General features: G+C 46.7%; 1 protein-coding gene across 6 annotated transcripts; it reads left to right on the plus strand.

Moving 5' to 3' along the window:
- The first annotated feature begins 13210 nt into the window (after positions 1–13210).
- On the plus strand, positions 13211–57408 carry BDNF (brain derived neurotrophic factor). 6 transcript variants are annotated; one of them, XM_053979683.1, is made up of 3 exons: positions 13211–13616; positions 16484–16638; positions 55588–57408. In XM_053979683.1, exons 1-3 carry the CDS (start codon positions 13397–13399, stop codon positions 56347–56349), a joined length of 1137 nt encoding a protein of 378 aa, XP_053835658.1. In that variant the 5' UTR covers positions 13211–13396; the 3' UTR covers positions 56350–57408. The 6 variants fall into 6 exon arrangements, with proteins under 6 accessions (XP_053835658.1, XP_053835664.1, XP_053835659.1 ...); XM_053979689.1 differs by lacking the exon at positions 13211–13616 and adding an exon at positions 30663–30836 and having other exon boundaries at positions 16601–16638; XM_053979684.1 differs by lacking the exons at positions 13211–13616; positions 16484–16638 and adding exons at positions 18890–18963; positions 19236–19438.
- Positions 57409–71370: the final 13962 nt, after the last annotated feature.

Consider the following 71370-nt stretch of genomic DNA (forward strand, 5'->3'; position numbering starts at 1 on the left):
ACAGTCAATAACAGCTCCTGGTGTTGGTACTGGTGTGTGTGTGTGTACAGTCAACAACAGCTCCTGGTGTTGGTTGGTGTGTGTACAGTCAATAACAGCTCCTGGTGTTGGTTGGTGTGTGTACAGTCCATAACAGCTCCTGGTGTTGCTTGCCCTCAGGCAGCTCCCCTCCAGCCCAGAAGAGTCAGTGTGAAATGACAGGGACTCTCTAGAGGCACTGAAGCTGCTTCAATCTGAACGTCTCCACCTTGGTTACCCTCGTGCAAACTGCGGGTGATGAGGTGTACCATGCTCTGTCAACTGCCCCGTGTTCTCTGCACTGAAACGCTGCTCCTGTTAATCACAGGTGTTCCCAGCTGGTGCCTCCAGCCAATGGGAGAAAGAGCTGTTGAGATCAGATTCCAGCTTGGATCACATCACCCCTGAAACCACAGCTTCAGCCGCAGGGGACGAGGGAAGACAGCTGTGTGATATGGAACGTGGCCAGTGGTGCCCAGCCTGACGAAGAGGTGCAGAGCAGCAGAGGAGTGCTGCTGTTTCTCTCTGCCACCTGGTGAGTCAAATACTTCCTCATGGCATCATCCTGTGTTTACCCAAGTAATGACCTGCTTTCATACTGCTTTATCCCTCAGGCCATATTGGCCACAGGTGTAACCCGTGGAGAATTCAGAATTCAGGCAGAGAAGTCACATGCTTTTGTACCGACTGAGAAATGCTATTTATTCTGATAGAAATTAGTCTGCATTAAGCCAAAATGAGCAGTATGGGAACCAGACCAAGTAACCAAGAGCTGCAGGGCGAAAAGCTGGGAAAATCTGAAAAACTCCTCAAACATTCTGAAGGGTGAGTACATTGCATAGATCACTTACTTTTTTTTTTTTTTAATTTTAGTCTAAACTAATGTAAGGTTCTCAAAGCTCAGTCAAAGGACTGAAGTTCAAATCAGTTTCATCTAGTTTTTGGTGTAAGAACATGGCTTTCAATTAAAAATAAAGGCTGCTGAGATCCAAACAAAGGCAGATAAAAACAATTTCTGCTCTGCACAGCATGTGATGGGTGACAATCAAAAGGGAAAAAAAGATTAATTGGGTTTCAATAGTATTTTAATGCCTACAAATGGAAGTTGGAGCAGCAGTGATCTCATGTCCAAGATGTTTTATGAAATCAATCATTCTCACGTGTAAGAATGTACTGTATTTCCATGGCTGGGAATTCATGGGAATGTACTGTATTTCCATGGCCAGGGAGTTTTGCACAAAGAAAATGATTGTGACTTATGCTTGCCATTTGGGCTCATGTGCTGGCCAAGGGGGAGGGTGGGTGTCTGTGCTCTCTCCTGATGGACTGCAGGGCTGTAGCTGCTGGAATTTTATGGGCCTCTTTCTGTGCTGACAGCTACAGACAGAGCCCCTGTGAACAGCATGCCATCCACCACAGAACCTCCCCGTCACCTTTGTGTAGGGATGTAGGGACCAAACAGCCCAACTGAGTTTTGCATGTGTTCTTTTTCTCCTGAATCCTTCCTCATTTGCTCCTCCCTTGTTACTCATGCATTTATTTAGGGAGGTATTTGCAGTGGTTGCAAAGGCCAAGTTCAATTCCTTAGGGGTTAAGAGCCAATGTTTACCTAATATGACCTGGGGTGGGAGGTGAGCTGGGGGCCTCTTGGAGGAAAGTCACTGGATGCCCATTCTCCAGATGCAAGCTTGATAGAAGGAAGCAGGGAAAAAAATCTTCCACAGTTGACAGAAGAGTAAATAACATTTCAGGCTGCCTGAGCTCACCTGGATGGTAACAAGTGTGCATTTAGCTGTAGATGTGCATGTCACTGCTGCGTGTTTCCCACTGTATATGCAGCACTCCTCATGCCTGCCTGTGACAGTATGTGTTGCAAGTATCTGGCTGTGCTGTACCATGTTGGAGGTTAAGGAGTAAAGCAAAACATATGAGGCATGTTACTGAAATACTAACCAAACACCCTGCCAAAAAAAAAAAAAAAAAAATTTAAAAAATTGTTGGCTCCCAGGTCTTTAAAACATTAGAAATCCTCTAATGGCAAATCTTGGAATCTGTTGTTTTCCAAGCCTGCTTATTCATCCCCTTTTGGACAGCAGGAAAACAGTCATAATTCAAATTTTCTGCAGATCAGAAGCACTAAGCGGGAAGATGGTTTGGAGCATCACAGCTCACAACAACATCAATATTTGTTGCATCTTTGCAAAACTCTCCTCAAGTCACCAGGAATATCTTGACAATATCACCTTTTTCTCTCTTTCAAACACTCTGTCCTCTTATCCCATGACCCACTGTTGTTATGAAGACTCTTCTGTGGTCAAAAGTCCCAGTTGAGGTGACATTCTCAAACTTGTCCATTTTTCTGATCTTTCAGCTGGAAATATATGGAGTTTAGGACCTAGTCATGTAAACAGTTGACTTGCACATATAGAGGCAACTGCACAGAAAATCCTTTTCCAAAGAAATGGTAGAATAGTGTTTCACATTATTATAGGAATTTCAAATGTGCTGCTGACTTGTTATTTTTACTTTCTCTTCATTTGAAAGAAGTTGTTTGACACTGTTCTATTCTGTATGTGTCGAAACATTTTTCTTGTTTTTCCTTGATAACTGAGTACAGACACAGCAATGACTTGAAGATAGTTCTTGTCTCTCCCATCAATGATGGAAAATTCACATCCTCAGAAATAACACTTGATCTTGCATATGTGGTGGGTAGAGCTGACCTACTGCAGAAAAGAATGTAGAAGTAGGAAAATGTTATGCCAACATTTTGGTGTAACATTTTGAAAGTTGCAGGTGAGACTTCTATACAGAAGCTTGAATGGTGATTCTGGCTACTGATGTTACCTCTCTAAAGGATCAGAGTTCAAGAAAAAAATAACAGTATTTCCTAATGAAATGGTAAAGGTATACCATGAGGATACAAGAAAATCTCAAGTGGCTTATGAGTTTCTCAAAAGTCTCTCTTCCCCCAGTGCTACATTTATCACTCTTGAAAGCAAATGGAGTCTAGTAGGAGAGTGTTATTACAAACAGCCCTAAGGCTTCGAGTGGGTTGCATTTCTTAGGAGGAGGTGAGCTTGTTGCTTGGTCTCCCACCAGGTAATGATAGCCCTGTCAGCTATTGCAGAGTGAGAAGTGACAGCCTCCAGAGGCTCTGGGAGTGGTGACCCTCCTCTTTCTAAGCATTCCTCAGACAGCGAGGCAGACACCGCAGTGTTATCATGGGCTTCCCATAAGGTTCTCCATTCTCTCTGCAGAAAAGCCCTGCCTTTGCAGCACCAGGTGACCATTAGCCTGTATCAGCTCCCAGCTCCACAGATTTGTGATGGCAAAATGGGTGTATTGGCTGTGAACACAACTGCTCTTGACTTTGCTTTCTACAAATAACTTTGCAGGAAAACAAGTGCAGTTGGAAAGCAAGCATTTGAGGTCTTTTCTCTGCCCTCTCCCCCTTATTTAGATTATTTGTGCTATTTCCACAGCTCCTGAGAACTGAAATCAAACAGACCAATCAGCCAGCCCTAAATGACCCTGATGGAGCTCTGATGGCCACCTCAGCAACCACATGGCTCAGTCCTCATGGCAGGTATGGGCTGAAACATCTTGATCTTTGAGTGTTTGCAGGCTGGAAAGTCTTCCAGCTCTAAGTGATTAAAATAGGACTGGAAAGGGGACAATCATTCCTGTGGGAATTTCTTTGAGGCTAGAAATCAGGTATCACCTTTACTGGAGCTGGTCAGTCTGGGAGAAGGATCTACATAAGGCTCCCCTGAACCTCCCTGCTCTATCCAGGGCAGGTCTCTCTGCTAAAATAAAATACATTTCTTGGTTTAGGTAGAGGCTTGTGCAGTAGGAGATATGAAAGAATTTGCTGTGTCTCTCCTTTAGTTCATTCTCTTAGGTTACAGCTGCTGCCCATATTAGCACTTCGTACTTTTGTGTCTCCTGACTGAGACTCAAATCCATTTTTGGGAAAAATCCCTCCAGAAATGCAGCTTTTCCATTTCAGAGATGGAGAAACTAAGTCACATGGATAACAAAATTCTTCACCTGCACATGTGAGTGTTGTAAGGGACAGTAGAGCCCAGGTCTCTTAATTTCCAGCTATACAATCCAGCCACAAGTTTTGAGGTAAGCTTTCATTTTTCTGTGACCTGTAGGGATTGCTGCTTGAAGACAGGACACAGGTGATTGTGGCAGAGGAGCAGTGCAGCTGTGAAGGGTGCATCAGTCTTATGTAAACCATGGTACAGACACTGGGCATCATCTAAACCAGCAGATGGGGGTGAAAAGGTCTCTGTGAAAGTGGAGCAATGAAGTGCAGTGGCCATGGAGGGATGCTGGCAGGGCTGAGTGATGCTCCATGGTTAATTGCTGCTTACGAGGTCCTAGAACTTAATGCTTCTGGGTGTCTGTGACAAAACAGGCAGACCAACACTCAGAAAGGCCAGATTACCTCAGCTAGAGGGAATCCTACAGGTGGATCCTTCAGCCATTGAAAAGCTTTAATTGCAGATTGATTTTTCCATGGGTCAAGCAGGGATGCTCTTTCACATGGCAGTTTTGTCCTGGAAGATGTTTGGTTGCTCAGCCCTTCACTGTCACTTTCTAATAAAAGTATTGATTTGTAGTTTTGGGTTGAAATACCTAGGACAGCTGTCACTCTGCTCCAAAGTCATAAATCCTCGTGGTTTTCCTCATCTGGCAGCCCTCTGTGATTAAAGCAAGAGCTCCTTGGAAGGATGAATCACCGAGGCTCATAGGTATTCACTCACTGTCTCACCACTGCAGCCCACTCCGTGTTGTCCAGCCTCTGTTTGCCTGACATAAACAACAGATAGGATGTCAAATATGCAGAATTGCTCTGAAAGGAACCAGCAATGATTTCTAGAGCTCCAGATTTATTATTTCCTTTTAAGCTTGGAAATTAAATGTGGGAGTTCTCTAAAACTAACAGAAATGCTGGAGTGGATGGCAGTTTCCTTTTTTTTGTGCATATAAAGCATATTTTGTGCAGCAGGGAGAGAGATGCCATTGATACCCAATAACAAGCACACAAATTACTAGTGCCTTTTGTGTAAGTAATTTAGATACTCTTGGGGTTTTTTCCATAGCATTCTCTTCTGTTTATCAATTTCTTCCCTGTGTCTCCCAGTTTGCCTGCATCTTCATTCATCATTCATTTACAAAGCCATTCCAAGCATCAGAAACCAATTTCCTCCCTGATCCCAGTCCTGTAACAAAACAATATTACCCTGCATGCAAGCAACGTTATGAAGATGTGAGGTGTTTTGAACAGAGGAGTGTGTAACAGGAGGTGGATTAAGACTAAAAAGCCAAACCGTGTTTCGTGAACTGTCTCATCTTCAGCTCAGCATCCCTCCACAACATGAAAATAGATGTTTTCCACTTTGTTCTCATGCGTAGGCCTGTAAACTGCATAAGATTACACATCAAGCTAATGGACACTGAATTTTGACTTGCATTTTTGTTCTCTTTTCAGTCCTGGATCTTTGATTCCTTTCTCCAATCAGCTTAATCAGCCCAAGCCCACCCAACACGTACCTGTCTAGCAGCTGCTCACCCTGCATGTGCTGCTGTGCCTCTGAATCACTGCCTTGACTGGGCTCCAAGGGCTCTGCTTCGCTCTCCCTCGGGCCGTGCGTGTGGGAACGTGCAAGCCTCACTGCAAAACTGCACTGCAGGCAACACATCTCGTCCCTATCTGCAGATAGCACACGTAAATCACCTGGGCTGTTACACAACCTGCACCTCACAGCTGCACAGCCCTGCTGCTCTGCTCACTGCTGAGTCTGACCACTGGCTCTCCAGGGTGGTGGGACCCGTGGGCCCTGCTGCTTGCATCCTCCCAGCACCTCCAGGAGGTAAGGAGCACATGGCTCTTGACACCTTCTAGAGGAGGGATCAGCTGGCTTGTCCAGGAAGGTGTGGGAGACTAGGAATTAGGTTGGGTTTAGAGTTTTCCTGGGGTCCAGCCTCATGCTGCATGCCTAACTCCCCAGTGCCTGTGTCCTCTATAGACCAGGCATGGGTAGGAGGGGAAGGTAGAGTCTGAGATTGCATAGATGCAGTGGTTTTTACACCCTGAACTGCTCTAGGTTTATTAGGAGAAGCCACGTCTCTTCTTAGTGACAGTGGTCACTTCTTCACTTAGCAGTTGGCCCTTGAGCTATGTATCATATGGGAGAGTGGTGAAGTAAGAATGTTTGTAATTACAATTATTTCCCACACATAAGTTATGGCTACCAATCTAGCCATAATTTATGTGTGGGAAATAATGGATAGAATTATTTTTTCAACTTCAGTTTTTGATGGTGCTTTTGATAAGACTGAGGATAAATACTGAACATTTCAGATCTTGCTCTCATGATCTCATTCCTGCAAACCAAGAGCTTTCCATGTTGAAGGGTCACATCTGTAGGAGAGAATGGCAGAGATACGGAGTCTTCCTGACTGTTTTTTACCCTATCTCATACAAATAACATGGTTTGACTGCAGCACCCATGCTGGCAGTGGTCCCTCTGTGTTCCTCCAAGGAGAAGGCTTCAGGTAATTCATTTCAACCTACATCAGGAGCTGAGGAGGACTATCTCTTGTGCCATTGCTCTCAGTCATTCTCTAAAGTCTCGTTTTTATTCTCTAAATTGCCATATGTCTATTCTGGCCTATAGTCAGTCTTGGTCTGCGTGTAGGAAACATACAAGTGCATGTAAATGTCATATTACTTATCTAACAGTATCTGTGTACAAAAAGACTGGGAAGCAGTATGGTCAGTGTGATGCCCAGCCTTTCACTCTGGGATATGACACGCCTTTACACAGTGCCCAGCCTTCCCACTTGTAAGAGCCCTGCTGCCATTCCTACAGATGTTAGCCCATGCCCTCCTCTGCCTGGCACCCCAGGCACGGATAGGGATGCACAGTGGAGAAGGGGCATCATGCCCTGCCCACATCCCCCCCGGAGCAGGGAGCATCTGCCCTGAGCCCCATTGCTGTCCTCCCTGCTGCTGACCCCAGCAAACAGCTCCTTGCCTATCAGCACTTCCTGCCTTCCAGGAAATGCTTCCTTCTCTGCTTGCAGAGAGGGCTTCACCTGCACCTGACCCCTCCTGGCTCCGTGTGCTCCAGTCCTGTTTCCTCCAGGGAAGCTGCTAGAGCAGAGAGCCTGCATAGGACCACCTCCCAGGGCTTAGTCCGTGTGCACCCTGGCATCAGGAACAGTTATTTCAGGTGTTTCTGCTTTTGATGGTATAGCTTCAACAATTTTAAAGAGATCAAATTTAGGAGATGGCACCTGTAAGGACGGGAAATGCTGACAGCAGAGCATGTTGTACTTATTTCCTTCACAGGACTGTGAGCACTGGCCTCTCCATACTGATGAGTTTCAGAGCCTGTGGGTTATTTATCAGCACTTTTTGCCTATTTATATCAGTAAATATAAGTGACAGAGAATAAGCTCTACTAATCAGTTTTAGAGATAAAAAGTCTTTATCATAATAAAGAATTAGGTGGGGAAAAGGTTTTTAATTAGCTTCATTTAGTAATCAATATAGTCAAGCTATCATTGGACTGATTTGAACAGTTTTTGTTTGGTTTTCTTCTTGACTTGTTTCCTTAAGAGGTCCAAGGCACAACAGACAGATGCAAGTTTGCAAGATGGTTTGTGCCAGGTGGATCAGCTCCGCAAAGCCGTGGTGCTACATCAATTTAGCAACTAAGAATTCAGGCTGCACTTTTCAAATTACATTCTTTATTTTATTTAACATCTTGCTATTGTTTTGGCTTGTGTTGCTCTAATCTCTAAGAATGCTCTTTAGGCCAATAACCAAAATATATTTTTTTAGAGAGACTTGGTAGTACAGGAAGGTGTCATGTTTAGATACAGTGATTTATATGCTCCTGATTAAGTAATTGAGAGGTAATACTATTCCATTACATTCTTCTTATCTACATACTTGCAATTAATCATTTGTTTTCCACCTTGTGGTTTATCTCCTAGATTTTAGTCACAATTTTTTTTCCTTCGAGTGTTGCCACATAATTCAGGTTTAGTGGGGAATACTCCTGAGCAAGGAATGCCAAAAGACTTGTGAAAAATACAAGAAAAAAGATAAATAGGAGATTATGAGAGACAGCATCTTCACAGGAACTGCATATTTAAGCCAACAATCAAACCCACTGAAAGCCAGGGAAACCTTAGGCCAAGTTTCGTTTTGGTCTCGTGTAACTGCGCAGACCTCAGATTATTAATAACGATAGACATCTCGTTATCCCAACAACTGATCTGAAATGAGATTTATTGTAGTTATCTGAATCTGCCCGTCTTCCTTCCCTGGTAGTATCGGGGCTGCCTTCTCCTCCTCATGGAAGGCAGGCTGCCCAAAAAATGATTCATCCAAAAGAGATCAGAAAGTATTGGCATGCATTATCTGCTCTTCAGGCCTGTGCTTTGACCCAAGTGCTGACTGATGAAGAGCCTGATTAAAGAGCAGGCTGGTGGCACAGCACGGGGTGGCTGCTGTGGCAGGGAGGGCCCCCAGCACCTCCCCAGGTGAGGCTTGCTGCCAGTGCCACCCAGCACAGCAGCACAGTGCCACCCAGCACAGCAGCACAGTGCCACCCAGCACAGCAGCACAGTGCCACCCAGCACAGCAGCACAGTGCCACCCAGCACAGCAGCACCTGGCTGCACAGGCACTGGCCGTGAGCCCTGTGCCCAGCTGGCCCCACAGACACTGGCCATGGCCCTGTGCCCAGCTGGCCCCACAGGCACTGGCCGTGAGCCCTGTGCCCAGCTGGCCCCACAGGCACTGGCCATGACCCTGTGCCCAGCTGGCCCCACAGACACTGGCCATGACCCTGTGCCCAGCTGGCCCCACAGGCACTGGCCATGACCCTGTGCCCAGCTGGCCCCACAGGCACTGGCCATGACCCTGTGCCCAGCTGGCCCCACAGACACTGGCCATGACCCTGTGCCCAGCTGGCCCCACAGGCACTGGCCATGGCCCTGTGCCCAGCTGGCCCCACAGACACTGGCCATGGCCCTGTGCCCAGCTGGCCCCACAGGCACTGGCCCTGGCCCTGTGCCCAGCTGGCCCCACAGGCACTGGCCATGGCCCTGTGCCCAGCTGGCCCTACAGGCACTGGCCATGGCCCTGTGCCCAGCTGGCCCCACAGACACTGGCCATGGCCCTGTGCCCAGCTGGCCAGCAGGCTCCTGCAGCTCTGAGGCAGGGTAGGGCTCAGGAGGACGCCCAGCCACAAATGGAAGGCAGGCCCAGGTGAGGGGCACTGCCAGCTCTCCGGCAGCAGCATCCTGTCTCCATGTGCTCCCAGACCGTGCCCAGCCCGCTCTCCTGTGACAGGTGGACAAGGTGTGTGTCAAGGTGTGTGTCCTCTTAGTGTGTCAGGGGAAAGCTGCAGATAGTGTTCACCTGGACCTTAGTAGAGTCTTTGGCACCTGAAGGAGCCAAAGGGCCTGCTCATGGCCTGCATGAATATACAATCTGCTTGGTAAAACCTGAGTGGCCAGCTGAGCCCAGAGAGTGATGGTGAGTGAAGTTACACGTGAGGAATGGTGAGGGAGCTGGTCACAGGGCAGACTCCCCAGGGCCAGTTCTGTTTCATGTCTTTACCAGTGATGTGGACAAGGGGATCGAGGGCATCCTCAGTCAGTTTGCAGACAGTCCTGCGTTGGGTGAGATTGTTGATCTGCTGGAGGGCAGGAAGGCTCTGCAGAGGGACCTGGGCAGGCTGGATCCGTGGGCCCAGCTCAGTGGAGTGCTCAGTGTGGCAAAGTGCCAAGCCTTGTCCCTGGATCACAGCAACCCATTGCAGTGCTGCAGGCTGGGGCAGAGTGGAAAAGGAGCTGGGGGAGCTGGTCAGCAGCAGCTGAACATGAGCCAGCTGTGCCCAGGTGGGCAAAATGACAGTGGCATCCTGGCCTGTGTCAGAAACAGTGTGGCCACAGGAGCAGGGCACCGACTGTCCCCCTGTACCTGGCACTGGTAATGACGTGTTCAGTTCTGGCCCAGCACTCTGAGGTGCTGAAGCACGTCCAGAGAAGGCCAGCAGAGCTGAGGAAGGGTCTGGAGCACAAGTCCTCTGAGGACAGCTTTGTGGCCCTCAGCCTGGAGAAGAGCAGGCTCAGGGGAAGATTTTAAGTTCTCTACAGCTACCTGACAGGAGCTTGTGGCAAGGTGCAAATCGGCCTCTTCTGGGTAACAAGCAGCAGGACAAGAGGAAATGGCCCCAGGTTGTACCAGGGGAGGTTTAGATTGGATTTTAGGAATAGCTTTTTCATGGAAAGGGTTGTCTGGACTGGAACAGGCTGCCAGTGAGGTGGTTCTGTTGGCAGCCTTGGAGGTGTTTAAAGGGTGTGCAGATGGCACACCTGGGGACGTGGTTTACTGGTGGGCTTGGCAGTGCTGGGCTAACAGTTGACTCAGTGACCCTGAAGGTCTTTCCCAACCCAAACAATTCTAGGATTCTATTCTATGATTGCAAAGCTCTTCCATAAAACTTCCAAATTCACTACCCCAGGGCACAGGCCATGTAGCAAATGCACAAGAAACACGTTGTGACCCACAGGTGACCCTCAACATTTAGGGTTGATAATGTGAGTCTGAGAAGGCATAAGAGATGGAAAATATGATTGCTGTTCCCTCACTGTTTGCCCAAGTTCTCTGCTTTTTTTCTAATTTCTGTACACTTCAGAAGACTACAGTAATTTTACCCCCATATTAATAATTACTCCTTGCCAGTGTTTTGCTGTTAGGCCATATGAATTATATGGCATATCCTTGACATTATGATACAAATATTTTTGCATGGATCTTTTCCCAGTGTCAAAGTAATATACTCAGCAGGCACAGGAGAAGAGTCATTATAAATTTCTTAGAAAAAAGTGTTGGGACTGCCAGATCTTGACTGGCATTATTATTGTGGGTAAACTGCTCAGGGACCAAGCTGCACTATCAGAGCCATTTACTGGCAGTTTAAGTGCTCTCTGCCTCAGTTTGTCTTTTTGTAAAATGGACACAAAAATGTCCCTCAAAGCTGTAAAGACTTATTCAGGCTTCTGAGAGATTTGCAATGAAACAAAATAATCAAATGTGATGCAGCTGCTGATGAGGGATATATGCTGTGCAGATTCAGGAATAAGTTATATGCATAGTTTTGTACAATTATGTTCAGTGGTGTTATCAGCCACCAGTTATCAGACTGGTAAACTAAAACAGGATATCATCTATTTCATGCCAAGAGAGACAGGCTCACAAAATCAAGCAGACTTGATAACTCTGTAGTTATACCACTTTAATTGGAAAAAAAAAAAAAAAGGTCTAAATTTTCAGTCATGCCTTAAAGTATTCATCCTTAACTATAGAAGCTCTACTCTTCTGTGTTTTATCTTTGTTTCCTTGAGAAAGCTGGTATATGGTAGTTTGTGACATTTTCATTGTGAAAGATGCTTAACATTAACCAGTTATTTAGAAGCAAAAGCCTTTGCCCTAAGATACATATGGTTGCACTTAAGCTGAAATCACCACTTTACCTTAGAAAATATTGGTTTCGTCATAAAAGGTAAGTGTTCCCAGAAGTGTATTAAAATGCACAGAGAGACAAAAGAGAAATATTGGAATTCAGTCTCGGGTACCAATGTAAAAATATTTAAATATGCTATAAATTGCACAGATCCAGCATGGTTCACTGAAGAATCTTTCAAGTTATTAAAATATTTTCATTTCAATAAGAGACACTAGAAGTAATCATGCAATTTGTGTGCTGTTCAGCGTTAGGAACACTTCCATATATATTTATTCAATAAAGTTCCCCAAGTCACAAACAAAAGTTACTTGGGCTCCTATGAGGAGTATTTAGAACAGGAGAGCACATCAGAGAAGAAAGGGGAAGGGAAAATGTATAGATTGTATCTGGTTCGATTCCAGTGGAGGTGTGAAAGGTAAAGAGGCCTTTTTTGGCTGAAGTGGATTAATTCATAATGACATCTGTGCATCCAGAGTCTCCACATGTGCATTGCAGTTAAGAAAGGGACTGACTCCTGGAGCCCATGCAGAACATCTTTAAGGTAAATGGACAGCATTACAAGGGGCACTAAAGGAAAATAATGGTCCCTTTTGGCCATTCTAGTTTCAAGTCTTGGGAAAAAAAGCCAGTTTTTTCATCTCTGCTGGAACAGAAGATTTGCTAATTGCTGCACAGTGGAGGTTTTCCTAATGGCTCACCTTTCTGACAGGTTATCAGGTAGAGCAAAGCAAGGGATGCTGCAGCAGTATGTGGGCTGCCAGTGGAAAAGAAAGTCTTCAAACTGAGGTGCAAAAACAAATTAGGAGTAGCGATAATATTCTTACCAACGACCTCTAACATGCTGCATTAGGTGAGTTTAGCACGAAATCCTAAACAAACCTCCACAAAATTTTCATCTAGACTTGCCCTTATCTTTGTGAAGCTTGGTTTTGGAAACAGATCTTGGCTCTACAGCTTCTCATTGAATAAGGACAACAGATCTAAGTCATCTCAATCAACAGTGCATCTGAAGAGATCTGTTTGGTTTAGTGTGTAGCAGCAGTAATGAATGACCCCATCAAAAAGTTAAGATGGGGTAATAGCACCACCGGAGGCAGAAAGCATCATGCAAATTGTCATAAGACATAGTTAAAGCTTCATGTGCAGCTAGGCTCAAAAACGTGTATACAACTGCACAAAATAATACTTTTCTTCTTTGAAAATTTCTTTGTGCCCTAACTGAAAGGAATACCAGGACCCTGTGTTTTGGCATCAGAAGTCTTGCTCTAATACCCCTGTTCTCTTCAGCAGTGCATTAGTAAAGCTCTCAGCCTTGTTTGGAAACTGGGATAGTGAGACCATAGTGTCTAGCAGGCTGTTTGTCCCCCAGGGTTTCATGTGCATTTTGCAGCAAATGTTTTCAAAGTTATCTTGTTTTTAAGGATCCTTGCAGGAATTCTTACATGGGAGCAGCTTTATTTATTTAGGTCAACATTAGCACTGTTTCCTGGTTGTGTGAATACTATCTCAGGGGAGAATTTGTCATTTTAGTCTGAAAATGACAGGATAAAAATAGACAGGACAATTTCATACATAACTGGTAGGGAGGTGTTTTTAGCTAACTTGTTGCAAGAGCCTGGATGGAGGTTATTTTACTAAATGCCCCTGGTTCAGTGGTAGCCTTGGAAGAGTTTCTCTGCATTTCTACTTTCCTTCAGCATTTTTACCCCATACCACTATTCCTCTCTTCTTCTGTTGTCATCTCACCCTCTTCCTCTTTCACCCAGGGGCCTTGCAGAGAACACAGTCATAGTTGAAACAGTTCATCATATGAATGCAGAGACAAAGCCAAGGGTCACTCTTACTCAGAGCTTGCCAGCATCCCTTAATAACCCTTCTAGGACAAGCATCCAGCTCCTCTTGCTCTCTGCTAACTCCGTGTGTAATTCCTCCAACAGATATTTTGTTCTCAACAATAGGGTGCTTCTACCATGCGCCAGGGGGTTCAGACTCCAAGCTGTGACTGCGAGCTCCCATGGAAGCCGAGAAGGTATTTGCCTGTTGAGAAGTAGATTCATATGGTTTGGAAGGTAGTTTCATCATAAACATTAACTTTGGAAGGGATTTAAGGAATGTGTTTACTTTTCACCTGTAAGTACAATTAAGGCCAATCCCCTATAGTTGTATCAGGGTATTTCTGTCTGGGAGTGCTGGTTTTCTAACTCGGGTCTGCACATAACAGCATTTAAAAATATGATGAGGCAGGGATGTAACTTATTTTGTTCATGGCCATGCTGTGTGTTTTCTCTTTAAAGAAGATTGAAGAAACAATCTCTTTTAAAGGCTGATGCCTGGAGATGTTTTCTTGTGGTTACATGAAGCAAGGTGTAGACTTTGATGCCAAAAGAAAGGCTCCCCCACCTTGTCAATGAATCCTATAATCAGGTTGCAATAGTAACAGATTACAGCTGTCATGTTTCTTTTTCTCCAGGTTCTGATTTCTCTCCCTATCTCTGGTTTTCTTCTAGTAAGAGATACCCGGTGTCTCATTTTGCTCAGGTCAGGCAGGAGAACTTACATGGGCCAATAGTTTCCATTACATTTATCTAATCTCCTGTCTTTTCCAGCTAACCTGAGTGCCATACAGGTACTGAAGTACATTTGCATGTGTGGTAGTTTGAGAAATTAATTAATTCTAGAAGTTTTCCTGAAACACACCTTTTCCATAAATGACAGAAACAGTTTAGACAAAACTTTACTACAATAGTGGTTTTTGGGTTTTTTTTACTATAAGTTGATGGCAAGTAAATAATTAATGCAAAACTCTCAGACCTGTCCTTGAAGTCCTGCTACAGTCCCAGTCCCCTGTGAGAGGGACGTGGAGGTACCTATGGACAGCTGAAAGTGCAGAGCAGAGGATTTCCCCAGGATCAGCAAATTGGTGGCTGGCTCAACACTGACAGACCCCCTGTCAGCCCTGATCCGTGTCCTCCCACTGTAACCTGTGCTGCTGCCTCCACAGATTAGGAATGCTGGCCAAGGCGTCTGTCTCAAGGTATTTGCTTCAGACGCTGTGGATGATGGAAACCCTGATTTATCCTGCCTTGTAGCAGGGCTGGCTTTCCTTAAGCATACTGAGCTCTCCTGGTTTTACCAAATGTGAATGTGAGCTTGGCACAGTTTGTGATCTTAAAAGAAGTCAATGTGCAAAATGCCTCCCGCTGATGGTGACACTGAGGCCCTTCTCTTGTGAGCTGAGGTGGGTTGGAGGCCAGGCTCTGAGCCCACCTGTGGGATTCCTGTGGGAATCTCAGCCTCCCTTCCCTGCAGACACTTGGAGAGGAGTCGGTGATCAGCCGTTCTCGGAGGTACTACCACAACAAGCACATGTGCTGCTGCCTGTCTGCTCCAGAGGATTTCCTGCTTCTTTCAGGAGACTGCAAGCAAGCTGAAATGCTCCAGCACTCTAAAGGAGGACAAGGCATTGGTGGGAGGCTTGTTTAGTATCTGAGTGGGATCATGACTACGATGTTCATCTGCATGTTACCAGCATGGAATATACGCACTTTGAAGACAAGTAGGCTCAGAAAGAAAGGAAAACTTCCAGGGAGGGAGGAGGCAGAGTGAAAGACTGCTAACACTTGCAGCGCGAAGATCAGGGGAAAGATGGAAATATGAGAGCAAGATAATCTGCAGGAGGAGGAAATCAGGCACAGAAAATCAACACTTGATGGGAGGCTACCCTAAATACCTACTGGGAGGCTGGTATTTACCCTCCAGGCAGTAGCAGGGCAGGTGCCAAATCCGCCTGTTGAAGAAGCAGGAGGTTACCAGCAAAACTAGCACACCATGACCCTGGGGGACCTTTCTAGCAAACACACCATTAGATTGCTGGCATGGAGAGAAGCTGGCAGCCCCGTTTCACACCAGCGATGATGTCACACAGCTCTTATTTCAGAAGCATCTCTGTGAAGTTGACAGCTACTGCTATCATCTGATTCTGCTCAGATTGCTAATGTTGGTGTCTGAGGCAGGTTTGCAGTGGTCCCTGAAGGAGCAGCTGTACATAATGAATGGAAGGTGCCTTTTAGCACCTTAGCAGTTAGGTGCTTAGCAGTTATCCACATATTTTGGTAGTCTTTCAACTATGTGAAAAAGCCAACCAGCAACAGCTCACCATCTTCTAAGGTGTTTTAAGGCAGGGAAAGAGCATTTGCAGCTTGCTTAGGATTCCGGGATGCTTCACAGGTCGATTTAAGGCACTGTGACTTTCAAGCAATGCTCCTGCAGTATTCTTCACATTGTTTTGTCTAAGAGAAGGAAAATGTATGGCTGATTCCCGCTTAATTAGGCCTCATCTGCTAAACAGTTATGTCACTATTTACGTATGAGTAGTCCCCACTGAAGTCAGGTCCTGCAGCTGTATACTTCATCTGGTAACAATGTGATTCCAAGATAAACAGACTTGGAACAAGAGATGTACATTGCCTTATATGTATGAACTACCTGCGTGCAGCAAATGCTGTGCCCTGTCATCCTGGCAAATGCTAACAGCTATCCTGTTTCAAGAGCCTGTAAACGGACCACCTGATTATTAGTTTTAAATAATGGGCTAAACTCTACCCACTGCTTTAGCTTTTAGTGAAGTGTATGACTTATCAGGTGAGTAACTTTGAGTCACTTGTGCCGCTCTACAGTAGTAAGGGAAAAAACCCTCCACACCAACTCACATCAAGTGGTTTTTCATGGCTGGGTGTCCCATGGCCTGGGGATAAGATCTTCTAGAGGAAAAAAAAAAAAAAAAACCAAAAAACCACATAGCTGGAAACAAGACCTAGGGAAAGGAAATGTCTAGAAACTCAACAGGCATTTAGGTTTAATTCTAGTCCATCCCCTTTCTAATGTCCCTTCTTGCAGGAATCCCTGACAGAGTGACTGGTGCATTGTCTGGTGTCTCAGCTTCAACTCTGGCCCATCAGAATGACTTGGACTGTTCTCTCACCTGTGAATGCCACTACAAGGAAAGACCTCTGATTGTTTTATACTGCCTCCTCCTACTCGTCTTCTGCCAGGTAATTCCGGTTCTCCATAGCATCCCCTGTTGTGACCTTTTGTTTTTCCACACACTTTGGTACCATTCCCTTGACTGCAGCCCTGTTTAATTCCATTAATTACTTTGACGGTATCTAAAGCAATCCCTTCAGCAAACACGTGCTTAATTTGGTCTGTTGAGAATGAGATGTGTTATCAGTTGTCACCTAGCCCCGGGGGGTGGGTGGAGTCCCGCTCTTCAGCAGAAATACTGACCAGGAGCCCCTCTAGTTAGCCGTCCAAAGTAACTCTGCTCGTGGCCGGCACCCCGACAGGTATCCCCAGCAAACACAAGCTCTCCAGGCAGCACCCTGCCTTATCACTGCTGGCAAACCCCACCAGTTTCCCGTAGGAAATGCATCTGCACAGGGCTGAAATGACACCATGCTGCTTCCTGCTGTGGAGCTCCTGGGAAGCTTTGTCGAAGGATTTTTTTGCTGTAACTTTAAGGTTATTACATCAATATGATACCGTGGCCCACCAAAGGTTTCTCCTGGGCATCTCTAACAATTGAGACCTTCATCAGAAAATGAAGATACCTAGAAGTTAATGAAATGAGAAGTAGGGGAGGAACAGTGCTGCAAAGTACTTTGTAACAAGTGCTACAGAGGCAATTACTTTCTCAGTGAAGACGATGTTTCTTGAGCTCTAAAATAAGTACGCAGAAATATGTTTTAAATCATATTGGATCTTTGTAAAGTTCTCTCTATAAAACGCTGAGGACTCCACAGGGTCAGAAACCTTTAAGATTTAGATATGTGTTTATGTAGTCAAAATGTGAATTGTGCAACTTACTACCCAAAGTAGATTATTTAGGTATGTGTTTATGTAGTCAAAATGTGAATTGTACAACTTACTACCCAAAGTAGATATTACCAAATTACTTTATTCCCCTGAGGAAGAGGCAGGAGCAAACTGCTTAGAAGAATGGGAGAAAGTAGAACTCATTGCAAGTCCACTTGTTGAAACACTTAGGTTGGTGGGGTTTTTTTTTTAACTTTAATGCCACTTAAAACTGTATTCCTGACCAGTGTTAACAGTAACTATGAGTACTTCCAACTGTTGGAAGAAAACTTCAGCTTCCTGACTGAAGATCAGCACTTGAGGACGTGTCTCGGGTGACACCGTGTCAGTGACAGGGTGATGTGCCGGGTGCAGTGTTACATCAGCGGCAGGCTTTCCGGCAGGCTCTGCCTGCACATGGCACGCAGGCAGCGTGTGATGCACTGAGGGGTTCCGTGCTTCTCCTCAGGGCAGCTTTGCTGGGTACCACTTGACTTTTCTTCTAACACCTTGTCCCCAGGACAGCCGAGGCAGGAAAGTACCAGCTGTACCAGTCTTAGGGCAGCATCTGCTGGTTATTGCATGGATCAACATAGATGGTTGTCATGGAAGAGGCTGCTTGCTTGGGCTCCCAGGCAGAGGTACCTGGGACTCGGGGGGCGGGAGAAACGGGCGCTTCGGAGAGAAATGACCCGTGAATGTGATTCCAACACTCAGTCGGGAGAGAACGGGTGTGGACGAGGAGCTCCTCGGTCTTGGTCTCCTTTTTCCTTATGAGAGGCAGCACCCATAAACTTTGGCAAGTCCAGGTTCAGTTGACAGCAATTCGCCTTCAAAGGCGAAGAAACGCGCCGCACCACCTCCCACAGCCCTTCCCGCACCGCTCCCGCGGGGCTCTCGGAGCCGGGGAGGCGGGGCAGCCGCTGGGAATAAACCCCAGATGCGAAGACAAATTGGGGACGAGGACTTTGTGAGCCTCGGCAGGAGCAATCCTGGGGCTCGGCCACCTCTCTCGGGGAAAGGGGCTGCCCTGGCGCCCAGGTGTGCGGGCGTTCTCCCAACGCAAGCAGACCGGAATTGACTTGGCGATAGAAACCACGGGCGGAGCCGGGCGCTGCAGGGGCCCCGAGGGGAGAAGGGGAGAAGGGAAAGCAAAGGCAGATGCCGGGGATGCGCTCCCCTCCCCTCCGCCTTGCCGGCGGCAGGGGCTCGGCGCGGGCCGGCGGAGCAGCCCGCCCCCGGGATGCGCCTCCCGGCGAGGGTGGAGGGAGGAGGGGGAGGAAAGGCGTGCGGGAAGTTGCAGCTCGGGAAAGGCAAGGGTTTCGGAAAGGAACTCGTCTTGGCAACTGTGCCACGCTCCTCTTGTGGCAGGACCTAGTATGCAACAAGTCCCTGGAGCACTTCCCGTGAGAGCGCAGCGAACGTGACATTCAAACAAACAAACAAACAAGCGAGCCCCCAAATGCTGACTTACCTGTCCCGAACGTAAATCTCCGGAGCCGGCTCGTCTTGCACGGCCCCAGGTGCGAGCCGGGAGGTGGGAGGAGGGCGGTGGGAGTCAGGGCTCGCTGCGGAGCGCGCCCGGCCGGCCAGGACTTCGCTCGGGAACTTAGCGTCCCGCTCCGCTTTCCTGGGAGGCGGCTGCGATCACGTTTTATACCGTATTGGTTGGTAACCCCTCTCATTCATTAAGATCACGTAAGAACTCAGAGGGAAACGTGACTCTGAGCTAAGGCGTTTGCGTAAATCTATAGGTTTTTAAAACTCCCTGCCAGTTGCTTTCTGTCTTCTGTAGGCACCAAGGTGGTGGAGAGTTTAAGCTTGCGGATATTGCAAAGGGTTATTAGATTCATAAGTCACACCAAGTGGTGGGCGATCCACTGAGCAAAGCAGAAGTTCTCACATGATGACTTCAAACAAGACACATTACCTTCCAGCATCTGTTGGAGAGACTGGATTTTAAACCACTTCTGTCTCCAGGACAGCAAAGAAACAATGGTGAGTACCTACAAAAAAAAGCTTATTTTTAATACCTAGAGAGAAGAACAAAACAACTGCACCAAAAAGCTTGAGACGTTGCTTAACGACAGTATCTGATATCACGGGCTCGGCTTTCTAGTACTTAATACGCCAAAGAGCGTAACCCGCGGGGGCCGGGAGAATTGTGTTTTAGACGGTGTAACTTTAATTGCGGCGCTCTTTGATTTAGGGCTGCGATGGAAACGGCGCGTCTGAGAGAGAAACTTGGAGCCGTGGCGGCCGGGCTGCCGCCGGGCGCTCGCTCGCCTCTCCCTCGGCGGGCACTGCCGCCTGCCGTCGGGGGGGCCGGGGGCTCGGGGCTGCCCCGGAGGGGGCGCGGAGCGGCACGTGACGGGCGGGGGGCCGCGGCGAGGAGCGGAGCGGAGCGGGGAGGCGGCAGCACCCTGGACAGCGGCGGCGGAGGCGGCCCCGCGCCGCTCCGCATCGCTCCGCGACCCGGCGGGCTCGGGGAGCCGCTGGCGCTGGGTACCGGCTTCCCTCCCCCGCCAGCCCCCGGTGCTTGCACTCCCCTCCCCTCCCCGCCCGCCGCCCTCTCGCCCCGCTGGAGCTGGGCTAAGTTGAATTCCTAGCGGTGCGGACTGGAATAGGAGCAAGAGAGGAGGGATAAAAAAAAAAAAAAAAAAAAAAAAAAGAGTCTTGCAAGCTCCGGGGGTTGGTTTGACGGTGTCAACTTTGGGAAATGCCAGTATTTATCTCCGCGATCTAGCCACTGCTCGTGGTGTTAGCTGTAACCAAGGTAAGCAGAGGGGGGACACCCCCGGCGGCCCCTCTGGCTCCTGCCTCTCCCTCTCTGTGGTGCGGGGATGGGTGCCTGCTCTTCGCCTAGTTTTGTTACCTTGCTGGCTGCTTGATGTGTGTGAGGGCTAGAGAAGGAAGGAAGGAAGGAGAAGCTGGATGCGATTTAACTACGAGTTAACTTAAGTTGTGCCTGATTTAACCTGGGAATCTCGTCTATGTGTGTGTGCATGCTTTGGGCAGAGATGCAACTGATCTTTACCAAGAGAAGCAGATGCGACGGATTTTTTTTTTTTTTTTTTTTCCCTGGCTGAGAATGCAAGTTGATTTTGCATAGCTAAAGAGATGCAGCTGAGCTCTAGCTGGCACTGATGTGCAGGACTGATCTTTCACAGATAAAGGGACGCAGCTGATGTTTACCTACACGGAGATTAGCTGACCCCTCTGTATACGCAGCCTAAGGCTCAAAGGGAGAGCCGTGCATGTATTGCTGATGATCCAATATCCGCATCTACTTTGCCATAATTAATGGTGTGTGTGTTGTGTGTGTGTGCGTGCGCGCCTTTGGCAAGCCTGAAACCCAAACGCAGCCCCCCCAACTGGAGATCATTCGGATAAGCTTTCTGCTCATCTCCCTCCCTATCTCTAGTGCCTCCCCCCACCCCTCCCCGCGCTTCCGATTCTTCCTACGTAGAAATGTAGCTAATAATATTTAGTCTCCGGGCTAAAAATAAGCTCTGGAAAGTCAGCAGTTTGGCGGAGCAGCGGCGGCAGCAGCAGCGCTCGCAGGTAGAGAGGCTCAGGGGGTCTCCGGCTCCGCACGGAGGCTGTGCACCCCCCCTCCCCCGCTCCCCGCGCCGCCGGGGGAGCGCGGTCCTGCAAGGAGAGCCCGCCCGGAGCCGCGCCGTGCCCGCCGCCCCGCTCCAGACAGCCTGCGCTCCTCCGCCCGGGGAATCCCGGCCGCGGGGAGCCCCCCTGCTCCCCGGCCGGCCGAGCCCCCCGGCACAGCCCCGGCGCCACACGCCCTCCCTGCGGCAGCGCCCCGCGGCCGGCCGCGCTGCGGAGCCGGGCCCGCCGGCAGGGAGGGAGGGAGGGAGGGAGGGCGGATCCCGGGGCCCCGCCGCCCCCGCCTCCCGCCGGGCTCCCTCCCGCTCGGCTCGCACGTAGCGCCGCCGGGCAGGGAAGCCCCCGGCAGGCGGCAGCGAGCGAGGGAGGGAGGGAGGGAGGCCGGCCCGCCGCGGGGAGGGGGCGGCGTCCCCACCGCGCAGCAGGGCGGAGACGGCGCGCAGGGCACCGCGCCCGCCGGGCCGGGCCGGGCCGGGCCGGGCTGCCCCCGCCGGCTGCGTCCCGCCGTGTTCCCCCCTCCCCACCGCGGTTGCTACGGCGACCGCCTGCCCCCGGGAGGCTCCGTCCTGCGGACGCGGGGCGCGGTGCCGCGGGGATGCGGGCGCCGGGGATGCCGCCCCTCTGCCGCCCCCTCCGCCCCGCGGCCCGGGAGCAGCTCCTCGGCGGCAGCCCCTGGACGGCAGCACCGCAGCCGCACCGGACAGCGGCGCGGCCAAAATGGAGGTGGCGCAGGACGGCGCCGGAGGGGCGCGGGGCTCGCCCCGAAGTCGGTCGCCTGCCGCTGTGCTGCGGCCGTGTCTGCTGCGGGGCTCCCGGGGAGAGCAGCCGCTCTCCTCCCCGCGAGATGCGCTACCGGCGGCCTTGCCTTGGCGCCGTCCTCCTTTCCCCCCCCCACGGCCGGCCGGAAGAGGGAGCGGGCAGCATCTCTCCGTGGATTTTTCCATTTCCACCTGGAGAACTTGCGTTTGCTGGGGATACCTGTCAGGGTGCCATAGGAGGCAGTTCTTAGCAGCTGTGGAGGCGAGGAGAGAGGAGCCAGAGAAGAGCCAGGTCTCAGCAGCATCCTTCGTCAGGAGGCTGGGTGACACTCAAAACACTCGTGATTTGCAGTACTGGTCTCATTAAATTCATAATGAAACGTCCCCTGACCTTTTTTCACTTAGGAAAAAGTAATGTGGTAGAGCTAATATTTCAATACATCCACTCTGAACTAGAGGTTGATGAGCCCTACTAAAAATCTACCCACTTCCCAAAATAATTTTTTCTGTTATCTAGGAGGTTGTCAAGGAGCTTCTAGTTATATGAATTTTCCACTCCATGCATAATTTTGTGTATCTTCCTGTATTTTAAGTTTGCACCCATTACTTTCTTGCCAGCACTTAAAAAACTCCAACGTTTCCCTTTCTGCCTCTGTTGCCGTGTTTCTCTGGAATTCTAATCATTCTCTGCAGAGACGCATGGGATGGACGGCTGCTAACAAATGACACGGCCGTATTTGGTCCCATCGTGGTGACTCATACCTTAATCTGCAAGTAGCTTTATTGATTTCAGTATCTCCTGTTTCTCCAGGAGCTGTCACTGCTTTGGTGGTGGTTCATCACCCCCTTTCATCTCTTACAGTTATGGTACTGTAAAATGGCTGATCTCCTTGGAGTATGTCTTCATCCTCCAGTTTTGGTGTGGCAGTGATTTTTGCCTATTTTTTAAGGTTTTCTTTTACCTGGTACCACGAGTGTTGTCTTCAGTGGTTTGGTGTCTGTCAGGTGTCTGTGTCCAGCACGAGATGGTTTTTATAATATATGGTGTTTGACACAGGCGTTGTCTCTGTGCAAGTTTGCCATTCTCAGCAGCTCACCATTTGGATAACCTTTTGATTTTCAGGATTGCTCAACAATTTCCTGTTTCAAACAGTCTGATATTTCTCACTATTTATTTTTAGTGGCCAGCATTCACAGGCATGTATGCCAGTGGATTAATGTCTAGCATTTCATTAATCTGAGGTGGCTGGATGCATACATTTGCCTTTGTACAGCAAGTCCTTTTTTTTTTTTCTTTTCCTTTATCACATTAATGCTGTTGAGCTCTTAGAAATGCACTAAGAAAATGCAGACTGGCTGCCATTCAGTAACCATAAGTTGCTTCCTAAATACAGTGGCATATGGTTGCCCTGCCATGAGAAATTCTGGAAAGGTGGATAAATCCTGAGGGACAGATTTTCCTCGGAGCTGTAAGTCTTACCATGAATCATTGTAGTAAATCACCACTAAGCACTTGAAGATGTAGCTGCTAGAATTTTTTTAATCAGCTACGCAAACAAAGAGAGCATCCAAAAGATTTCAGGAGAACTAGTTCATTCCTCTGGCAAAAAATAGTAACGTCAAGTGCAGTAAACAGCATCTGCAAGAAACAGTACCTATCAAAGTTGTTGAAAATCAGTAGATTCCCTAGACCTTGGGAATGAGACAGGTAGTGCAAGGTAAAATATGTCTGAAAAGACACTTTCACAGCTCCCTCCCCTTTGAGCTAACATTAGACTGGGGCTAAGAAACTGGGGCTAGCAAAAGCAAGCTTGTCAAAGTGGTCCTTAAAATGGATTTGATGGCTTTTGGGGCATGAAGAACTAGAAAGGAGGAGTGGAGAAATGCAGGACTGGTTTTGTAATGCTCATTTTCATTTGTGGTCAGCAAGTCCAGCTAATAAGAAGGACTGCAGAATACGGGCAGATGAAATATAAAAGGAAAGGTAATGCTTGTATGCCTGGAAGTGAGATTTTGGAACAAGTGTGGGTATCCCATGTTTCTCTCATGTTTGGTTTTGCAAATGTCTTTACACTTCCTTTCTGCATCTCTCCCACCACATTGTTAGGAGTAGTGAAGTGCCCTGGCAGGGAAATGTCAGGGGACATCCTGCACCCCCAGGGCACGTGATGAGCAGGGTCACTGGCGAGCTGCTCGCCACCTTTGGTGAATTCCTCCGCCCACGTGCCAGCAGCAAGGTGTAGGGTAGGGCACAGGCTTCTCCCATGAACTGAAAATATCTCTGAGACATACTTCTGCAAAATTATAGCCAGGAAAACATACCGACTGACATGGAGTTCATATAACAACTGCCCACCCATTTCATTATTTCACAAATGTGTGATTCTTGCTTGTGAGCTGTCACCATTAACATTTCCATCTGGCTCAATATTGCTTCTATTCTTAGTTGCTTTGTGATAGATGTAGGTGTATGAAGAAGATTTCCCCCCACCCTTGTGTCGTGAAGTAAAATAACCGAAAGCCATACATATATGTATCCACGCATTTTCATGCAGGCAGCCAGAAATAGAGGCACTTTCATGGCACTCCCATTACTAGATGTAGAGGGGAGGTAAGAAGCACATGCCTGTGGCCTCTTGGTGCTGCTGGAACAGGTACATAATGGGGAAAAACATAAATAAGTCAAAATCTAACTGCAAAAGAACAATATTGCTTTGATCTCCTTTTGAATATGCAGTTGGAGAGACCTATTTTCCCAACCATGTAAGTATGGGAATAATTTTACTTATCATGTAATCCTAATTGGTCTCTTCCTGAGGCAATCTCAAAGGGAAAATAGCTGTGACACTCTTTGGTGTTCAAAGGATCAGGTCCTCAGCTGTGTAGGTATTTCTAAACTTAGACCTTTCAAGCTGCTCATTGCTTGGACAAACAGAAAACTCTCTGCAATGTAGGCAAAACCTGCTCGTCTGTGCCAAAAGTGGGATACCTGTGGCAATGATCAGGCATGTCACAGGAGTCTCCAGCACAAGCACATCTGGTTCCAGTCACGTTACTCCTGTTGTCATTTGAACTTCATGGCAGAGTGCAAATGCACAGTTCCCTGATGGAAAAGTCTCTGAAATGGCTGATGGGCGTGAGGCGTTTTCACCTGGCACGGCTCGGTGCTTCCCAGAGGGGTCTGGTGTGGGGAAGCAGCTGGGCTGCGGGGCCTGGCCTGCCCTTGCTGGGCAGAGCCCCGGGGCCAGGGCAGTGCCCCCGAGCCAGCTCTGCTGTCAGTGAGTGCTTTCCCCACGGCCCGGGCTGCTCTGCTGTCCCTTGTGGGGAGCCCTGGTGCTGGCACTGCAGTGGGCCAAGCTCTTGCCATAAGTGGCCAAGTGTATACTTTCTCTTCCCCCTGCCTTTTCGTGGTGTGGTCTGTCCTTTTTTGTTTTTTCCCCTTCCCAAAATAGCGCACAAACCCCCAATTTAACAAGCATAAACCATACACTCTGGCCTCCAATTTATTTTGACATTTGGCAAGAATGATTTTGCAATGTGTTCATTAAGTCATAACATTTTTGCTACTTTCCCATTCCAGATCCTTATTGACTATAGCACATGTGAAAATAACAAAGTTATTTATTTTCCAAATGGACAGTAGACCCCAAAGCTCCCAAGAAATTGCATTGTTTATGGATGCAATGTATGCAGAGACTTTTAAGGCCCTAGGTCTTCCCTGACTCTAAAAAAAATTGTTTAATTTCTGAAAGGGGTGAAGAGGGGTTTATCATCCACTAAAATGTTAATAGGGTTGTTCAGTTAAGGAGGTCTCATCAGACCAGTTGTTTCTTTTTCTCTTAAACAGAGCCTTTGTGTGATTTGGGAATAATGCAGTAAAAAGTTATGGTAGTAGATAATTAGATGGACCAGCTAAAAGCAATATGAAAGGGGGCTGGTAGCACAAGGATTACAGAAGGTGTGTGGGCATTTTGACATCCAGAAAACATTATAGATCTGGTCTCAGCTACCTCAGTCTCATGATGATAATTAAGAAATGTGGGTGTAGAAAAGATCTTTGCATGGTTTGGTTGGATTATTGCTGCAGTTCAAAACACAATTGACAGAGACACCCACATTGGACATGATTGCCCTTTGATGAGGCAGATACTGACTTTTTAAAGCTGACACAGTTAAAATTATGTCCAAAGTTTATGGGGCCACAAGCTTCTCACTAGACTCCATTATTATAACAAATGGTAAGCTGCAAATTGAAGCAGTTAAAAAAAAAAAAAAAAAAAAAAGGTGAGGCATGCTGAGGTGGAAGGGACCCTGGCAGTGGGAAGGCTTCAGGATAAACTTTTCTCTCATCTGTTTCTCTCATCACTGCACACAGGCAGTGTCTGGGGGCTCCCTTTCTGTGTGTGTGTGCTCTTCAGAGGCAAACGGGAGGGAGGAGCAGCCAGGCTGGTTCCTTTGATAACCCATGGTAAAGCCAGGTTCCTGTGCAGCCTGGGTGCTTTGTGGCAGATCTTCCCAGCTCCTTCACCTCCTTTTGTTCACCAGCCACACAGAGATGGTACCGAGCTCCCCTCTGGGCACCAAATAAGGTGAATGTACCACAAATTGAAAACGGAGCAAAACCCAACCACAAAGCTTACAGTCTTTCATCTGAAGGACATGTTTTTAAGAAACATTTGAGAATGGAAAGAGCATGATGGAGGTTAGTTAGATGGCTCCTGCTCAAGTCTAAGACGAGGCATAACAGCGTAGCTTAACAAACCACCTCTTGCAGAGTATTATTCTAATATTAGGGACTGAACCTGTACAGCTATGGAAATGTCAAAATATTGACGTCAGCCCTGACCCTGCATTCGGGTTTCTATATTCTTTTACGTGTTTCACCCCTTGAAACAGCAGCAGTAGGAGGAGGTTGTATGGTGGCCCACAAGCAGTTTTGTATCTGTCACTTAGTTCCCATTCAGATTTTCTCTCAGGAATCAGGAAAGGCCACACATTGTCAAGGCAGACAGAGCTGGGAAAATATTTGACATTTCAAAATTAATTTTTTTTCCAGTATTTTCAACATAAACTGAGTTCTATATTGTTTAACAGAGTATTCAAAAAGGCTTTCAGTACTTCTGTCTAAAGCTATCATCAATAATCTGACAGATATTTGATAAAATATTCAGATTCAAACCCACAGAATATCATGAAGAGACAATGGATTTAATGGATTTCAGGAAAACAGGTGGCTACCAAAGGGAAAAAAAAAAAGGCAGCTGCTTTCTGACAGCAAATACCTTTTGAAACCCAACCAACTCTACTGAGAATGGGATGAAGCAAGAGACATGAGCAGAGGTCAAGAGGCTGGAGCTGCTCATGTGTTGGTTTGCTCTGTAAAATCCATGTTCTCTCAGACCTGCCAAAAGTCTGTAAACCATCTGAGAGAATATTTGGCTGAATTTTGTCAAGAGATAGCTGATGTTATAGTATTGACCGGGAAAACAAAAAGACTTAGCAGTTTTTAAATGAGGCTAAATTCTAGGTTTGAAATTTTCCAGTGATGATGATACATCTCAAATGTCTTTTGCTACTGTACAAATCTCTTGCTGTAGCCTGAAGTGTGATACCCTTTATTATATTGCTGAAAATTTATTGCATCAGAGAGAAAGAAGCCTACTGCATCTCTTGGCCATCCACAGAAAGAGTGAATCTTACAGTATTTTCCTTATGAATGTCTTTTTGTGCCCCAAATTTGTTTATTTACTGAGGTATTTTAAGTGCTTGCAGCACACTCATCATAGATCACCGTTTTTGAGCACCTGAGTGACATGAATAACCTCTGGCCCAGGTTTTGTTCTCATCCTCTTCTGAGGGAACAAGTACTTAATCCTAGGATTGTTCCCTAGTTTTGGTTTTTGAGTTTTAGTTGTTGTGCATAAGTCTTTCACAAAGGTCTTGGTGGTAGCAGGAGGTGAAGTTTAACCATAGGTTCACCTCTTTTCTGTCTGTGTGGCGTTTGCTCCTGCACCAGTCACTCTATCCACAGGGTATTCCCCAGGCAGATCTGATTCTCAGGCTCTTCCTGCCCACCACCTGTTGTTTTCCTCTTCCCAAATCCTTCACCTGGACTCAGTCAGCTGTCCAGCCATGGTCATAGCCCTGCATCCCCACTGCTTTTCTCACCTCTTTTTTTGAGCTCTTTTAAAGACACAAATGTCTCTGACTTAAGAAGAGCTTTTAATTCCCAGTCCACTGCCTTTGGCACCTAATGGTTATTTTTATCATCTACTTTCCCATCAAAGTATTTCTGCAGCAGTCCCTTAAGAAAATTCTGCTGGTTCCCAAATTTTAAAGAAGCCAAAACATCTGACAAGAAGGCTAAGTCCTTAAAAAGACAAACCTAGGAAGCTGATTTGGAACGGCCAGAATTTCCTTTTCAGTCTCTGCAGGGCCAAAAGAGGGAAGAAATCCAGACTGATGTGAGGCGTGCACTTCAGGCCAGGAGAAAAGCCAAAGGTGATGGACCTTTCCAAACTGTTTTCTTTGGATCCATCAGCCTGTGCAAGAGCTACAGGGTAGGACCAGAGCAAGCACTGACCCAGCTCCTGAAGCTCCAGGGGCACTGTGTGACAGCTCAGAGCCTGGCGCTCTCACACCTCAGAGCCTGCCTGGGCAGGGCTCCTGGCACCCCGTGGGGCTCTGCCAGCGAGCAGGCGTGGGAGCACTGGAGGTGGAGGGCAGGCAGAAGCGGTGGAGAGCGCTGGAGTCCTGGCTGGAGTCCTCCGCACCAGGGGAGCAGTGCTGACATGGAAAAGAACCAGCAGTGAGTCCTGCCTAGTGTGGAGGAGCGCAGGGTAAGGCCCTTTCCTTTGCCTTCCCAACAGGCAATCTGGCAATCCCTCATCCATCTGCAAGTGTCCTGCCCTCCTTACCTGAAGCCTTGGTGGGGAAGCTGTCCGCTGCCTTCCCAGTCCGTGCTTTCCGTGGGGTGGTAGTAAAGATTAATGGTTGGTCAAAAATCGATCAGCTAAATGTAGATGAAGGTCTGGTACTTTGTCAGACCATGAGAATGTGCATTTCATCTGCTTGTCTTTCATTCGTGTCGGCACTCAGGCTGAGCCCTTCTTCCCAAGTCTCTGGAAGCCCATCCGTTCATGGAATCGACACAATGTTCCTTTTCTGCCAGGGTGAGGGTCTGACAAAAGCACAGCAAACCCACCCTGCAAAGTGAACTGTGCTGTCAGTTAGATGCTTCCCCAGCTCCAGTAGTTGGTGCAATCTTCTGGTAGCTAACAGGGTCTAAATCAAGAAACTAATCAGAAATAAGCCTGAAAATGGTACTGGCTCTTATTTACTCTCTTTTATCTTGATATAACTTCTTAAAAGAATATTTTTAACAGATCCTTTAAGCATTTGTAGTAAGAGGCAATAGACAAAATGTCATAATTTCCATATGAAGGAGTGCAATTCCTATATAAAAAAAGCCAATTTATCCTAATATGGTCTCAGAGTCTAAGTAACGTATTCTGTCACAAGAACTTTTGCATCAAAACAATTTTTCTGTTTCATATCCAAGAAGAAATGTTGAATATTTAAATTCCACATTCTTTTTGATCTTAATTCCCTTCACAGAAGAGCTCTTTAGGTCTCACCAATGTGCTCTAGGTGCAATATCTGAGTATATTTTTCATATTACGGGATCTAACCCAAATTAAGGAACCAAAGGGGAAGGAGCTGTACATGCCTCTAAGGGAAAATGATTCTGCTTGGAGCACATAGCAGGGTAAAGCATCAAACAGAAACATAACAAAAGTCTAAAATAAGGGGTTTAATGCCTTGGTGCAAAGTCCTTGCTGAAAATCTAGCATTTGGCTCCCTTCTGATTTAAAAACTTTGCATTCCTGCTGACTTCAGCGGTGTTTATGTTCAAATAAGTAAAGGCACCGTGAGGCCATACAGTACAACTGCAATTTGCAATAAATTATAGCAGATTAAACAGCCAGCTAATGAAATACAAAGAGGTGTTTAAAACACTCGCTTGTAAGCATTTATGTTTCAGATGTATAAACTACATGAAAAATAAACATTGTCCAGAAAATAAATGTATATTATGTTGTTTATGAGTTTATACTCTAATGGCACAAGTCCTGAACCACCAAGGCCCCACTAAATGACTTGCCAAGGCTAGGGGTAGATTTTACTTGGGTATTCTTTGAGTTATAGCCAACACTAAAAATACAGGGGCTTTGAGCCTCAGAATGCAGGATTGCTTTCCTCCCACTTCAGATCATGTTCAAATGGGGTTTGTGGTGTCTCCACTGCTGGATGTGCCCGGCCCAACCACCCCTTTCCCCTCAAAGGCCACCCTGACCTTGCTGGGGCAGAGAAATCAATATGTTTTCCCATTTGAGAAATGGTGTGGAACGTGAGGAAAGTTATTTTAAAATAGCTTAAAATTTGTATTGATTTTGTGGATCGATATTTCAGAATTTCTGGATTCCCGAGTAGTCATACATCCACCCTGTGTTTTGTTCCCCTCTCTCTGCATCTGTAAATGATAGTCTGAGCACATCACATGCTGTAGAGAGAGAACCAGCTCTGCATCCAGCTGTGCATCCCCATACTGTGCTGCTGAGGAGGAAAATAATATTTTAATAGTAGTACCAAAAAACTGTGCCAGCTGTACTGGCACTATTTAAAGCAATTCTGCCATGCAAGTCAATGAAATAATTTCATCTGGCCAGTGTAGAGTTAATAACAGCCCCTGTGCAATTCCTGCCCCTTGGAGCTGGGTGTTGCAGTGTGAGGACAGAGGAAGTGAGGACTGCACCTTCTTTGTTGCACTTTTTGTGTATTAGCAGACCCTGAGGAGTGGGTGAGCACCACGGATGAGCAGATTTGCCTTTCACTTGGACAGATGAAAGCTCCTGGGCAGGCACATGGCTGCCCGTTGATCTCCAGAGTGGAATGTAGTAACGTTCACACACAACGTGCTTCCAGCCATTACGTTACCGAAGGATTGACCACCCCAGGTATTCAATACACAGAAATTACACCATGCAAATGAAATGTTTTAGTCAAAGGAAATTTTTGCTTTAATGTGACTAATCCAGTACTTGTTTCTCGAGCCACGAGTCACAGGGACTGGAGGAGGAGAACCTTCATTTTGAGGACTCTTTTTAATATTTATTGTGTACTGATAATTTTAGTTTGCAATTAACAAAAATATGTACTGTTTCGCAGATACTTCTCTCTTTAATGCTTTAGGTGGTTAACGTAGAAGATGTTTTGAACTCTTATGTTTTGTTTCTTAGGTGAAATAGCTCAATATGCTATTTAAAGAAAAAATATCCTGAATTTATCTTTAAACACATCAGCTTGTTTAAAGCATTGATGTGGCTCTGCTTTGAAAAGGGATGGAGCCAAAGTTCCTTAACCCCTTCGAGAAGATGAAGACAACTATCTAAGTTCAGCATAAAATATGTTAATATGAAAGTCCTGAAGGGCAGGAGAGCCAGAAGAACTATTTAATGTTTACACATGCTTCGCATTCCCAAGGATTTCTGTGTACCCAAGGAGGATCCCTCCTGCCAGCTCCTGGCAGAGTGGGACCCCGTGGGTGGTGGGCACCCCGGGACAGCCACTGGCCATCACCCCCGGGCAATGTCGCTGAGCTGCTGCACCTGGCCAAGGCAGCGCTTGAGCTTGATGTCAGGGGAGATCTTAGTTGCTTCAATAGAAATAAACTACAGAAGAGCATTCATAGGGCTGTGGGCCTGGGATTTTGGGCCTTGCTTATTTTTAGCACACACTCAAAATAAGCTCTCCAAAGTTATGCACTGAGCAGGGTTTGCTAAGGCATGTACCTGTTCTGATAAGATGCCTGGCTAAGTTTATAAACCCCTTGGAATCTGATCCCTTTAAATATTAAAAATAATCCACTATATTGCATCTAACTGAAACCCACTGAATACTTAGAGGAAAGGAGAGATGAGTCAATCCCCACACCTTTCACCCACAAGTGCACCAACAGTTTTCTGATCTTCTTTAATCCTAGAGCTCCAATGGCCTGATTCGTCACAGGAGAGCATCTCCAGCCATCTAACCTTTCCACACTTGGCTCAGGTTTCCACCATCCCAAGGAATCACACACAACCTCTTTGGGGAAGAGGGGATTTTCTTCTCCCTTCCTATGTCTGCTGCTCCCTCAGAGTCTGCGTTTTTGTTGTTCTTGTCCCATGCCCTCTTTTCTGTCTGCTGTGCTGTTAGCAGGAGGGTCAGGGGTGAGTGAGGGAGGCTCAGGCACCACACGCCAGACACCTGGTACACTGGATACTCCTGGGCACAGCCCAGATACTTTCCTCTTTGCTCTTTGCTCAGGTAATGGGGGTTTAATGCCTCTGAAACAGCAGCAGTAAGGCAGAGACACTCAGGAGATGAATTGCCAGCTTTAGTGAATGTCAAACCATCAGGAAATGACAAACCAAACTTTTAATGTTTCTGCGGGGTTGGAATCATCCTCTCCTTACTTTTTTTTTTTTTTTTTTTTTCTTGTTCTCACCTTTTTTTTTTCCTGTGCCATCCTCAACAGCTGCCCAGCACCCCACAGTGTGGGCAAGCCTGGCGTGGCTGGACACTGGCCAAGGGACCAGGGGTCAGAAGGAAGGGTGAGTTATCCTCCTGGCTTCCCCCAGCCCTTCAGCACAGGGAAGAGGCACTTCACGTGTGGTTTAGGAGTCCCTCTGTCCAAACAGTGCATGGAGTTCATGCAAAACCCCAAAAGAAAAGCCTAGAGCTTTGCATGGGGAGGATCTTCTGCGTGTGTGTTTGTGGCCATTGCCACATATCACACATTCTATTTCTGCACCTCTTGCCAGTAGAGACAACGATATGAGCAGTGGCAAGGGACAAAGCCAGAACTGGTGTGCTCGCCAAACAAGTATGTTCATGAGCAGCTTAATGGACTTGTGTGTGATAGACACATGCATTTCCTCGTTTGCAAATGGCTAATCTGCACCTACCACAGAACTCTGTCAGAGAAGAGGTTTCATGCACATAAATTGTGCTGAAATCCCTGATTAGAAGGCATGGGACAAGATTCAGGGTACAGATCCTGCCATGTGATGGAAAGCTGGCATACCTTTAGCAGACATGAGAAGAAAACAATTATTTTAATTGTTGGCTAGAGTTTTAAAGCTACCTTTGTTGTAGCTGCAGGGTGACAATTCTGAGCTATTAAGTGGTATTTTCTCCAGGAAAAATGTTGTGGTTTTGGTGTCTGTGATTCAAAGAGTAGGTTTTCCTCCTTTATCCTGTGTACATGCAGCCTATAAACCTTGTCTAATGGAAGACCTTTGGGTTTGTATTCCCATCTTTGCTGTTTCACTTAATACTTTCCCTGCTAAAAGGAGGCTGCAAGGCCTCTCAAGAAATGCTGTTCACTGAAGGTGAAATTATGCTTGAAATTAAGAGCAGCTACCCTGCACTATTTAGGGCACTTGAAGGGTCTGTTCTGGTCACCCAGCAAGCTGCTTGCAGACCAGAACAACAGCAGCTCTGTAGGCTGAACCAATGTAAACCCTGGGCTTGTGAGACCCGAGAGCCACCAGCCCAGGGCATTGACACACAGCACTGATGGCTGGGAGCAGCTGTGGCCACAGCTTGGCCAAGCCCTGAATGCAAGGGGAAAGCTGGGGAAGTGACCACCACCATCTTTCTCTCATCATCTCTCAGTCAAAGCCTCAAAAATAGGAAGATTTTACAATGTTAAGCAGAATTTGGCCTTGGTCCTCAAAGATGCTGAAGTTTTTCCAGTGCAGTGATGTTGGTGTGGAGCATGAGGGGCTCTCGTGTGTGTGCTGCAGCCACTGAACCATTGCAGAGCAGCATCATAGCCCAGTCATCCTACAAATGCACCATGTCTGCAACCCTGGCAGTGTATGCAACTTGTGTCTATAACCCACTGCAATTTTTAGCTTTGCTTGAGTTGGAAAAGTTTATTTCCATCAATTTTCCATCTCTTTAATGTGAAAAAAATAGCAAGTAAAGGTAACTAGGAAACATGAATAAACATAATCAAACATAAATTGCTTGTAATGATATAAGGAATTACTTCAGCCAATTAAAATTTTAAATGGAAAAAACCCTGTAGCATCAAACCCCAAATACATCAGTAGCATTGTCCTTTTTGTAATCAGGATTAGTTTATATTTCCTGACAGCCAAGTAAGAAGAATTCCAAATTGCAGCTTCTTGACCTTTTTCTCATTCAAAAACAGGTCAAGATACTACGTGAATAAAATGGGGAGTGTAAAGACACAGTCTGGGGGAGGGGAGACTCAATCACCCGTTGCCTTTTGTCTAATTATGTACCTTTTATGAATGTTACTCTTTTCAAATATTGACTTTTTTATTGCTTCTCCTACAATTGCAATGGGGGAATTTAAGAGCCCCACAAACTACTTTATCATATAATTAGTTTATCAGTAAATTTGGACTTCATACATCAATCACTATAATGCATAATCTCCACTGGGACAGAAACCAGGTGTGCGTGCTTCTGCTTTCTTCTTTATAGTATCTACAGCATCATTAGTGCCTATGCTGCAGTTTAAATTGAATTCAGCAAAAAGCAATGGTCTTACCCTCCTGCAAACAGTATCACTTCAGGGATAAATCAGCATTTGATTGATTGACAACTCATACTCTTTCCCTGCTGCTGTTTGGAAAATGGTGAAGTATGATTTGTGTATGCAAACAATTATTTTACTTAGTAATGAATAGGAAAAAACCACTTGGTTCCAAGGTGAATGCTTAAAGCAGGCATACTGTGACAGCACCAAGAGGCTTGATACACTGAATTATCTGAACCCACCAGAAAAGGGTCTGCCTGCCCTTTTCTTCCCCATGCAATTGTGGTGTGACTTTCTTTTCAGGTGCCTCTTACGTGTGACATCTGTACAGTCCAAATGGGGAAAACATAGCTGGAAGACACAACAAGAGAGAACTCCTTTTGGGTCTATCAGAAAACACTGGGATGCCTGACCTTTGCATCCTATGTATCCCACAAATCCCAAAGGGGATGGTTCATGTAACCTCCCAATTTATAGTGCATTTTATGGACAAAGGAGTGGAGGTCCAGCCAGAGCAGTGTCCCCATGTCAGGACTAGCAGTTGCTTCACAAACTAATACCTTGAAGACACAATTTTTGGGGGTTCATTCATAAAAATTCTCTTAGAAGTCAGGGTCTGATTTAACAACACGGAACCCAGCTTGGATGTGATTTAAAAATCCAAACAAGTAATTATTTACGCTACTTTTTCATTTTCCGAGTAATCAAGCACTGGCTGGTAATAACGCTCCAAGGGCTGATTACACCAGCAAGAATCAGCAGCTCCTCTGACCACACCTCTTCCCTGGGAAAATCTCTACACCGATGCAAAAGGCAACACGTTTGTAGCAGAGAGAAATGGGAATTTCATGGTTGCATGGAATTAATGGTTCTCATGTTCTTAGCAGAGCTGATCTGAAGTGCTTCCCACAGAGTGAGGACTTGTCAGGCTGTCTGTAACATGCTTCCTTTCCAACATTAAAAAAAAAAAAAATCTGATTGCAAGCAGATTTTTTTCAGAGTATATCCCTTCTCCTTCACTCCTGAGAAAAAGCCAGCAGTGTTTCTAAAGCATGATATTTGCTGCTGCTCATCTGCATGTCTAGTGTACCAGCAGAAGAGTCTTTCCTCCAGGAATAACAAGTGTGCAATGTATTACATTACAGCTGATTAAAGTAGCCTCTCCTGCTGCTGTTTAACTTGTCTGGTCCATCATCCAAATACTTGCAGGCACCATCTTATAAACACAGACTATTGAACTGTGCTGTTTTATGACTGTGCAAAAAGGCTGCTGAAAACGTGCTGCCTTGGTGAAATCAGGTACCAGCACTAACACCTGGAAAGCTACACGGTACTGTGGAGCCAAGTCTAAAACAGATAAATAAATTGCACACGTAAACTGAGCAAGTTCCAGGTACAAGCATGCGTTTGAAACACCTCTGGAACATTCACCCGGCATTGTTGCTGGGAGTTGTAAGCTTACACTGGTTTATCAGAGCGGTTGATGTATCCCCAATGGCAGAATTTGAATAACACAGAAATAGCAGAGCAGGACTTGGCCTGAAGAGCTACCTATTAGTGACTATCCATCAGCCAGCAAGAGCTGGACATGACTCCTCAGGCCCAGGCTGCTAGTGAAGGCTTTGAAAATGTCTCCTTTCTCGTAAATTGGATATATTTGGACTGGAAAACGCTGAGACAAAAAGAGGTAGAACTGTCTTCGTGCTCGCTGACATTTTTAGTTCAAACACGCAAAACCAAACCCCCAAGTGCAAGAAGGATGGTGATGTGGTACTCAAGCATGATTTTTTACAACGTTCTTAAAGCTGCAAAGGTTATTAACCACCAGGAATCTTTCCTTTAATATATATTAAAAGCTGAATTATATGGAAGGCCTTAGATGTACTCAAATTTCAAACACCTGGGTTATTTTCTTTACTGATAAATGCAGGTGTTTCATAGCAAAAGCACACAGGCAATCAGACTGTCTGAGGGCAGCAATGAGTTGCACACGTTTCTCCTAGGATAAATACATTTTCACAAGTGCATGGGGTGAATGGGCCTTTGGCATTAATTGCAATTGGATGGCAGTCAGGCTTTGAGGTGTAGAAAAATATGCGTTTTAACCGATTCATGAAAGAGTTGTGCTAGCTTCTTCTGAAGATCAGCTGCTTCCAATTTTGCCTGTGAGGGAAGAGGGAAGGGAAGAGGCGAGGCTACCACAGCCCATGCCAGGCAGGGGGTGAAGCCAGCTCTTCTCCCAGCGCTCGCTCTTGCCGCCAGCACACGCGTGCGCTCCCGCTCGCCGCAGCCAGCCCAGCCCGGAGCGTGCCATCTCTCTGTCTTTACCGAGATCAAATGGAGCTAGTCAATCAGGGGATACCATTATTGCCTCCGCCATTCAATTTCCACTATCAATAATTTACTGTATTTGCTGCACGCGCAGGAGGAGGAGATGGCCAAACAGATTTTTGTCAGGGGGTACAGGATGCACCCCGCGGGCGGCCGAGCAAAGCCGAGCCAGGCGTTCCGCCCGAGATCGCCGGGCTCCGCGGTCGCGCCTGTCTCCGCCGGCGGGCGATGATGCGACGGGCGGCCCCGCTGTCGGTCCCGGTCCCGGGCTGGGCAGAGCCGCCTCGGGACCGCTGGGACTGAGCTCCCGCTGGGCGCCTGCAGAAAGTCACCGGTGTAACGTTACCTGGGGCGCTCATTAATAAGCAATGCCTGTTATTATCTTGATTGCATTCTTAATAGGCGAACTACGGAGAGGTCAGCGCGGGAGCGATATTTAAATGGATTGGGCTTGCTTAATACCCGGCGGAGTAAACCAATATCCCGCCGCGGGCGGACCGACACCCCCCCGCCCCGCTCCCCGCTCGGGAAGCGCCGGGGGAGCGGAGGGGAGCGGAGCGGAGCGGGGCCGGGCGGGCGGGGCGGGGGCGGTGGCGGGGCCGGGAGGCGGTGCGGAGCCTCCGAGCGGGGCAGCGCGGTGCCTACGGCCGCCGCAGCCGCCGGCCGGGGGCGAAGCCGCTCGGCGAGGAGAAGGCGGCGGGGCTGGGCCGGGAGGCTCCGGCTGAGCGGCGGGAGTGTGGGATCCGGCTGCGCTGCCCTCCCGCCCCTCATAAAGCTTTGATGAGACACTTGAGACGCCGCCTGTGTTGTCGAGGCGGCGGGAGGCGGTCGGTGGGACTGGGCGCCCGGGAGAGGATGTGACTTCCCGGAGGGGGACCCGGACAGGCTTTGTGTGGACGACAAGGTACGCGGCGCCCCGCCAGGAAACTTAAGGGGCCGGGGGCAGGGGGTGCGGGCGGCTGCGGAGCCGGGAGGGCGCCGGCCGGCGAGAGGCGTCGGGGAGCGGTAAGGGCGGGCGACGGCCGGCGCAACCCCGCGCCCCTTTGTTCCCGCACCTGTCGGCGCGGCCGGTGCCCGGCGGGGCTTTAGTCGGGGCCGGCGGGAGCAGGAGCGCGCTGCCCGGCGGCGCGGGGAGCGGCGGAGCGCGGCGGAGCGGCGGGGCCCGGCGGCGCTGCCCCGACGGCGGCGGCCGCGGGGCGCGGCGGGGCCCCTCAGGCGGCGGGGCGCGCCCCCTGGCGGCGGGCGCGCGGCGGGGCGGCGGCCCGGCCTCCTCCCTCCGTGCGCGGCGGCGGCGGCGGGGCCGTGACGGGAGAGCGGCGGGGCTGTGGGGCGGCCGTGACGGGAGAGCGGCGGGGTCCGGCCCGGCCGTGACGGGAGAGCGGCGGGGTCCGGCCCGGCCCGGCCGTGACGGGAGAGCGGCGGGGTCCGGCCCGGCCGTGACGGGAGAGCGGCGGGGCCGCGGGGCGGCAGCGGCGGGGCCCGGCCGTGGGGCGGGCGGGGAGGGCCGGGCGCCGCCGGGGAGGGGCGCGATGCACCCCCGTTGCGATGCACTTGTTGAAGCTGGACCGTCGCTGGAATGTGAAGCATGCCCGGCTCCGTCTCCGGGAGCCGGTGCCCTCTGCTCTGCCCGTCCCGTTGCAGCATCCGCGGGGCGCCCGCCGGGTGCCGCCGGCAGCGAGGGGAGGCAGGGCGGCGCAAGGAGGGTCCGGCGGCCGGAGCGGCCCGAGCTGTCGGTGCTCGGCAGGCAGCGGCGACTGGGCTCGACCCGCCGGCTGGGCATTCCTGTCGGGGGTCAGACACGCCTGCACCCAGGAAAAAACCCTGGGCTTAAATGGTAAATTTGTTCGGCAGAGGTTTAATTAATGCTTCGGAAACCCTGTGCTGTCCCACAGATTTGTTTTTTTTTTTTTTTCCCCCTAAGATTAAAAGCATGAGGTGTCACAGCTGTGGGCCACGCTTGCTTTGCTTGGTTGTTTTTAAGAGGTGCTGTTGGTGTCTTGGTTTGTTCATTCCAGTTAAGATATGTCCTTTTCCTCTCAGTTTATTGTAGTTTGCTCTTCTGAGGTTATGCAAGATCAATAGTCATTACTTATTTATGTTTCTAGTAACACAGTTCTAATGAATGCAAAGAATCTATCCTGGCAATACATTTTTCTTCAGCCCGTATTTCTGTAATCTTTAATTCATGGTGATAAATAGATAAAATGAATTTCCGTCTATAGATACGAGCAAAGGGCTGGATAATGAGCCGCCTGCTTGTGGGCAGGAGGAACTTTCACAGCACCAAGTTTTAATGGCTTTTTGGTCACAAAGGTGAAGACTTTGCTCTATTTACACGTGAGTGGCTGTCCCGGGTAAGCAGATCATCGTATTGCCTGCTCTTTTGTGTTGGGTAGTGAGTGTGTGTAAATCGTAGGCTCTGCTTACAAAGCTGATTGCTGCCTGCGAGCCCTCATGTGAAAACTGCAGCCCGGCGACGGCCCAGAGTTGGTGTGGGTATGGAAGGACGTCAGCAGAGGGGATGCTCTTGGCGTCAGGCACGCTGCGAGTCCTGTAGTTTGGCGTGTGAGAGGAGGTAGCAGCTGCTGGGGGATGCTGCGGCTTCCCGTGTGCGGAGTTCCAGGGCACTGGCTGTGTAAACAGAGCCGGGGAAGGGAGAAGACAGACAGTGATGTTCTGCAGGAATGAGTGCCGTCCCTCACCTGGCTCTCAGAGCAAAGCAGCGCCTCTGTTTCAACTCTAAAATATCTATCTTCTGCTGTAGTACTACCACTAATGTTCAGCTTCACTGAACCTTGTCTGGGAAAACCCATTTGTAAGCAGCGTGCCTTCTGTTCATGTTGCAAGAGCTCTCTGCTTTCCGGAACTGCAGGGTAGATCCTGTTGTTATGTGGCTGTGAAATCAGGGTAAACCAGGTCAGAAAGATGAAGAACATTTTATCTGAATAATCCAGATACAATGGTGGAGGAAGATGGGAAAGGACTTTTATCTTGGACAGAGGAAGGCTAAACTGAAAAAAGTGTTAACTTCAAGCCGTTAAGCAGCAAGGCATTGTGTTGTAACAGTGGTGCTCGGGAAGTACTGCAGTATGCTGGAATACTACAAAATGTAGTGCACAGACGCAAAGGTTTTTAAAGGCTCATTAACATGGGAAAAAATATAGGGGGAAATAAGGTTCTGTGCTTTTGCTTAAAAGCTTTGTATACATGATAGTGCTGAGCTGAAAGTGGCTGCACTTAAAAAGTCCTTGCAGTAGCTGAAGCATTTGTGCAACTCTTACTCTGCTGTTACTGTAAGGAAAACACAGAAGCTGCACATTTTGCTCAGATAATAATTCTCTCAGGGAGTGCACGTGTAAAAGCAGGTCACAAGAAGCTTGGAAGTAGGAGACCCTCTCAACCCTTCTACGGGTAAGCACTGCATGAGGAAGAGAAACAAGCCACTCTACTGAATGACTTGTGCAATAAGTATAGTCCTATTAAAAAAAAAAAAAAAAAGATATTTCTCATTGCCTTCCTGGCTCGTATAAAAGGCTGAAAAGTTCATCTAAGAATGTGCCCTGTGCCTACACTAGAAATCTCACATCAGGCATTGTGTGAATTGTTGGAGGCTCCACTAGAGAAGGATATGTGCTTTTAATAGGTTAATTGCTAACTTGTCTTGACCTGTTCTCAAGCGTATGTTGTGAGCACTTGGTTTCTCCTAAATAGCTGAAATGCTGCTTAATTGAGAAACTCTCAATCATTTCTTAGATCAGTTCATCCACTGGCATTCTTGATAATCCTTAGTTGTAAACACCCTGTAAAAGGAAGCTTTTAAAGGCACTGAAGCTAGGCTGTTTTTGTGTGTTGCTGAAGTGAACTGTTCGCCAGTAACCTCCTGTCTTCAGTTCCAGCAGGGAAGGCTCTGTAACAGCCCTTGTGTGCTGTGTTACACCATGAGGAAGCAGCACAGGTGTGCACTGAGCGAACTGCCTGGCACATGAGTTGGGATGGGGCTGGTAGGCTGTGCCCCTGTCTGCCAGCTCACAAATCTTACTTTGTTTCCCTATCCATCTGTTATCCAGTCTTATCTTTGGCTGCAGGCTCTCTGAGGCAGAGATAGTCTTGCCTCTCTGCTCTTTCTGGTACCCAGCAAGAACTCGCCAATGCTCTTGTAATGCAAACAATAAATAACAGATTTTGCTATGCAGTGCATACAGGCAACTCTGCCGTGGTGCCTTAAACTTGCATGTTACCAATTCCAGGCACTGAGCAGTCTGGGGAGGAGCACTGTTTGCAGGAGTTGTCCATGAGGAACAGGGCAAACAGTCTTATGTGTGAAGTGTAGGTGATCTGTAGGGTCAGGCTCAGCCTTTCCTCCTTTCCAACATTCAGGACCTCACTGTCAGGCAGCTGTAGACTGGTGGAGTTCAACTGCTACGCCCAACAGCAACAGTGAACATGAAACTGTCTGAAATACTGGAAATGCCCTGGGCATGACTGACCAGGCAACAGTCTTACCAAAAAAAAAAAAAAAAAAAAAAGCCAACCTCATCTCAGGTACAACGTCTGCCCTTTATAAGCAGTGAACAGAGGTTGGCTGGGGTGGCACTGACCTGCTGTGATTGTAATTCTTGGTAACACTGATACCGGTGGTAGCAGAATGCCCCTTACAGCATGAGTTAGGCACCATGAATAGATACAGCTGTCTAAAGATGAGTACCATGCACAACCAGAGGAAGCAAAAGGAAACTTCGTTTAGTGATTTTTCATGCCCTGCTGACAGCTGCCATAAGGCTGTAGCAGTTGTATACTTTCCTTGGTAAGAATATTGTATTTTTCAGAGAAGTCATTTTCTGAAACCAGTTAATTAGGACAGTTATTTCTGGCCGTGGCATTTGTAGAGAACAGAAGGCATGATTGTTCTTATATTTGTTTCTCTGAGTCCTTTGATCGGCTAGAAGCTCTCAATGCTTCACGCTATAAATTACCTCAATCCTTTGGCAGTTCATTTCTTTTCTTGTGTACTTGGTTAGGAAAATGCAGAAATCCTTGTGACTCAGCTACAGACTACTATAAATTATGAAGAAATGGGGGAGGGGTCACATTTCACGTTAGGAAAGGCAATTCTAGGAGGATGGAAGGATACTGGTTGCTAAATTTGAGATAAGCATCTTACAGTATCTCAAAATCTGAGCAGCTGCTGCCACCTAGAGATGCACGAACAGAGGGTGCTCGGGCTGTCTCTGGCAAGGGAGCCTGCGTCTTGAAAATGAGTTAATCCCAGTCCTTACTCCACAGTACAGATTTAGTGTACGAGTACAGACTTTTTTAGCCCTGCAATTGATGTCTACCTGTGAATCCTGTTCTAGTGATGAAGGTAACTAAGTTGTATACAGTCTTCCTTGTGTGGCTTAAGTAGGCAAGCAAATAAGCATCATTTTCAGTAAATCATTTGCTGATTTAATAACTGCACCTAAAGAAGTATTTGCAAGTCAGATTTGTAAGGGTTTGGTGCAGCTGCTGCTGAGGCCCCATAGCCTTTGTAAAGCCTACACCAATAATATGCAATGTAGAATTAGTCCCTTAAGGATTTGAGGTTGCTTGAAGGTTGGTTTGTTCCCTATCCCATCTTTGAAGCCTACTTGTTGGGACTGTCCTTTAGTATATATTTGCTAGAATAGAAAAAAATCTGATTTCCCCAAATGTGTGAACTCAGCAGCCTTTAGATTGGTTTCACTAGGTTCAGAATTTTCTCAATTTTAAAACGAAGTATCGCAGTTAAGTTTGATATGTAGCTATTTGTTACTACCTCAAATCTAACAACATGGAATACCCTAGTATCTGCTCCTTGTTTTTTTATTTTGCACATCAAACTGCCATAGCAGTTTCTTCCTCTGCATTTGAGAGAAAAGCACTGTTCCCTACTTACATTGTTTCCTGATTACAGAGGGAAACAATGAGCCTTTTTTACCCCCTGAACTCATAATCTCATGTTCAGTTATTTCTCTGTGACTCTTAGAGACACAGTACGTTTTGGGGCTTTTATAACAAATGCTAGCTCTCATCTATCAAATGCCCACTGGAATAAGCAAACCAACCCAACTAAACCTGGAGATGATCACATCATTTCACAGAGCCCCGAAAATGCGACCCACTGGTTAATTGCGTGTACTGTATAACTTTCCAGGTGATGGTTTTTTAAATTTCTTAAGATATTTTGAAGTCTGTCAGTGGGACTGGGATAAGAGCTTAATCAAAAACTTCTGAGGGAACAGAGTTTTCCTGTGGGAAACTGAGAAACTGTGATGCAGGGATATTTGCCACACGTGGGGAGGCAACTGCAAACTGCTTATACCATATCAGGGTGCGTGAGTTGTAATACCAAACTAGGGTTTGAAAAACTATTCTTGGCTCACTGGAGTTCCACATCAGCCTCAACCTTTCCAGGACGTGCACTGAGTTACAAGTAGGCTTTGCATAAATGCAGGAAGAATCTGGGAAAAAATTGAACTAGGCAAAACCTTGAGCAAAATGTTGTTATATGCTCTTTATTAATTCAGCATGTAAAAGACTCAACACAGAATCCTGTACTATATATCTTTTAAAAGTGAGTGAAGCCTAATCTTGTTCCAATTCTAGTGCATGTTGTGCCTTATCTAATGTGATCTAAACACTGGGTTTTTTTAAAAACACTGCTCCTGGAGAAATGCTGTTTACTCTAGATCAAGAAATGAAAGGTTCTGATTTATGGATTCTTTAGCCTGTTATGCCATTCCCTTTTTAAGCTTGGTGCAACATCTAGTATCCATATGGTTTAGTTTATCCATCTTTACACTGGCCATGGTGCTCTTGTAGAGTATTCAGTACATGATACACTGCGAAGAAAAGAAATGAAACCTACACTTTATTGAAAGGCTGGATTAGTAACGCCAACCTGTCCCTTAGTCATAGCTCTCACTGTACCACAGAAGTGTTGTGGGCACACAGTGTGTGGTGGTTGGGAGTGGGGCTGTGGCCGATCCCCAGTGGGTGCAGCTGTGCAGGACGGGTGAGAAGGAAGGAAGGAAGGAAGGACTCCAGGAAGGAAGGTTGAAGGTAACGAGCCATGGAGTGCCCAGCTGTGCTGAGCACTCTCTACCAAAGGGTAGAGAGGACACACAGGTGGAATGCATGTAAGATTTAAGAGGATGAAAGGTTGTACTGAGAAACAATAAAGAGCAGATGCCTGAAGCCTTCTTTGGCGTTGGCTGTGGCTCCACCGTGTTTCCGACACAGAAGTGTATGGATACTGTTGGGATGAGTGAGTGACAGGACTTGTTTTGAACTATTTCTAGGTAATTCTGCCTGCTGGCTGCCTCCATTAAGACTTGGATCTTCTCTTGCTATTTACATTCCTTCTGAGTTGATTATCCAGTTTGACTGAGCCGTAAATGCTGAGAGAGAAATGCTATTTGATAGAATTTGTACTGAGAGAGCCAGTGTGAGGAGGAAGCAAATTCAATAACAAGTTCAAGCTGGCAAGAGTGATTTAACCAGAACCCGTGCCAGGAAACTGTGGTGAGCTATGAATGTCCTTCTGAGCATCATGACCACCCTTTATCTTTATAATGGGTTGAACCAAAACCAGAAATAAACACATCTGAAGTTCTGCATTTTTGCTTTTCCAGATATAAACACTACCATTTATGTCAATGTCATGATTTTTTTGTTGTTGTTGTCAGCTTATGTCTTGTAGACTGGTGAAGGATTGTTTTTGTTTTATGGGAGGCAAAGAAGGCTGCTTCACATGTTATTACAGCAGCAGAGTATTTACTGGTGTGGCATTGGCAAATTGATGCCAATGAAAAGGTGTAAAGCGAAGAAGCAGGTGCTTCTTTACACCTTCCACAGGTATACAGATTTTTTTGACTAGCAAGAGATGTCTGGAAATTAGTTTCCCCCTTAAAGGCAAATGATTGGCACATGAATTTAAAACAAAGAATGAAGGTGCCTTCCTTGAAAGACTCGTTTAAGTCCTTTGTCTCTCTTGATTTTGCACTAAGATAGATTTCTGCTGTCCCCTGTGCAAAACTTTTATGCCATTGCAACTGCAAAAGTAGCAGCAATGTCACCAATGAACAAGGTTGTTGCAAAAGAATAAGTGAGTGAATTCCACATGCCTCCATTTTAAAAAAGGCAGAAATAATGTTTAAGAATAAGTTAATTAGAAGTCTAAGCCTCCAAAGAAGACTGCCTTTGAGAGTGACAAACCTGTAGGCAACATCTTGAAGTCCATAAACTTCAAGCTTGAAGTCATATCACCTGGTTCTTAATCAATTTGGTCCAACATGGAAATGATTGTATATTTTTTAACCTGCTCTGATTCCTGTAACTATTACAAAACTTACAGACTCTTTTGCTTGGAAATACTATAAATCATTCTTCCTGCCTTTAGCTAATGGAAGGACAGGCATGCAGTGAGACCTAGAAAACACAATAAATAACTTCCATGTCTACTTTAAATTAAACACTTTGGAGCAAGTCTTCAGTTGCAAAGCACCACCAGACCTTTTAGTATTCAAATTGTGCTCACTAGAAAATGGCTGCAGGGGAACTACTGATATTCTGCATATCTTGTAATTTGTCATGCTCAGGTGTACATCAAAACATGACCTGTAGTATTTTTAAGGACAGTATTGAGCCGTCAGTATTTCAACATAAAGCTGGATCTGTGGATGTGCATTGGGAATAAAGATGACTGGAACTCAGTCATCTTTTTTCCTTTTATTGCTTTGATGGTGATGGTGCTGCTACCCATATTACAAGTAGCATAACCTTGCTGTTCTCCATTTTATCTGAATTAAGGATGACCCTTGGTACTTGCAAAGCTTCCTGGTTTGTGTTTGTAGGGCTGGTAAATACCTGCTTGTGCAATAGTACTTCTTTATGGGAATAGGTCTTTCCCAAATTTCATAACGAGTTTGCTGCAGGTAAAAGCAGTCTCTGGTCTGGATGAGACAGGAACTTGTGTTGCATTTCAAATCAAACTTAGAGGTTTTAATGGTGAAGAATATTTGTATTTTAACGCTAGTTTTGTTTTCCTTGTTGCTCTTTGTTATGTAGTGGTTGAGCCCACAAATTGGAAGCATGAGGCTAAAAGCTGAAAAATGCAAGAAGAAACAAGAAGCCATATGGCAATAGCAGGAGTTTCTGCCACCCCACCTTAGGCTCGTGACAACATGCCCTATAGTTAACCTACAGTCAGCAACTAATAATGACACAGATGGAAGTGAGCTAGCATATGTATTCAAATAAATACCCCTAAGGTTTTAATCAGCATCTTTCTGTGTTAGGCATTTAAATTGTCGTGGAGAGATTAGCAAAATATGCCTGTGGTACACATGGTAAAGGCAGCTTTGTGTAGTGGCTGAACTGAGGACTTTTGAGCAAGAACTCCCCTGTTCTCCTCTGGTTCAGCAGTGACTTGCTGGGGTAAAATGTTTAAAATACTTGTGGGCTTTAGGCTACCCAGAGGGAAAACACAGTTTCTGATGCAGTTCCTTGTCACTTAAGTATGTTGGGATGCAGTGTTTGCAAAGCACTTTGGAGGCTTTGATAGCATGTTCTCCAAAAAGTGTTGTACAACTGAGAGTCACAACAGCTTAAGTATCAGATTTCTTAGCTTTTGCAACCTCTTTTCCTCTCTATAGCTACTAATTATCTCTGGTGTGACATTTTTGCTTTTGAATAGGATGGTGACTTCTGTAGCTATTCCATTATGTTGTGGAGATGTTTGGGGAGAGGGAGAATACTTAGCTGTTTCCAAGATTAATTGTGTAATTTAATGTTTCTTGCTTCAACTTTCTCTTTCCTCCCCCACCCCCAGCTGTTAGATGAGAAGCTGTCCTTCCCTGCAGCATAGTGGGATCTGCTTACATGAAGGGACAGGTATTGAAGTTTTTCTCGAGACGTGTTTATTTAAAGACTCAAATCTCATATACAAACCTACCCTTCGGAGCTTAAGGGCTCTTACAGTGAGAACAGTGCTTTGCTGGCAGCAAAGCCACTTTCTTCAGTGGGGGGCTGTGCCTGAAATGGGACACCCAAGTGAGGAACATTAGGTGGTGTTGGGCTGTATTTTGCATACTTCTCTTTATAGACATGTCGAGGCTATTTATGTGCTTGTGTCAGTGAGGGAAGAGAAGAGCTAGCCTGCACACCTAGAAAGGTTTTTTCATTTCTCTTTAAACTGTTTTACCAAATGTGTGTGGATTCCTCAGGAGTCCTGAGGAAGCTGCTTTGCTGAAACCGGCCACGTTTTGTTCTGATACAGCTATTAGCTATAGTTTAGGTTGTGACCCCATCTGATTTTCTGACCACATAAATAATGGCCACCTTTGCAACTGATATAAATCTATGAATGGAACACTGTGGATTTATACCAGGCAAGGGATTGTGTCCACCAGAATTAGGTCAACTGAAGCTTCCATAATATTTGTGGATATAATTCCCCATGATGCTACAATCTGTTATATCTGGTGGCAAGGATGAAAAGTCAGGAACCATGTAACTTCATTTTTAATTAGGGAAGGGAAGGTCCCAATGTCTATGTAATTCACAGAAATCACAGTGTAACACTCCTTGGTGAAAGAAATTACACCATTATACAGCTGGGAGAATGCAGGAGTTGGATAAATTAATTCTTCCTGTAAGACTGCAGGGGCTTTTTTTTCTGTATGTTCCATTAAATATTTGTACCTTGAGCAGTACAACTAATGAAGCTTGTTTTCAAACCCTTGCATCTTTGCCAGATTTGTACCCTCCTCACTCCTTCTAGGGATTCCAAACGCTTTCCCTCTGTGGAGCTTGTGAAATGAAAGGGAAAATAGTGTTGTAAGTCCATAAGCCTATACACTGGTGTTTGCCTAAGGATGGAGGAAGAGAAGAGCTTATTTGGGTCACTCTCAGGTGCTGGCATGCTGGTTATACAACGTGACCCTGTGTATCCCTCCATTGAATCTGGCTGACGTTGGCCCCCAGATTTTTCAAACAGATTAGGGATAGAGTACCAGCCACAGCAAGTGTAAAAGTCTTGTTTCAACATGAAACCACTTAGAGGGTGGGAAAAAAAAGCTGAAAACTATAATGCTTTGAAATCTGTGGGAAGCTGTATTGTCATTGTAAAATATCATTGGTGAAAGAGCACTTCTTGCCTAAGTGTTTTCACTACAGTTATGTTAACACACTGACATAATTTTCCAGTAGTGTTATCTCCAAAGATAAAGCTGTTGTCACAGCCAGACACATGCAGGGCTGGCTGTCCAGTGAAGTGGATTCCCAATAAGCATATCCTTATATCATTGTACAAGTCCTCGTTATTCTGTTAACGTTGATTGAGGTGACTTTGCAAACCTACTGATTTCTGCTTCTGCTCCCGCGTAACTTTGAACTTGAATACTCCCAGGAAGTGCTGTGGTACCTCAGAGTAAGTTTTTATTCCTTGCCCTGTGTACGGAAATTATTTCCATGGAGATGCTGTGCTGACAGCTGGACTGAGCATGTGTCAAGAAAAATCCACACACAAGGGCAGGCAGCCAAAAGATGACTGAAACACCACTAGCAAATGCAGGAGTACTGTTAATACCTGTCAGGGCTCTCACAACAAGCAGTTCTGGTTTCTGGTTCGTGCACATCACAGTGTACAGCTGCGTTTCAAGTATTAGCTATGGCTAAAAGTGAGGTATTGTCTTAGAGCAGTGCCACGCACAGTCAGGGTCTCGGCAAAGGTAAGAGTCTTGCAACAAGCAGGAATAGCCCTTGCTCTCCTCTCCTCCCCCTAGTGAAAGCACTGCTAACTGCTCCATCTGATCATCACGCTTTTTAACCATTTCTTTTCCTTGGCAAATCTTCACTTACATTCCTGTTGGGTGCATAATGTTCTGTAGGTCCTAGGAAGCTGCCACTTGCAGCAGAACTGGTGGATGTGTGGGATGCTTTACATGCTGTTCAATAGTTTGTAGGCACTCTGTGAGATCCAGCCTCAACTGGTGCAGGAACTCCTGGGTTGTGCCAGGGCTGCTGGGCACGTCGCTGTTCAAGGGATCCAACTCGTGCTAGATTGCACAACATGATCTGTTCTGTTCCTGCTCCTGGGTGCCAATTGTCCTTGACTTCTGTGTGAGCTTCATGTGTGTACTTGGCAGAATAGCTTAGTCCTGTGATGATTCAGTGCAGTGTTTCATACCAAAGAACCCTAGTGAAACAGAAGACAACCTACAGATGCTGCTCAAAGGTCTGAGGTTCTGCCTTAATGTTCTTTTGTGCACAGGTTGAATTAGCATTTTATAAAGCTCTAGTGGCCTATTGAAGCAAATTATTTCAAAGAACTGTCATTATCTGCGCCCATGGAAGAACCAGATAGTATCTTGGGATGGAGTAATTACTTAATGGATTGTTTTCATGGGGGGAGTATGTACCCTATTCTATAGGTGAACCTTTCTTTCCCAGAGATCACTTTAATGTTACTTCTGAATGACCACAGTAAGGGCATGGACATACCTCGATGTATACTCTAAAGGGATAAATGCAGTTTTCTGAAGTCAGTTTTGAAATTGGAATTTGCTAATGCACAAGTTTTGGGCTTAGAAGTATCATTCCTACTAGTACAGTATTTGTGACATTGTAATAGAAGTGCAGCATATTACTCTACCAATACTCTGAAAAGCAGAAATAAACCTGTTGGTAGTGCTTTTATTTGTGGAGGACATTCACTGAATACCTTGGGATTTCAACATGAAAGTTTGGCAAAGAATGTCGTGGTGAAGCATATGGTGCTTGATACGAGCGGTGGCACACACACAGGCTCCTTTGGGAGCTGAGTTTCTTTGAGTACAGCTGGAATCACAACTTCTGTGGTTTGAGTGCCCCAAGTGTGGTATGCTGTGTGAACAGCTGCAAAGGCAGTAAGTGTGTCGCTGGCTCAATAATCAGTTCCCATTATCACAGCATAAAACAAGTGCACATCTCTTCTAAAGATGTTGCCTCTCTGAAAATATTTGATACCATCTGTGAATCTGGCCTGCTGTTCCTTCACTTGTACGTACTGTCAAAACTCATCCTTCCTGTTCCCTGGTATGGGCAGAGTGGGTCTGAGATGTGTCCAACAGAGATCCTGCTGGGAACACCTTGTAGTGCTGCACTTAGCCAATTGAAATATAATGAAACGTGTTTGCAGTGAGTCTGCTCTGCACTCATTAAAGCAGCTGAATTCTCACTCAGTGTTTGAGTGTCTAGGAAGGTATGAGCAAAGTCTGTAGGAAACTCTGATACACAGCTCTGTGAAAGATCAGGACTGTGATGTCATGACATTATTGTTTTGCCATTATTTTCTTTGGGTTCTTTCTCACCTCTGGTTGTCAGAAGCTGTGATTTCTGTATGTACTGAGGAGAGAGGCCACTAAAACCTTGGAACCCCACAAAAAAATGTCTTGTATTCCTTTAGACAGACACATGCTTTTCCAGAGCCAATATAGACATTGCTTGAGTTTCTTTGCTCTCAGAAGCTGTACCACAGATGATATTTACCAACATAAGATAAAAGCAAATTTCTCATGCTAAAAGTTATAGTTAAAGTTAACACTACTTGTAAATTTGCTTGCTGTTTATCTTGGACTTCAAAATACTTCCTAGTCTCTGCTATCTCTGGCATTAAGACTAAGTAGATGTCATTACCTCAGGGAAAACCAACATGAGAATAAAAATAAAATAGGTTTATTCTTCCTGACGAGAAGCACCAACTTACAAGAATACAAATTGGATATGGGTGTGCATGTATATTTCTTGGGGGTGGGTGCTTTATTTGCAGTAATAAAATGTAATTATATAGTTTGCTGCATAAATAGCCTCGAGGATAAGTAGAGTGTGTCAGACATCCAGTTATGCATGTGATAAAGGTTAATACTATTTGTTCTCAGTACATTTAGTCTTTGCAAATCATGTGCTGACATGCATCCCATTTTGATATCTGTTCACACACTCTGGTAATGATGCATAAAGCAGAAACTCATGCCTGTGGCATTCAGTAGGATTTAGTAAATTGAACTTTTGTGTAAAGATCTTAGAAAATGGCAAGGCACAAAATGAATGTCACTTGCTGCTAATTTTATCTTCCTTCACGCACTCCTTTCTGGAGATTAAAGCATGAATCTATTCACTACTGAAAGTTATTTCAACTCACATGGCACATATCGGGATGCTGGAAAAGCAAGTGCATGTTCACAGCTATTCCTTAGGTCTCTCTGCTGGAAATATAACCTGTTAAGCTACTGGATTTCCACTTAAAAGAAGTAAAAATAATTAAATAAAGCAATTAACTGATGAATCTTCATTAAATACAAGCACTGAAATAAATAGTACAGCAAGGTAATTGACTGCATATGTAAAGTAGCTGTAGATAATTGACATAACCTTCATTTAATGAGCCTGCTTCCCATTAGTGGAGATGCCTGCCACAATTCCATGCCCTTACTGTAGCTGTAATTGTTGGACTTTATTGGAGTACGAAGTAGGTCACATCTTCCTGAGATCCAGTCCGGTGGGTGACCTCTTTTCATTGCTGCAGCCTCACCGTGCTGCATGAAAGCAGAGGGGACATTCTTGTGGCCCTGAGAATGGACAGTGCTCACAAAGCTGGTCTCAAATGTGATTTCTGGTAGACACGCCTCATGTCCTGAGGGAGCAGTTTAAGGCTTGCTCTCAGGGAGGCTGGTGTGCATCTGTGTTGTACACGTTAGTGGGTGTACAGTGCGTGGGACAATAATTGGACCAAGGAGGTCTGCAGTCTTTTATGCCCAGGGATGTGGCTGAACAGGCCTGCAGAGGGGTTGCAGCCTTTACTTGTTGTTCCTAGAAGGTGTGGAGTAAAGACCTGAACCTCCTCCACCTGAGAAGGGAGGGAAAATGAGTGTATTGTAGGACTACAGACTGATGTTGTAACATCAGTGATTTTTTTTTTTTATTGTGTGTTTGTGGGTGCACATCTTACTACAAGTAGTCATGGCTACACTGTTTGTCTGGCATTCAGATGTATTGATGCCCTCAGAACATGCATTACCAGCCAGGTTGCTCCAGTTAAGAAAAACTCAGCACTGGTGAGCCTCCATGGGAGATAGTGGCTCAGTCTGCCAGCGTGGCCTCAAGCATGGATGTACACGGAAATGCTGGGGCATCTCCATGCCAGGCCTCTCAGTGGTGGATATGGCCAGCACAGAAAGGATCAGTACCTTGCTCGGTAGGAGCAGGCTGGGAAAATAGAAAAATAGTTTTCTCCCATATTCCCAGCCCAGGTCCCCTTCCCCGCAGGTTGGGACACTGACTGGCTCATAATCAGAAGGATGTACACAATATGTTAATGTTTGGGGTTTACAAGACACTTAATGTAACAGGACATGCAGTATCTTTAATCTTTGCAATTATTGAAGGTTTGGTGGTTGGAGAACAGAGAGGAAAAGGACTGGAAGCTGCCATCCAAAGTGTTTCCAACGACCTTATTGGTGCTACATTGGGATATTAGTCCTGCCTCATTAAGAAAGGGATGAACCATGCTGTGCTGTCGTGGTTTGATGCTGGCTAAATGCTGGCACCCACGAAAAAACTCTTCAGCCATTCTCCTCTGCTGTAGTTGAGCAGAGGAGGGGGAAAGAAAAGCCAGAGGGGCTCATGAGTTGAGGTAAGGATGGGGAAGAAATGCTTTAAGGGCAAAATAGGCTCAAACCTAAAAGGTATTAAAGAAAATCACTTCTGTGGCTGGCTTATTCCCTCCTCATCAAAAAATCAAGCCAGGTAAAACCAACACACATGCATTCGTGTGTCAGTTCAAGAATAGCTGAAAGGTTGTGTGATTCTACTCATGAAGTGAGAGATCTTATTCTGCTACAGCATGTTAAACTAGTTGATTTTTAGAAACTGCTAATACAAATTGCTGTGGTCTCTAAAATGAAGATATTTCCCAGGTGATAAAATACTATGTCCTCGTATTAAATCACTTGATATAGTTTTGCTGCCAAAGATAAGGACCCTGTATAGCGCTCAAGTTGCTGTCAAGATAGAGAGAGGAATGTTTTTACATCCTGCTTTTGGAGTTCAGCTTAGTCTGGGGCTCACTTGCAGAGTAGTAGATGTTTGATCCGTGGTTTCTTGCTGGCAATATTCCTTGTACCTGCGCTGCTAAAGCTTACTTTGACATGGTCTTGTACAGTTTGAAATGGGAGGAAGAGGCTTGGCTTTTAAGCTGTGTATCACCAGTATGTTATGTGGGTAACGCCTGTCTAAAAACTGTTGGTTTTCAGAGTTGTACACAGTTTCTTGCAACTTGTTGTGAGTGAAGGTGCACAGCCGCTGCTCTGTTTGCACCCGTGCAGGGTGAGCAGCCCAGTGACAGTGGTGACATGTGGCCTGGTCCTGGGGTTCTTCTCTCCTTTGTTCATCTGTCTGACTCAAAAAAAAAAAAGCACTGATCAGCTCCAGGTGGTGTGCTTACCTGCTGGGTGCAAACTTCTCCCTGCTCTGTGCTTGGTGGTGCCCCTGGTGCCCTCTCTCTTGTGCCCTGCGTGCTCAGAGAGACTCTGTCCCACAGAGTCAGGAACTGGCCGGGACCGCTGGGCACTGCTTCCATAAAAATAACAGGAACTTGGTTAGGAGCCAGAAGATCTGTTTTCTGTTCATTGCTCTGGTGGCCACAAAGTGTGATGTGAGTGTTTGGGGCTCTTTTCATTTTAGGTTTTATATTAAACAATTCTCTGAAGAGAGAGTGTATAAATATTATTTTTTTGTTCCACTGGCTCTGCATTTGTATGTTAGCTGAGCCACCCATTTCAAGACATGAAGAGTTGTCTCGTGTCTCATTTGGTAGACTAGCAATCTTTTTCCTTCTTTTGTAAATCACCTCTGTAATGCCTCTTTTCCTCCCCTTTGAGGAAGAAATCTGACACTCCCTGAAGAGTGTTTTAAAAATCCCAACATGAAAAAAACTGCAAAATATTCATGTTCTGCATGGTTAAAGCAAACACTATGTTCTTGTGAGTCACAGATGTCAGGTTTGTTTAATCTTAATAAATCTATGCCACAACAACACTATTAAACAGGAAGAGGGATGGAGGGATGAAGGAAGAGTTGTGCTGGGTTAGGAAGGATTCTTGGCCAAAATCTTGTTTAGTGGGGGTCTGGCAATGAGGGGGGCATGGACAAAAACCTGAACACTTCCCACCCTGCCTTCAATAAGTACTTTAAGGGTTACATTTTGGGCATTGCCTTTCTAGTGCACATTTCATTTTACTTGTATGTTTTATGATAAATTGCCTTTCCATGTTAAGTCATAAGAGTACTCATTTCCCACAGTATATTTGCTGGAGATAAAGTAAGTCTTTTTACATAGCACCCTGTTGGCAAACAGAAATAGCATTTACTCCAATGAGTGTTGCCAAGTATGAGGTACTTCCAAATGAACTTCAAAAGCTCTGAAACATGCATTAGCTGCTTTTTCAAAAATGTGAACAATGCCATTGCTTTCTAGCAAACAGAACTGCTGAGAAGAGGGATCGGAAAGAAAAAAATAACAACTGGATGTGATAGATGTTGCAGTAGTGCTTGGGATCAGACAGAAGGCATGGCTCTCTGTCACTGCAGGATCTGGGGGCACCTCTTGTAACAGGACTTAAAGTATCTGCTCTGCACTTGAGGAGGAAACAATTTCTACCTGAGGAGCCTTAGCAAAGCACTTGGGAAGGAGTTCCTAGGAGCTGCACGCGGTTGGGAATCCTGACAGGAGTGAGCTGTGCTGATTCCAAGCCTGGTGAGGAATTTCCTTACCAGCACTCCTCTCTGGTGCTACCCCTCCTCTCTCAGTGAGGACAGAGATGAGCATACACATAAACCCGTAACGTGTGCCAGATTTTGGGGCAGAATGTGAGAGAAACAGGCAAACTGCTGTGTTTCAGCATGGCAGTAGAGCTGGTGGTGCTGGGTTTCATGATGGCCTCTGGGTTTTGCCCACCTGAGAACAGGTGGCGTGGGGCCCTGGAGAAGCACCGAGCAGTGGTTCTGCTGCTGTCCCTTCAGTGTAGCTCTTTGCAGCTCTGTGTTCCAGCACGCCCTGTCCGTGCTGTTCACGTGGTGCAAGCATCTGTCCAGCTCAACTCTGCTGTGCTTGTCGTGTTCCAGGCCATTGTCCTGTTCTGCGTTTAGGTGTATGTACCTTCTAGGTTGAGATGAGAAACTGACCTGCTGAGACCTCAGAATTGTATGGCTTCTTCCTGTGTTTTGAACATTGCTTTCAAAACACAAATGCAGTTTATCCTGGTGCTGCTCAGTTGTTGTTGTTTTTTTTTTTTTTTTGTGGGCAGAATGATGAACTATTTTATGTCATAGAGAGATCCTCAAAATCAAGTGTTTACATTTGCACTTGAAATGGAAGTCTTGCCTTTCACAGCTGTGAAGCTGCCTTTTATTGCTGAAATTTTCTATTGCTAAATAGCAGTTCTGCTTTTGCTGTTACTTGGAATAAGTGTAATTGGTCAATAAATAAGGAGTCTGCATAGTACCTAATCTAATACTTGCTACAGAGAGATTTTAGTATGTAAGAACCGAGTTGGTGGGATCAATGTTGCCTGTGCTGCAGCCTATGCTTTTTCTGAAACTCTAAATTAAAGACCACTCTTTTACAAGACTATATTTTATCACTGGTAATGAGTTGCAACTGCATGCAGAAACCTCTGTAGAAAATGCAGAGTCTTGTGACAACTTGGGTGAATTTTTATTACTCCAAACCTTGTAAGTTAATTTATTTTTCTTGGTTTTTACAGTTCCACCAAGTGAGAAGAGTGATGACCATCCTTTTCTTTACTATGGTTATCTCATACTTCACTTGCATGAAAGCTGCCCCAATGAAAGAAGCCAGTCTAAGAGGACAAGGCAGCTTGGCTTACCCAGGTCTTCGGACCCACGGGACTCTTGAGAGCATAAATGGGCCCAGTGCTGGTTCAAGGGGACTGACATCGTTGGCAGACACTTTTGAACACGTCATAGAGGAGCTTCTAGACGAGGAGCAGGACATCCAGCCCAGCGAGGGAAACAAGGATGCGGACTTGTACACATCCCGAGTCATGCTGAGCAGTCAAGTGCCTTTGGAACCCCCACTGCTCTTCCTGCTCGAGGAGTACAAAAACTACCTGGATGCTGCAAACATGTCCATGCGGGTCCGGCGCCACTCCGACCCGGCTCGCCGCGGGGAACTGAGCGTGTGTGACAGCACGAGCGAGTGGGTGACAGCAGCAGAGAAAAAGACTGCAGTGGACATGTCCGGGGCCACCGTCACCGTCCTGGAGAAAGTTCCAGTACCCAAAGGCCAGCTGAAGCAATACTTCTACGAGACCAAATGCAACCCCAAGGGGTACACAAAGGAGGGCTGCAGGGGCATAGACAAGAGGCACTGGAACTCGCAGTGCCGAACTACCCAGTCTTACGTGAGAGCTCTCACCATGGATAACAAAAAGAGAGTTGGCTGGCGCTTCATAAGGATAGACACTTCTTGTGTATGTACATTGACCATTAAAAGGGGAAGATAGTGGATTCGTGTTGTATAGATTATATTGAGACAAAATTATCTATTTGTATATATACATAACAGGGTAAATTATTCGGTAAAAAATAATTTTATGGACTGCATGTATGACTGAAGTTTATACAGTACAGTGGTTACACAATCTATTTATTGAACATATCCATGACCTGAAGGGGAACAATAGTCATTTGCGCACAAGTTTAAACAAACAAACAAAAAAAAAAAAAAAAACAAAAAAACCAACAAAAAAAAAAAATCAAGCGAACAAAAAAGTCTGCATTACATTCCTCCATAACATTGTGGTTTGTCGCCGTTGCCAAGAATTGAAAATATAAAAAATTTAAAAAAAAAAGAATAAAATTGCATGCTGCTTCAATTGTGAATTAATGATAAACTGTCCTCTTTCAGAAAAATAAATTGAACCAAAACATTCTGTTTACATTTTAGACAGTAAGTATCTTTAGTCTGTTAGTATATATGTTTACTGCTTCTAACTTCTGATAGCGTTGAAATTAAAACAATGTCAAGGTGCTGTTGTCATAGTTTTACTGTTTCTCTTTTACTTTTGGACTCCCATCAGATTGCAAAACAAAAAATCATTACCTTATTCTGGATTAGAAAAAAAATTTGGTTTTTGTATGTTGTGAAGGTGTTTGCAATAGCAGTCCGACTACTGACAAAAAATAATAAAAAGAGGCAACTGAAAAAGAATGGTGATGTTCCACTTCACATTGTTGAACTTCAGGCTTAAAGACAACACTTATTTAACTGTAAGCTGTAAGGCAACATGCTTTTTTGGTTGTTGGGGGGGTGGTTTGTTGTTGTTGGGGTTGGGTTTTTTTTTTTTCTTTTTCAATTTTCAGTCTTTTGAGACATGCATTTGCTTATACCATGTTTGCTTGTGTTTGAGAATTTTTTTCCCCCTTTTCTTCCTCTGGAGGGACATTGGTTGTGATCTTTAAGTATTTCACTTACCATAGAACTGGAGCTTGTCATATAGAGAATATTCTATAGTGTTCAGAGCAATTATTTTCATATAATAAAAGACTGTGCTTGGATCAAATGTCTTGGTGAAGCACGGTGAGATTGTCACTAGCAAAAGGGTCTAGAAAAGAGGATGGTGGATCTGCAGTCAGGCTGGTTGTGGGGCTTTACAGCTCAGCCAGTTTTGGAACGAGTTCCAGCGTTTGGGCTGGCCGAGGCTGTCCCCGCAGTCGTTGCCCAAGGCGCTGTGCGCGTTGCGGTAGAGAGCGAGAGCTGCCCGTGTGCGCGGTGCCCTTCCCTGCAGAGCACGCCAGCAGCCCCAGCCCTGCCGAGCTGGCGGGCAGACTCTGGGCACCTGTGCCTGAAGGAACCCAGCTTGGGAACGGGACAGAGAGGAGCTGCTTCCAGCTGGAGCAATTGGCATTGTGTTCGCGTGGCTCCACCTCTGCCGGCAGCCTTCCCTTACGAAACAAACACGGGCACTAAGCAGCCGCTCTGGAAGTAAGTGAGGAGCAAGTGCTGGAGGAGTTGGCTTAGCTTGCTTAGGCTCTGAGGGATGTGTTCAGCTCTGTGATCCCCCTCTCCTGACAGGAGTATTGCTAAAAAGAGAGGTTGTGAGGCTGAGAGCTGTGCACAGCACAGTGGCCACAGTGGGCTGAGAACTGAAATAGCTCCTTAGTAAGCTCACTGGAGGCCCAGGCTATATTTGTAGTTCCTGGAGATAAAAAAATAGCTGAACAAGTAGGAGAACGCTGCAAAATATAATCTACTTCTGAATGCTGTAGAATCTGTGGCAAAGCTTACTGAAATATGTTGGCCCCAGTAGTGCTCTTTGAAGAGCATATTTAACACTGATTTTATGTCATCACTGCTAGAAACCCATGCAGGAAGCTAACAGACACTTTCACATCAGTGATTTCTTCTGCTTTGGGTAGAAGGGCAGCCCCTCCTGAGGATAACTGCCTGTCAAAGTGCAGTGGCCATGTGCACACCAGACTGTGAGTGAGAAGAGAGGATTGTCTGACCCACCTGAGCTTCAAACTTCAGCCTTCCCCATCGATTGCTGATGGCGATTTCCCACACAGAAAAAAACCCAAAACCAACCCAAAACCTTACTGAAATTCTCAAAACTTTATCTATGATACTCTTCATGCAAATGAAATCATAGAATCAAAGAATGTTTTGTGTTGGAAGGGACCTTAAAGATAATTTTTATCATGGGCAAGTACACCTTCCACCTGACCATTTCATTCCCCTGGGGCCACAGCTGTGTGTATTCTGTAATTTGCATTCAGTAAAGCCAAGGTGACTCAGGAGCTGTTCTCAGCAGTACTCCTCATCTGCAGCAGAGAAGTGGTGTAATGTTGGCTTCTCTCAAAACAAGGGCTGGTTGCTTTGAAGGAAAGGATGATGCTGATGTGTGAAAAACAAACAAATCACTCATCAACAATCAAATCACTGGAAGAGAGAAGATAGCTAGGATCTGACAGTAGTCTAAGGCACATACAGGAATCAAATAACTACCAGTTAAAGAAATTTCCAAAAGAGAAGTGTTAAAGCACAAACCATGCTAGAAATAAAGCTCCTTGCTTCCCAAAGTTAACTGTGGCTATATCCTTTACTTACACATCCTCAGCTGGCACAGTGAGGGTGGCACAGGTGTGGCAGAATGAGAGCAGTGGGAGGGTAGGTTCAGAGGGGTGAAGGACAGCCCACGTAGCTGGGGGCACTGAGGGGTGGGGCTGGGAGCCCAGAGAGCTGTGCCTGGTACCTGCACCAGACCACGTTCCCCAGACCATGCCAGCTCAGTAACTGATCAATAACTGATATCATTGATATTGGCAATGAACCTGGAGGGCTGTGCCTGGTACCTGCACCAGACCACGTTCCCCAGAACATGCCAGCTCAGTAACTGATCAATAACTGATGTCATTGATATTGGCAATGAACCTGGAGGGCTGTGCCTGGTACCTGCACCAGACCACGTTCCCCAGAACATGCCAGCTCAGTAACTGATCAATAACTGATATCATTGATATTGGCAATGAACCTGGAGGGCTGTGCCTGGTACCTGCACCAGACCACGTTCCCCAGAACATGCCAGCTCAGTAACTGATCAATAACTGATATCATTGATATTGGCAATGAACCTGGAGGGCTGTGCCTGGTACCTGCACCAGACCACGTTCCCCAGACCATGCCAGCTCAGTAACTGATCAATAACTGATATCATTGATATTGGCAATGAACCTGGAGGGCTGTGCCTGGTACCTGCACCAGACCACGTTCCCCAGAACATGCCAGCTCAGTAACTGATCAATAACTGATGTCATTGACATTGGCAATGAAGCTGCAGCCCCATGGCTCTGCCATGCCTGACCTTACACACCCGCGCTCACAGGCTGGGCAGTTTTAGTTAACACAGAGACAGAGAGGGGAGGGTTGGTTTTCTTTCACACCACCTCATTAAACTCTTAATTAAACGTCATTAAACTCTTGCTGTGGTCTGTTGGTGACAGAAGTATTCCGTGCATGTCAGCAGGCCTAGTGCTGTGTTAAAGGACTCTTGCAACTTGTAAGTTCATGTCTGTGGCCTTGTTCTCTATTATTCATCTTGTGTAACATAAATATTTATTGTATATTTATATAATTTTATGTTTTTTTGGGAAAATACTGAAATTGGCATTAAAATTTAAAAGCAACTGCGTCATATTGTAAATATAATTAAGCTATATTTAAGTGTACTGATTAACATAATATATGTTTAACTAGAGTTTTTTATGTTTTTAAATATATTTTCGAAATACATATATATATATATATATATAAAATGGGGTTTTTTGGGGGACCATGTGACTTTTCTCTAATTGTAAAACAAACTTGAGTTTTACTATAAATATGTGTGTTCTTTGTTTTAAAACAATTTTTACTCTATTTTAGCAATAAAATCTCGCTCGGAGGGCAGGTAGCCCCCTGTTTCATAGCTGGACAGTTAGCATTGGGAGGGGAGGGATAGCAAGAATTTCCTTCACATGGAAGCTGGGGATACTTGCAGAATGATGTATTTCCATTTAATTCTAGCACAAAATTCCTCACGAACTAAAAGCCCATGAATGACATATATATGGTTTTACTCAAGTATAAAATAAAGAGCATAAGGGGATGGGAGATTCTACCCTTAGTAACTAAGGGATAAGTGAGACATAAACTCAATAGCTGTAGTAATGTACCTGATTTTTAAATGGTTATTTTTAAATGTACCTGATTTTAAATTTATATCCCCTGCACTGATTTATGACCCTACAGTCACTCCCTAGGAGTGGAATTCCTTGAATTTAACATCTTGTTAGCATTTCTAAAACAATATTGTCTACTACAACTGCCAAGCCTGTATATTTAGTTATCCCATAGACCTTTAATAATCAATAAATCCTCAGGATGAGTAGAAAACTTTCATATAACTTAAGGAGGGTGGCGGGGGGGGGAGCACAAACCCAGACTCTTGCCAAAAAAACTGTTGCTGCAGATTTTTCAGGAGCCCAGTACCAGCAATGTCTCACAAAAATTGAGGAAATTGTGCTTCTGCAGATTGTCACTTCTATTAAACACACCTGCATGCACATTGCTTTTTTATTGTCATCTTCACATGAGCTAACAGAAGCCGTGATGGATGCTGAAACCTTTGGGATGTGGACGAGCAGAGCTGCCTTTCGACCACACCACGTGCCTGCCCCTGCCTCTGCTTGGACCCTGCCTCCTTCCTGAGGCAGCACAGAGAAGTTGCTGCAGCTCATTAAATGTATGTTGATAAGGGAATGGTGCCTAGGGAATGGAATGCACACACTGAAAATACATATTTGAGCTGCAGAGGAAGATACAGGTGCCAGCCAGCCAGCCAGCCACTCTACTGAGTCCTAGCTCTGGAGGGGAAAACAAAGGTATTCCCATGGCTTTTCTCACTTGGAGGAAAAAAAAAAAATCCATAGCTAGAATTTAAAATTACTCAGCAAAAAAATAATAGAAAGCAGTAAAAGATTTTTGAAGAGAAGTGAAGGCTACACTGAAGGGTAATGACAGGGGGACAATGTTTATTTCAGTTTGTCCCAGGTGGATCTAATACACGGCTTCCACAGGCTCCTTCCCCTAATTAGGTCCTCATTGAGGAGACACCTTCTGGCAGGTCAATTAAAATGAAAAAGTAATTGATGCACTTGTTTTGAGTAAATATAAAGAGCACTGACGTCTGACCTTATGAAGGAATTGGAATTGCAAAGTCAGGAAGTGTCTGTAGGCGGTGTTTTGGAAGAGGAGATTTTTTTTTTTCCCTGAACTTTTTTTATATGTAGAGCTTGTTTTTTTTAAAACAGCTTGCTACCATTTTGAGTACTCAGAGGCTGTGGTGTTGCTATAAATCAGAGAATTTAGGGTGATAGCTTTGTTTTGATGCCTATGGGAGATGGACTGGAAATAGCACAAGTGATCCTGCTTTTCCACACCAGATCTGGGTTCACCTGTGGAATTTGAAATGCTTTTGGTAAGTCTTTCAAGTCTTTTAAATCCTGTTAGACAGAGGCACAAAGCACTTGGAGGTAAACTGCTCTTTGTCTCTACTGAGCCAAATGGCACAGAGCTGCTGGTTTTGGCTTTGCTGTGCAGTCTCTAGGACCTGCCTGTGACCTGCTCCATCCTCCCCACTGAAGTCCCCCACGTGTACACGTATTCATCTGGCTGTAAAACCACTCCTGGTGCTGCTGGCGTGCCTCTGTTGGTCAGGCTGTGCTGTTGACCCCATCCAGGACTGCAGCCACCCCGCTGCTGCTGCAGGTCCTTGCTCTGCAGGATCGATGTGCAGAGGGAGCAAGGAGAGGCAGTTCCAGGATTGCCAGTGCCTGGGAGGAGCAGGGGCTTCCCTGCAGCCCAGAGTCCTCCCCTGCCTCCCTGCAGACCCCGCCGAGCTCATCTGAGCAACAACTGCCAGTGAGCTCACGCAGGGATTGCAGGGGTGAGGAGGAGGATTTGGCACGGAGCTGTGAGGCTTCTTGCCTAAATCCCCTTTCCTGCCTTGCCCACAAAGGGATGGCTTACAAGGGAGGATATGTCCTGCTGGGAGTGCAGAGTTTTGCACTTCCAGAAACGGCATCTCGTGAGTCTGCACTCTGAGAATGTTTCCCTTTGCTAGAAGAATCCTTTCTTTATCCTGTCCCTTCCTCCCCTTTAGTAAAAAATCTGGTGTAGCTTAAGCCTACAAAGTTCAAACTGCAGTTCACGTGTGTAAACCAAGCTGCCTGCTCCCCCTGTGTTATGTTAATTATAACAGCCTTTAAAACTGCTCAGACTCTAAACAGAGGTGCAGGTACCTGGTGGACTAAATATTCCTTCAACTGTCATCTACACCGAGGGGTTTTAATTATCTTGAGGTTTCCAGTTACAGTTTTTCCTGCCCTTTAAAGACCATTCTGCTAGGAGACTCATTTTCTCCCTAACCCCAACATGGTCCCTCATAGAAGTTCCACTATATTTGGACTCCAACCTTGGGAATCTGTTATTTCAAGACAATATAAAATATGTGTGACCATGTTTCTGGTACAAGAACAGTGCTGCCAGTGTCACCATTTACTGCCATGAAACAGCCCAATGAGACCTTTTCTCTTCCAGATGTATGCTGTGACTGGAACAGCTGTAAAACTGAATGGAAGGACGTACCCAAAAAAGCTTTGGGAAATATAAAAAGAACAAATCTAGTAGCTTTGTTGAGAGCAAAGTGCAGGTGATGTATTGCTGCTTCCCCTGTTGGTAGCAGGCTGGACATCCCCCCCAGGCCATTCAGCCACAAATGCAAACCTAAAGTCCTGCTTAGCTACAAGAAACTCAAACTGTGCAGCTTTTTTTTTTTATTAGTCCCCCAGTTTGCTTTATTCTTGGGCTAAGCAAAATGTCTGTCCTTGATGTCCCTGTGTGATGCAGGCCACCTGGTGAGCAAGAACAGCCTCAGCAACACAAGGATTTATTTAATTTTTTTTTTTTTTAAAATCACTACATCACCTTGTAAATGAATACCTTTTTTTTTTTTTGTCTGGGAAAAAAGGAGCTACTGCTCTTGAGGGTAGAGCCAAAGGGATGTGCAGATCTCTGCTAACAGGTGATTGCCAGGGCTGGGCTGCAGCAGGGGACACGTGGCTGTGTCACCTCAGGTCAAATCACCTCCCAGCTTGTTACGGGTTCTGACCACTATTCCCTTGGGTTTGAGTACACGAGTCTAGGACGAGCTACTGCCTGGCTGTTTAATTCTGCAGGGTCCAGAGGAAGCCTCACCAGCTGCAGCTGAGCTATTCAAAACAGCCATATTATCTTACACCCCTTTTCCTGTGAGCTGCCCCTCCTTGCTGCCAGCTGGGCTGGTGTGGCTCACTCAGCTCTCCCTTTCAGGGGATATGAGTTCAGGCATGCCCATCCCAGCCGGCTGCTGTGCGTCCTGCTGAGCTGCACAGGTCTCTGCTGGGAGCTCTCATGGCAGGAGAGGGGAGCAGAGCAGCTCCTGCTGCCTGCCCTGCCGGGCAGTGGAAGGCAGCAAGCAGCTCCCTGTTGGCTCGCTGCAGGGCAGGACGCAGGGAGGTGACCTGTGCTCCAGCACTGACAGTGGCAGTCTCAGCTCGGCGCTGCAGGAGGAGCAAGCCATGCCCCTGTTTTCAGAAGTCTTGCTGCAAACAAGCTGTCTAGTGAAACAGAGATTCATCACCTGACCTGCCAAACAGCAGCTTTGTTTTCCCAGAGGAAAATAGGGCAAGGGCTTGGAAGAGGCTAATGGAAGAAAAGCATCAGTTTGTGTGTTCCCTTGAACATGCATTGCTGTTAGCTTCCCAAAAAGATAACAATCCTCCTATGGCTGTAGGCATCGAGGCCTTGAGAGTCAGGTGTTCTATTTCAGCGAGCCTGGCAAGCCCAGGGACCACACAACCCTTTTTGCCAGCTGTTAAACTCAGCTTGCACCGTGTGGGACGCAGAGGAAAGGCAGACAAACACACAAAATCCCTCTGTAAATCTGTCAGGTAGGCACCTGCAGTTAGCAGTGCTGCTCCTGTCTGTGCCTTCTCTAATTAAACCAGAGATTCCAGGCATAACTCTGCATGTCCCTACGGCTTTGTAATTGTTGCCTGCATGCAAAGTCAGAGGAACAGTGAAGATAAAGTAGTGCAAACAATAGTTATATGAGCTAATTAGCCCTGCCTGTCACTGAAAATACTGCATGGGCTGCCTTGAACTTCCAAGGCAGTATGTTAATAGGAAGAGATCCTGAAATAAAGGGTTCCTGTAGCCTAGGATGACTTTGGGGGTCTGCAATCCACTACCTATGCAATGGTCACCTCATAAATTCCCCTTAAGAAACACAATACTCTGTTCTGTGCTTCCTAACACAACAGATACCAATGGTTTCTAAGAACTGGTGCAATTTCTCTAAGTATGTATCAGGTGTTGCGTAGGGCCATAGCTATGGTGTAGTTTACAGTTTGGTAAATTACAGACTAATGAAATGACCACCTCTGCAGTAAGTTGAGGCATTGCAGAACAAAGCTGCAAGCCCAGAGACCTCTGTAAAGATTCCTTCTTGGAGCTTTTGTTTTTCTCTCCTTTAAATAGGACAATTTTTCCTTAATCACAGAGCCTAATTCTGCCTTTGAAAAGCACAGTGTCTACTGAATTTAGTTGGAGGATTAAAGAGCACTCAATAAATCAATAGAGAATAAGTCTAGCAGAAGCCATTCTGGACAGAATCAGGAGAAACTTGGGATGAAGACTGGCAGAGGAGCAGTCTGAGAGGCAATGGCTGTAAAACTGCCCCATTTCCACCCCTATCCTGGGACCTGGCCACCCCTGGAGGTCAAGTATGGGGGTGGCCACGTTGGTGACTGCGTTTGGTGCAGACTCCTCAGAAACTTCCTCCTGCAGGGTGAGGAGAAAAGGGACCCTGACCCCGCTGTGGCATGGGCCTGGGGGGTTTCAGCCCCGCTGACCACCAGCCCCAGAGCAGGATGAGGTGAGACCTGGTGTGCTCTGGAGGCTGCTCAGGGGTAGAGCCATCTCCTGGGGCCTCTGTGACACGTGTGACTTCTTCCCACTGCTTTGGTCCTCATGCTCCCAAGTGTGAGCTTGCCTTTCTGGTACATTAAAGCAGGCCAAGGGTTTGTTCTGGATTTCCACGGATGTGTTTGTTCTGGATTTCCACGGATGTGTTTGTTCTGGATTTCCAGGGACGTGTTTGAGGTGCAGCCAGCCGTGGGGACCCAGCAGGGATGAGGACCCTGCTGTGTCTCCATGGTGCTGCAGATTTCCCGTGGCCTTGGGCACAGCTGGGCTCCCTGGCTCTGCTCTCCCACCAGCTTTTGCTGCTTTGCTGTTGCTCTGAATGCTGCTGGTTACATTTTACCAGCAGGCTGAGCTCCGTGCCTGGACACAGGCTGCTGCAGCTGCCTGGCTGGCTGGGAATTGCCATTTGGCTTTGAAGTAAATGCAAAGCTTGTTCCACCCAGCAGTTCCCATCCTCCACCAGACAGAGCACAGCTCTCTGCTCTGGTCCAGCTCTGGGGCCACCAGCTATTTTTGCCTCTTTGTGTGCCACACATTGCACCCAGAGGTTTCTATCATTACCCAGGAGGGGGTTTCCTACCTCTGTGCCTAAGCGTTGCTGGATCCCAATAAAAAGTCACTTAACAATTTCTCTTTAGGGTCCTGCAGTGTTTTGCAATGTGTTCTCGTGGAACTCTGTTGAACACGGATATTTAAAAACAAAGCACAAACAAAAGATTTTGTGCCAAAGCTATGATTACTGTGAGTAGTAACTAGGAAATTACAAGAATTTGTATTCAAAATACAAAGTTTAAGCTGCAGAGATAGAACTCTGCCTCTTCTCATTTGGCAGCCACACCAATCTGTCTTCTTGGCCAGCTTGGTCTGCAAGGCAGCAAACACAGAGTTACTGCTTAGAGCTATTCTGGGAATAAAAAGTGTATCTGATAGAAGAATTTGGGCAAGTGACATCATTTGGGTTAGGAAGTTAGGGTTTGAATAAACACTAATTTGATTAGGAAAAGTGTTTCTTTCAACTATTACCACCCTACTTCTGACCTACAGTTTTCTTTCTTTTGAGATGAGCAAAAACTTTTTAGTTTTGAGAGACGCACTCATGAAGACGGCAGCACATCACAGGATGCAAAACTCTTACTCTTTAATAAATGGCATATTGCAAAATATCTGTTCATTGGTGTTAAAATATCTACAATGTAAATATTCGGTAATATAAATATAACCTTACATTAAATAACTGAACAAAGCCTATGTGGCAGGCTGTGTGAGTCACTGATGCAGATAAATGCTGTATTGATTACCAATGCAAAGGTCCACACCGTAGGCTGATTTTATTTATCAGAATACATGTACCACTCCAAAACTGGAGATACTCCTACCCACAAAGTATTTAAAGGATGTTCAAAATAAAATCCCCCTCTGCAAGCATAAAACCCTGTCAAAGACTTCAGACTTCTCAAGTACACTGCAGACTTGAAATGTTGGAAAATATGGGCTCCAGACTTCTTTTTTTTTGGCCTGGCAAGCAAATGTGACATCTTTGAAGTTTTGGATGCAGCCCACCCCTGCGCAGAGCTGGGCACACCAGGCAAAGCAGCTCTTGCACGTGGTGTTTGGACAGGTCCAGCCCCGCCAGGGTCCAGGGCTGTGTGTGCTCACATCCCACAGACACTCCAGCCCAAAGCTGTGGGACCAGGTGGATTCACACGAGGATCCAATGTCTGACCCTCAGCAGCCAACTGGGGACTGGGGAGAAACATGAGGAGTTGGTATTGATGCCTTGGGAAGGCGGGCCTGGAGCAGAGGCTGGGCAGAGCTAAAGAACAAAGCAGGGATTGATTCAAAGGATCTCCTCCATGGATCCACCTTGGGCAGCACCAGAGCCCAGCCAGGGCTGCAGCCAAGAGGAACCAAAATGGTCCCAAAATGCACGAGCGCTCCCGGGGGCTCTCACTGGGATCAGCTCTGCTCCATTTGCACCTTGCAGTTCATTGTCCCATTCCAGCTTTAGCCCAGGCACTCCCATCCTGCTTGTTTTTCTCTCTCCAGCCCACGCTGTTTGTGCTCCTGGGCCTGAGCTTTGGATCATTTGTCCTTGGTGCCCAGCTGGAGCAGGAATTGTTTTGTCTCCCTGCTCTGTGCACAGAGCTCCCCATCCCCTCGTGTGAAGCTCAGAAGTGCACACTGAAGCACCCCAGAATGTGAAAAACAGAAAAGCTGAAACCTGAGGCATCAGTGTTCCCTGTCCAAAAATCCCCATGGTGATCACACCATCACTGGTCTCTTCTCTCAGTTCTGCTTCCCTCTGTTTCTCAAGCTCCTCACTTGGAGGAGAGCCCAGGTGAGTACAGGTTTGCTGCACAGGCAGGCCCACCACAGAAACCTGGCCCCAGAGACAGCCAGGGCAGGGCAGGGACTCTCCCCCTCCACCAGAAGCCCCTGGAGAGCCCACCTGCACGCGTGCAGCAGCTTGCAGGACATTGGAGCGAGGCAGGGGGCTGGGTGGTGTGTGCTTCACCAGGGAAGTACGGCTGATTAAGAGCTTCCCACAGATTAAAAACTGGGACAAAGCCATTTCTGGCAGAGAGGATGGGATTTGCCCCAGAAAGGAGCAACAGGGGAGGTGGACAGAAAATCCCCTTCCCTTGGCCTTGGGAAGACAAGGCTAAGATGCTGAAGGGCACTAGGCAGAACAACTAGAAAGAAAAGTCAGAGGAACTGGGGAAGGTGGTGTTAGCTGTGTGAGGGTGTTTGCAAGAAGGAGAAAAAGAAATGTGAAAAGTGCAGCCAGGCAGGGGGAAAAGTCCCCTTGGAATATTGTATTGACTGGCAGAGCAGGGGTGCTGCTGAGCACAGAGGCTGAGCTGGAGGCTCTGGGGGCCCGACAGCGGGGCTGACGCGGGGCTTTGGGCACGAGCAGCCCCTGCTCGGGGCCTGTTGGTGCTTGCGTGCCCCGGGTGTCTGCAGAGGAGCAGCTTTGCTGATGAGCAGATGTTTTCTCCATGTGGCTCTTACGACATCCGCCGGGGCTCCTGCTGGAGATGTGCAACCGGGCCCTCCCACCCACGCACCAGCCCCGACTCCAGGCTGCAGCACACAATTATGCAAAAGCATTTGCTTCGTGCCGCTCCTGACAGCCCAACATATGTACAGAAAGGAGTTTATAAAATAAAAATAATCCTGCTACTGCTGCAGCAATCTGCCTCGCCCAGAAACTCAGGTCTGGGGTCCCAGAGTGCCAGATGCTGGCTTTGCAGTGCCTGGTAAGGGCACCAGAACTGAGAGCAGGGCACAAGGGGCTCCAGAGCTGCAGCCCCACCCCTCTCATCCCACCTGGCCAGTGTTCAGCATCACACCCTAACCAGCTCGGCCGTGGGGATGGAAAGGGTGCAAGAAACCACCGGGCTAGCGTGGAGTAACAACTGAAACGTCAGTCACAGCAGCCATGGGCACTTGTGCTTTCATCAGCACCATCAGGAGACAGCAGAAACTCTTCAGAGGAAACCCCCAGCCACTGCCAGCAGATAATCAATGCCATGATCAATTAAAACCACTGTCAGAAACATTCAGTGGGTGTTGTTTACGCTGCATCCAGCTGCAAAGCAAAAAACCCAAACCTGTGGGTTTAGATCGTGCAGACTGTAATTGCAGGTTTAATTATAGCATAACTGAGGCATCAATCCCATCTCTTCAATTTTTCTGGAAAAGCCTCATTTGGTTTATCATTTATTACCTGAGAATTAATGTCTCACACAGACACCAACGAAGGTGGAGGAATAAGTATCTCTTTCATGAAAATGGAATAAATAATAACAAGTACTTCTTTTTTTGTCCTAGTGGATTAGGCAACCTTTTAAGAAAGACTCCTTTCCTTTACCCACTGCATCTCATTTAAATATGCAGTTGTGTGCCTCTCATCTTTCTTTCCGTGTTTGATTTCTGAACCTACCTAATTGCTGCCAACGTTTGTGCCTGAGCAGGGACGGGCGAGGATGGAAGCTCTGCTTTGATTTAGGCAGATGTGTTTGCATATTGTCTGGGTTACCATTTGCATGGAAGGGAAAAGGATCACAACTATGGCATCCTCCGTCTTTCCTCGCTGAACCACGGCCTGTGGAAAATGTTAAATGCAGAAGAAATCATCAATAAGTCACAGTGCCCTGCCCTGTTTGAGCCGTTCACCCTGGAGAACCTGAAACTGCAGTTCTTCTCAGAACGTGTGTCCTGTGGCTGCGAGAGCTCAGCATGACCTGGTGAAGGAATTCACTGGGGACCTCCCAGCAAAGCAGTGGCACAATCACCCCACAATCACCCCACAATCACCCCACAATCAATCACCCCACAATCACCCCACAATCACCCCACAATCAATCACCCCACAATCACCCCACAATCAATCACCCCACAATCAATCACCCCACAATCAGCCCACAATCAATCACCCCACAATCAATCACCCCACAATCAATCACCCCACAATCACCCCACAATCACCCCACAATCAATCACCCCACAATCACCCCACAATCACCCCACAATCAATCACCCCACAATCACCCCACAATCAATCACCCCACAATCAATCACCCCACAATCAGCCCACAATCAATCACCCCACAATCAATCACCCCACAATCAATCACCCCACAATCACCCCACAATCACCCCACAATCAATCACCCCACAATCACCCCACAATCACCCCACAATCACCCCACAATCAATCACCCCACAATCAATCACCCCACAATCACCCCACAATCACCCCACAATCAATCACCCCACAATCAATCACCCCACAATCACCCCACAATCAATCACCCCACAATCAATCACCCCACAACCACCCCACAATCACCCCGCACCCTTTCTTCAGCAGGCTGGCCCAGCGTCTTTCCTTGGGAAGGAAAGGAGAACTCCCAGTGCCTGCCCTCCTGCCCTGCCGCGAGCAAACAGGGATTGCGGGGCGCGGGCGAGCAGGCGCCTGGCTCTGGCTGGAAAGAGGGGCCCGCGGAGCTGAACCCGGGCCCTGGGGGCTGAGGGCAGGGAGCAGTGCCCGGGGAGCCGGGGCTGCCAGGGCCCATCGCCCTCCTTTCCTCCGGTGCAGCGCCGCAAGGACACCGGGACACTGGCCCTGCACTGGCACCCCATGACTGGCACCCCATGACTGGCACCCTTGGACTGGCACCCTGCACCCTGCACTGCTCCCTGCACCGCTCCCTGCACTGCTCCCTGCACCGCTCCCTGCATTCTCCCTGCACTGCTCCCTTGGACTGGCACCCTGCACCACTCCCTGCACTGCTCCCTGCACCGCTCCCTGCACCCTGCACTGCTCCCTGCTCCCTGCACTGCTCCCTGCACTGGCACCCTGCACCCTGCACTGCTCCCTGCACTGCTCCCTGCACCGCTCCCTGCACCCTGCACTGCTCCCTGCTCCCTGCACTGCTCCCTGCACTGGCACCCTGCACCCTGCACTGCTCCCTGCACTGCTCCCTGCACCGCTCCCTGCACTGCTCCCTGCACCCTGCACTGCTCCCTGCACCCTGCACTGCTCCCTGCACTGGCACCCTGCACCCTGCACCCTGCACTGCTCCCTGCACCGCTCCCTGCACTGCTCCCTGCTCCCTGCACTGCTCCCTGCACCCTGCACTGCTCCCTGCACTGGCACCCTGCACCCTGCACCCTGCACTGCTCCCTGCACCGCTCCCTGCACTGCTCCCTGCTCCCTGCACTGCTCCCTGCACCCTGCACTGCTCCCTGCACTGGCACCCTGCACCCTGCACCCTGCACTGCTCCCTGCACTGCTCCCTGCACTGCTCCCTGCACCCTGCACTGCTCCCTGCACCGCTCCCTGCTCCCTGCACTGCAGCCTGGCCCAGGTGTGGCTCCCGTGCAGTGCCGCCCTGCAGCTCTGCCTGCTGCCCAGCTGGAGCAGCTGCCCTCGGTGTCCCCACGTTCCTGG

Source organism: Vidua macroura, chromosome 6 (genome assembly GCF_024509145.1).
Source record: "Vidua macroura isolate BioBank_ID:100142 chromosome 6, ASM2450914v1, whole genome shotgun sequence".
Classification (NCBI taxonomy): Eukaryota; Metazoa; Chordata; class Aves; order Passeriformes; family Viduidae; genus Vidua; species Vidua macroura.

Bases quoted from the DNA above. Each gene is read 5' to 3' on its own strand.
- BDNF (XM_053979683.1), top strand. From the start codon at position 13,397: ATGAATGCAGAGACAAAGCCAAGGGTCACTCTTACTCAGAGCTTGCCA. The intron at 13,617-16,483 runs GTATTTGCCTGT...CCCTTCTTGCAG, and splicing joins CTCCCATGGAAGCCGAGAAG to GAATCCCTGACAGAGTGACT. The intron at 16,639-55,587 runs GTAATTCCGGTT...TGGTTTTTACAG, and splicing joins TCCTACTCGTCTTCTGCCAG to TTCCACCAAGTGAGAAGAGT.